Consider the following 72,089-nt stretch of genomic DNA (forward strand, 5'->3'; position numbering starts at 1 on the left):
GTAGCCAGGAATTGCTTAACAGCCATTTCATTGAAGTCTGTGTGTTGCCCCATAAACTGATACAGTCCACACGTTTCAAACTTAGGGATCAGACCCTCCATGACTGATTGACTTAGCAAGAAGGACCAATCAATCACTTGATGCTTATAAAAATTTGTATCCGCCAAGGTGCCCCAAAAGACATCAAACTGCAGCTGAGTGTGGAAAAATTGAATATTGGTGTCAGATGGCAGAGTGTACTGGTTCACAGTCCGTCTTGAGCAGTACTCAGCCATAGAAAACCTTCGCTTTGGAAAGGTCCATCCAGTGGTGTCTATGGGATAATCAGGATGGACATGGGGAAAGTCCTCAGTATCCATAGATTCAGTGCCCCCAGCTGAGGATTGGGCCTCTGAATCAGTGGTTGGTGTATAGTCATCATCACCTCCACGAGGACGCTTTGATTTAAAGCGACCTGCAAGTTTCTTGCGGAGACCACCAAAACCACTGCAATAATGTGACAGACATCCATAGATAAATAGTTGATACAAATCACCACAATAGAAAGGATTAGAACTTGCAATGCTCTGTCAGGGTTCGGACGGTCCGCGCCCACTAGGCGGACGGTCCGCGACCGACCAGTGGCGACTCAAGGAACCCTAGCCGCCACAAATGTTGAAGTGAGGATTGTGCAGAGAATACCCATTCAACCGAGTTCAAAATTTGTCATAGCATTCATAGTGAGTAATACCATCAATCCCACCAATCAGATATGTAAAACTAGGGCTGGAAAAAAAGCTCGAGGCTCGCGAGCCGGCTCGGGCTCGATCAGGCTCGGCTCGGCTCGGTGAGGCTCGCGAGCCTAAACGAGCCCGAGCCGAGCCTAATTCTGCGGCTCGCTACACTAACGAGCCGAGCCGAGCCGGCTCGGTGAGGCTCGCGAGCCGGCTCGAGGCTCGGTCCAAACTACTGCTTACTCGAATCTCCGTTGACCAGTGTGTAATTGTGCTGTTTTGGTCACAACTCACAAGGAACTAGAGTGAAGGGACATAATTTTTTATTACATGGAACATATTGTGCTTCAAATTTGAGCTAATGACTATAATTAATGTTGTTGAGTACTTGAGTGTACAGGCTCGCGAGCCGAGCCGAGCCGGCTCGCGAGCCTATACCGAGCCGAGCCGAGCCTCATTACCGAGCTCGCTAAGTGACCGAGCCGAGCCTAGCTCGGCTCGCTATTCCACCGAGCCTCACCGAGCCGAGCCGAGCCTGGCTCGGCTCGGCTCGTTTCCAGCCCTATGTAAAACCACTGCTTAATTTCAGATCAGAGAGGAAACCCAAATAATCGCAAAACTTGAAGAAATTTGATGAAATCCACAAGATTTATGAAATACCGTGATGAAGACATGTTGATCGAACGTTGCCACAAGCTGTCGGACTGTCCGTGCGCAACGTCACTTCTCCGTCCGCGCACTATCGACAAAGGAGTTTATTTGGCGAGAGGAGAGCAAGAGAGAAGGAACAAGTAACACAAATGACAAGTCTACGGTCTCTGCCTGCTTTTACTGCCTGTCGCGGACGGTCCGCGCAGGGGCGGCGGACGGTCCGCGCCCTGATGAGTTCAGACGGTCTGCATTGCTGATCGGACTGTCCAGTTCTTGATTCCGCGGACAGTCCGCGGTCCATGGGCGGACGGTCCGCGGCCTGATACTCAGTATTCCAATGTCTGTCCACTTTCTGATTTTGAATTTCAAATCCGAATTGGTGCTCATAAATGGACATTTCGACCAATCCAAGAGTTAGTATGCATGCATATTCATATTATGTAATTGAGTTATGCAAATTTTTGCATTAAACTATCTAGAGCAATTTAGAATGAAAAATGCATCAATAATGTCAAATAAAAAGCATAAAGAGCATATGTAGAACCAAGATGCAGCACGACACATGCGTAGTCAACTTCAAGCCACATTTGAGAGATCGATCACATTCATTTCACTTCTAAGAGAACAAAATCGTGTTTCATCCAAAGGCTTTGTAAAAATGTCTGCTAATTGATCATCCGTGCCTATGGAATAAATAGAGATATCTCCCTTGCCAACATGATCTCTTAAGAAGTGATGCCGTATATCAATATGCTTAGTTCTTGAATGTTGGACCGGATTGGTAGCCAATTTTACCGCACTCTCATTATCACACATGAGAGGCACATTCTTGAAAATGATTCCATAATCCAATAAGGTTTGTTTCATCCATAATAGTTGAGCACAACAATTTCCGGCCGATATATATTCCGCTTCGGCGGTAGAGAGAGCAACCGAATTTTGTTTCTTAGAAGACCATGAAACAAGAGATCTACCAAGAAATTGACAACAACCGGAGGTGCTTTTTCTATCAACTTTGCACCCCGCATAGTCCGAACCCGAATATCCAATTAATTCAAATTGGGCACCTTTGGGATACCATAGACCAATATTGGGAGTGTACTTCAAATATCTTAGAATTCTTTTAGCGGCTTTCAAGTGAATTTCTCTAGGTGAAGCTTGAAATCGAGCACACATGCATACACTAAACATAACATCGGGCCTAGATGCGGTAATATAAAGCAAACTACCAATTATTGAACGATAAAGTTTTTGATCAACCATAGTACCTCCTTCATCTAAGTCTAGATGACCATTTGTTGCCATTGGAGTCTTGATAGGCTTTGCATTCTCTAAACCAAACTTCTTGAGCATGTCCTTCAAATATTTTGATTGACTTATAAAAATTCCATCTTTCAATTGTTTAATTTGAAGGCCAAGAAAGAAGCTCAATTCTCCTATCATAGACATTTCAAATTCTTTTGACATCATTTTTCCGAATTCCTCACAAAATAATTTATTAGTAGATCCAAAAATAATATCATCAACATAGATTTGACAAACAAATAAGTCTTTGCCAATTCTTTTAGTGAATAGAGTAGTGTCAACCTTCCCAATTTTGAAGTCTTTGGAAAGCAAGAAATCCCTAAGCCTTTCATACCACGCGCGTGGAGCTTGCTTAAGCCCATAAAGAGCTTTAGAAAGCTTGAACACATGGTTAGGTCTTTTGGGGTCCTCAAAACCGGGAGGTTGTTCAACATACACTAGTTCACTAATCTTACCATTTAGAAAGGCACTCTTTACATCCATTTGGTAGAGCTTGATATTATGTGCACAAGCATAAGCAAGTAGAATCCGGATTGCTTCTAATCTTGCCACGGGAGCAAATGTCTCACCAAAATCCAATCCCTCAATTTGAGTATATCCTTGTGCAACTAATCTTGCCTTGTTTCTTACTACCATACCATCTTCATTGTGCTTGTTGCGAAACATCCATTTTGTACCAATAACATTGTGGTTCTTTGGTCTCTCAACAAGCTCCCAAACTTCATTTCGAGCGAAGTTATTTAATTCTTCATGCATTGCATTCACCCAATCAACATCAAGTAGAGCTTCATCTACACGGTTAGGTTCCATACAAGATACAAAAGAGAAATGTTCACAAAACGAAGCTATGCGAGAGCGAGTTTGAACACCCTTACTAATATCACCCACAATTTGATCAGTCGGGTGATCCTTCACAATGGAATGATGAATTCTTGATACCGTTTGATAATTGCTAGTTGAAGCATTAGGAGGAACCGAAAGTCTTGAAGTACCTTGATCATGAGTATCCACGGTTCCATTATGTTGTTGGCTTTGGTGATCTTCCTCATTTAGAGTTGAGGATGAAGGAATGACAACCACACTATTTTCATCATCATCTTCCTTTGGTTTTATTTCACCAATGGCCATTGTTTTCATTGCATTTATCAATTGAGTTCCCCCAACATCATCGAGATTATCACTCTCATCTTGAGACCCATTTGTTTCATCGAATTCAACATCATATGCTTCCTCAATAATACCATGAGTTTTGTTGAAGACTCTATAAGCTTTACTATTTGATGAATATCCAAGAAGAAAACCCTCATCACATTTCTTCTCAAATTTAGAAAGTCGGCTTCCCTTTCTCAAAATATAACATTTGCAACCGAATACCCTAAAATATGAGATATTTGGCTTTCTACCAATGAGCAATTCATATGGAGTTTTCTTCAAGAGCTTGTGACAATATAGTCTATTTGATGAATGACAAGCGGTATTTATTGCCTCGGCCCAATAAGAATCCGATATACTATATTCCGCTAACATAGACCTAGCCATATCAATGAGAGTTCTATTCTTTCTTTCAACAATACCGTTTTGTTCCGGGGTATATTTGGAAGAGAATTCATGTTTAATACCCTTGTCATCACAATATTCATCAATTCTCGCATTTTTGAATTCCGGCCCATTATCACTTCTAACCTTTTTGATGTCGAAATCAAATTGATTTTGAGCCAATATAGCAAATGACTTGAATGTTTCAAACACATTAGATTTGTCTCGAAGAAAGTAAACCCAAGTAAATCTTGAATAGTCATCCACAATCACAAGACAATAAGAATTACCACCAATACTTACAAAAGATGTGGGCCCAAATAAATCCATGTGAAGTAATTCCAAAGGTCGATGAGTGGACATTTGACTTTTATTTGGATGAGTGTTTGCCACTTGCTTCCCGGCTTGACAAGAGCTACATAATTTGTTCTTCTCAAACTTCACATCTTTTAAGCCACGAACTAAGTCATGCTTGGTTAACCGATTGAGTTGCTTCATTCCAACATGACCAAGTCTTCTATGCCATAACCAACCTAGTGAAGCTTTTGAGAATAGGCAAGTTGTGAGCTTTGCCTCATTAGAAGAGAAATCAACAAGATAAAGATTTTCATGTCTAAAACCTTTAAACTTAAGATTGCTACCATCAACACTAGAGATAATAACATCTTCAACCGTGAAATTGCAACAAAATCCTAAATCACATAATTGAGCTACAGAAAGTAAATTAAAGTTCAAGGACTCAACCAAGAGCACATTTGATATAGAATGATCATTTGAAATAGCAATTTTACCCAAACCTTTAACCTTTCCTTTGCGATTATCTCCAAATGTGATACTATCATAATTTGAGCAATCTTCCTCACTCATTTGGGTAAACATTTTCATATCTCCGGTCATGTGTTGAGTGCATCCACTATCTAACACCCAATGATTCCCTCCCGCCTTGTAGTTTACCTTAGCATCTCCCTTTGCCATGAGACAATGGGGGGATGAGAAAAGTGAGGGAGCTTCCTTTATGGCAATTCCGGCATTAAGCTTGGATGAGGTGTCATCATCATCATCATCCGAGCTATCATCCGAGTCCCATTCAACTAAGTAGGCTTTGCCATCTTTCTTCTTGTTAAAGTATTTCTTTTTCTTCTTGTCACTTTCATCTTTGCCCTTCTTCTTCTTGCTTGGGCAATTCATGGCAATGTGACCGGGTTCCCCACACTCAAAACACTTTCTATCATTGAAAGCACTTCTTCTAGATGTTTGACCTCTTCTAGGTTGACCTCTCTTCATCTTCATGAATTTATTGAATTTCCTTACAAATAGAGCCATGTCACCATCACTCTCACTTTCATTTTCTTCATCATTACTCTCTTCCTTTTCAATAGCCTTTTAGGCTTTAGCTTTTAGAGCAATTGATTCATTTTTCACCTTCTTTGCCAAACTTAGAGCATCGGCTTGCGACTTCTTAAATATATCTTGAGTGAGAATTTCTCCCAATACTTCGGTTGGAGAAGTTGTAGATAGATCACTCCTTACTAACATTGTCACAATGGTCTCATATTTCTCCGGAAGTGATCTAAGGAACTTGTGAGTGAAATCCACATCCGGTACATTAAAACCAAGTCCCTTGAGTTCATTTACTATCTCATTTAACCGATTGAACATATCGGATACACTCTCATCTTCTTTCATAATAAATTGCTCAAACTTCCCTTTGCACACATATAGTTTGGCACTCTTCACAATTGTAGTTCCTTCATGAATTTCCATTAGCTTAATCCAAATCTCATGAGCGGTTATGAGATTCTTGATACGATTGAATTCATTTATATCAAGAGCATCATAAAAGACATTCATGGCTTGATCATTTGTGAGGATATTCTCATTATCACTAACGGATGGTTCATCTTCTTTCAAAACAACAAATCCATCCCTGACAATTGGCCAAATTTTTCCACCCATTGCTCTAAGATGCATTGACATTCTTATTTTTCAATAGTCATAATTATTCCCATCAAAATGCGGTGGCTTCCCAATGTGCACATTGTTGTTACTAGCCATTTTGTTCCACTCCGGGATGATTAGATCCACAAACAATGGAGTCCTCGGCTCTGATACCACTTGTAGGATCTAGGACACCGGCTAGAGGGAGGTGAATAGGCGGTTTTGACTAAAATCAAAAACACTAGGTAAATTTAATCAATATAACAAGAGGAATATGTTCTCTAGTGACAATAAGTAAACAATGTATGAGAAACAACTACGGTGATTGAATACTTGAGGAACAATATGCAAAACACTAATTACTTGCAAAGCAATAAGTAATGCAAGAAGGTAGAGACACCGAAATTTATCCCGTGGTATCGGTGATTCGCCGATCACCCCTAATCCACGTTGAGGTGGACTTCAAGCTCTCACTTGCTCCTCTATCAAGTCACGGCTTGATCTTTGAGCCAAGTGGACAAGAAATCACTCAATACCTCGATTCCACTAATGTCACCTTTGCCGCTCCGACGAGGTAGGCGCAAACCCCTCACAATCAACACCGCGGCTTCTCCACAATCTTCTTGGAGAGCTCGACAGAGACAATCACCCGAGCCGTCTAGGAGGCGGCAACCTCCAAGAGTAACAAGCCAATGACGCTTGCTCGGTGTACCACCTAGTGCCTCAAGAATCACCAAATGATGCAAATGCACTAGGAACCCTCAATCTCTCACTAGAATGCAATCTCAAGCAAAGAGTGTGAGAGAGTGAGTTGGAGGATCACAAATGAGCTCAATGTGTGCAAGGAATGGCCAAGAGAGTTCTCTCACACGAGCTACCCTTCTATTTATACCCCTCCATCAAAATCCAACCGTTATGTGCAAAAAGCACATGTTCTGCGCACACGTGGACGGTCCGCGCCCTAGGACCGGACGGTCCGCCGTACACATAACGACTATAATTCCCGTTTGAAAGCTGTCGGAACTGTCAGAAAAGGTAGGTCCGGACGGTCCGCCCTCCAAGGCCGGACCGTCCGCGACCTGGCAGCATGAGACACCCGAGCCTCGGACCAAGAACAGTTAACACGTGCGGACCGTCCGCCTATAAATCCGGACGGTCCGCGACCTGGGATAGTACTGTCCGAACTAGTCCCCCGGACAGTCCGTAGTACTGATAAAAGAAAAGGCACAGTCCCTGACCAAAAAACATTTTGACACCTGCGGACTGTCCGCCCTGCACGGCCGGACGGTCCGCACTATAATTCAGGGACTAACCCGAAACCAGCCTTCTCTGGTCAGGACTGCGGACGGTCCGGCCCTAAGGCCCGGACGGTCCGCAGTGCAAAGCAACAAAGTGGCCTCCGAAGAAGACAGTCTTCGGACCCTCTGGTGGATCGCGGACAGTCCGCCCTCAAGGCCCGGACGGTTCGCGCATCCAAGACTTTGCAATTTTCAAACTTGGTTTGAAAGAACTTTTAACTCACGAGATTTGAAGCGCTGTTAGTCCTCATGCAAATGCAACTACTTGATGCTCTATGAGGCACTAAGTTTCACACAGATCAAAGTCATTGACCCCTCTTAATAGTACGGCTATCTAGCCTACTAATCCGGTCAGGTATCTTCTCTAAACTCCTCAAGACCGGCAAAAACAAAACCTATATTATACCTTTGCCTTTATTTGATCCACAGCCAATGTTTATGATTCTCCAACATTTCCTGTTTTATGTGGTCCAACCCTGCATTCTTATTTCTCGAAGAATCGTTAGTCCACAAGCAGTTGTCATTAATTACCAAAACATCACCAAAGGGGCCTAGATGATTCACAACGGTGGATAGGGCAACGGAAGTTTGTTTCTTGGAATTCCATGACACCAGGGACCTTCCTAAGAATTGGCACGTCCCTGATGTACTCTTCCTATCGACCTTACATCCAGCATAGTCGGAATCTGAATATCCAATCAAGTCAAAGTTAGACCCCTTTGGATACCAGATCCCAAAGCAAGGCGTAGCGACTAAATATCTAAGAATTTGCTTCACGGCCACCAAGTGACATTCCCTTGGATCAGATTGAAATTTGGCACACATGCATACGCTAAGCATAATATCCGGTCTACTAGCACACAAATAAAGTAAAGATCCTATCATTGACCGGTTTGCTTTTTGATCAACGGACTTACCTCCTTTGTTGAGGTCGGTGTGTCCGTCGGTTCCCATCGGCGTCTTTGCGGGCTTGGCGTCCTTCATCCCAAACCGCTTTAGCAAGTCTTGTGTGTACTTCGTTTGGGAGATGAAGGTACCATCCTTGAGTTGCTTCACTTGGAACCCAAGGAAGTAGTTCAACTCGCCCATCATCGACATCTCGAATTTCTGCGTCATCACCCTGCTAAACTCTTCACAAGACTTTTGATTAGTAGAACCAAATATTATGTCATCGACATAAATTTGGCACACAAAGAGATCACCATCGCAAGTCTTAGTGAAAAGAGTTGGATCAGCTTTCCCAACCTTGAAAGCATTAGCAATTAAAAAGTCTCTAAGGCATTCATACCATGCTCTTGGGGCTTGCTTAAGTCCATAGAGCGCCTTAGAGAGCTTACACACGTGGTCGGAGTACCGTTCATCCTCGAAGCCAGGGGGTTGCTCCATGTACACCTCCTCCTTGATTGGCCTGTTGATGAAAGCGCTCTTAACATCCATTCGGTACAACCTGAAAGAATGGTGAGCGGCATATGCTAGCAAAATACGAATAGATTCTAGCCTAGCCACAGGAGCAAAAGTCTCCTCAAAGTCCAAACCTGCGACTTGGGCATAACCTTTTGCCACAAGTTGAGCCTTGTTCCTCGTCACCACCCCGTGCTCGTCCTGTTTGTTGCGGAACACCCACTTGGTTCCCACAACGTTTTGCTTGGGATGAGGCACCAGTGTCCAAACTTCATTACGCTTGAAGTTGTTTAGCTCCTCCTGCATGGCCAACACCCAGTCCGGATCTAGCAAGGCCTCTTCTACCCTGAAAGGCTCAATAGAAGAGACAAAGGAGTAATGCTCACAAAAATTAACTAATCTAGAGCGAGTAGTTACTCCCTTGCTAATATCACCCAAAATTTGGTCGACGGGATGATCCCTTTGAATCGTCGCTCGAACTTGGGTTGGAGGTGCCGGTTGTGCTTCTTCCTCCATCACATGATCATCTTGTGCTCCCCCTTGATCACACGCCTCCTCCTGATGAACCTGTTCATCGTCTTGAGTTGGGGGATGCACCATTGTTGAGGAAGAAGGTTGATCTTGCTCCAATTGTTCCTGTGGTCGCACATCGCCAATTGCCATGGTGCGCATTGCGGCCGTTGGAACGTCTTCTTCATCTACATCATCAAGATCAACAACTTGCTCTCTTAGAGAGCCATTAGTCTCATCAAATACAACGTCGCTAGAGACTTCAACCAAACCCGATGATTTGTTGAAGACCCTATACGCCTTTGTATTTGAATCATAACCTAATAAAAACCCTTCTACAACTTTGGGAGCAAATTTAGAAGTTCTACCTTTCTTTACAAGAATATAACACTTGCTCCCAAATACACGAAAATAAGACACATTGGGTTTGTTACCAGTTAGCAGCTCATATGACGTCTTCTTGAGGAGGCGGTGAAGGTAGACCCGGTTGATGGCGTGGCAAGCCGTGTTCACGGCTTCCGACCAAAAGCGCTCGGGGGTCTTGAACTCTCCAAGCATCGTCCTCGCCATGTCGATGAGCGTCCTGTTCTTCCTCTCTACCACACCATTTTGTTGTGGTGTGTAGGGAGCAGAGAACTCGTGCTTGATCCCATCCTCCTTAAGGAACTCTTCTACTTGAAGGTTCTTGAACTCGGACCCGTTGTCGCTCCTTATCTTCTTCACCTTGAGCTCAAACTCATTTTGAGCTCTCCTGAGGAAGCGCTTGAGGGTCCCCTGGGTTTCAGATTTATCCTGCAAAAAAATACCCAAGTGAAGCGGGAAAAATCATCAACTATAACAAGACCATACTTACTTCCTCCTATACTTAGATAGGCGACGCCGCGACGGGTCCGAAGAGATCCATATGAAGCATCTCCAAGGGTCTTGATGTGGTCATCACATTTTTGGTGTGATGAGAGCCTCCCACCTATTTGCCTGCTTGACAAGCTGCACAAGGTCTATCTTTTTCGAAATGCACGTTAGTTAGACCTATCACGTGCTCTCCCTTTAGAAGCTTGTGAAGGTTCTTCATCCCCACATGTGCCAAGCGGTGATGCCACAGCCAGCCCATGCAAGTCTTAGCAATTAAGCATGCATCTAGACCAGCCTCTTCTTTTGCAAAATCAACTAAATAAAGTTTGTCGTCTAGTACACCCTTAAAAGCTAGTGAACCATCACATCTTCTAAAGACAGACACATCTACATTTGTGAATAGACAATTATATCCCATATTGCATAATTGACTAACAGATAACAAATTATATCCAAGCGACTCAACTAAAAACACATTAGAAATGGAGTGCTCGGATGAAATAGCAATTTTACCTAAGCCTTTCACCTTGCCTTGATTCCCATCACCGAATATGATTGAATCTTGGGGATCCGTGTTCTTGACATAGGAGGTGAACATCTTCTTCTCCCCAGTCATGTGGTTTGTGCATCCGCTGTCGATAATCCAGCTTGAACCCCCGGATGCATAAACCTGCAAGGCAAATTTAGGCTTGGGTCTTAGGTACCCAACTCATGTTGGGTCCTACAAGGTTAGCACAAATATCCTTAGGGACCCAAATGCAAGCTTTGTCTCCCTTGCATTTTGCCCCTAATTTTCTAGCAACTATCTTCCTATCCTTTTTACAAATAGCAAAGGAAGCATTTAAAGCATGATATATTGTAGAGGGTTCATTAACTTTCCTAGGAACATTAACAACATTTCTCCTAGGCCTATGAACAAAATATCTCCTATACATATCTCTACCATGCATATAGGAAGAACTAGAAGCAAACATGGCATGAGAGTCATAAACATGTGAATCAAAAGCATCATAACTTCCATTTGCATTTCTAGCATGTCTCCTATCATGATACATAAAAGCATGGTTCTTTTTAGCACTACTAGCCATGGGGGCCTTCCCTTTCTCCTTGGGAGCCTTATGGTTTGTTAAGTTCTTGGCTTCCCTCTTGAAACCAAGTCCATCCTTAATTGAGGGGTGTCTACTAATCGTGTAGGCATCCCTTGCAAATTTTAACTTATCAAATTCGTTTTTGCTAGTCTTAAGTTGGGCACTAAGACTAGCCACTTCATCATTCAATTTAGAAATTGACACTAGGTGTTCACTACAAGCATCAATGTCAAAATCTTTACACTTCTTGCAAATCATAACATGTTCTACACAAGAGTTAGATTTACTAACTATTTTTCTAACTTAGCATTCAAATCATTATTCATGCTCCTTAAGCTAGAAATTGTCTCATGGCAAGAAGATAGTTCACAAGAAAGCATTTCATTTCTTTTAACTTCTAAAGCATAAGATTTTTGTGCCTCTACAAATTTGTCATGTTCTTCATATAAAAGGTCCTCTTGTTTTTCTAAGAGTATATCCTTTTCATTCAAGGCATCAATCAATTCATTAATCTTATCTACTTTAGTTCTATCCAATCCCTTGAACAAACTAGAGTAATCTATTTCTTCATCACTAGATTCATCATCACTAGAAGAATCATAAGTAGTACTGTCTCGAGTACATACCTTTTTCTCCTTTGCCATGAGGCATGTGTGACGCTCGTTGGGGAAGAGGGATGACTTGTTGAAGGCGGTGGCGACGAGTCCTTCATTTTCGGAGTCGGATGACGAACAATCCGAGTCCCACTCCTTTCCAAGGTGTGCCTCGCCCTTAGCTTTCTTGTATGCCTTCTTCTTCTCCCTCTTGCTCCCTTGTTCCTGGTCACTTTCATTATCGGGACAGTTAGCAATAAAATGACCAATCTTACCGCATTTGAAGCATGAACGCTTCCCCTTTGTCTTGGTCTTGCTAGGCTGTCCCTTGCGACCCTTTAGCGCCGTCTTGAAGCGCTTGATGATGAGGGTCATCTCTTCATCATTGAGCCTGGCCGCCTCAACTTGCGCCACCTTGCTAGGTAGCGCCTCCTTGCTCCTCGTTGCCTTGAGAGCAATGGGTTGAGGCTCATGGGTTGGACCGTTCAACGCGTCGTCCACGTACCTTGCCTCCTTGATCATCATTCGCCCGCTTACAAACTTTCCAAGGACTTCTTCGGGCGACATCTTGGTGTACCTAGGATTTTCACGAATATTGTTCACCAAATGTGGATCAAGTACAATAAAAGACCTTAGCATTAGGCGGACGACGTCGTGATCCGTCCATCGCATGCTTCCATAGCTCCTTATTTTGTTGATAAGGGTCTTGAGCCGGTTGTATGTTTGGGTTGGCTCCTCGCCCCTTATCATTGTGAATCTTCCAAGCTCGCCCTCCACCAACTCCATTTTGATGAGTAAGGTGACGTCGTTCCCCTCATGAGAGATCTTGAGGGTGTCCCAGATCTGCTTGGCATTGTCCAAGCCGCTCACCTTATGGTACTCGTCCCTGCACAAAGAGGCTAACAACACAGTAGTAGCTTGTGCATTTCTATGAATCTGTTCATTGATAAACATAGGACTATCCGAGCTATCAAATTTCATTCCACTTTCCACAATCTCCCATATGCTTGGATGGAGAGAGAACAGGTGACTACGCATTTTGTGGCTCCAAAATCCGTAGTCCTCTCCATCAAAGTGAGGAGGTTTGCCAAGTGGAATGGAGAGCAAATGAGCATTTGTACTTTGCGGAATACGAGAGTAGTCAAAAGAAAAGTTCGAATTAACCGGTTTCCTTCTCTCGTAGTCGTTGTCGTCGTTGTCCTTTTGGGAAGAAGTGGACTCATCGCTGTCGTCGTAGTAGACGATCTCCTTGATGCGTCTTGTCTTCTTCTTCTTCCCATCTTTGCGTTTGTGGCCCGAGCCTGAGTCGGTAGGCTTGTCATCCTTGGGCTCATTGACGAATGACTCCTTCTCCTTGTCATTGATCACAATCACCTTGCCCTTAGGATCCATCTCTTCGGGCGGTTAGTCCCTTCTTTGAAGAGAACGGCTCTGATACCAATTGAGAGCACCTAGAGGGGGGGGTGAATAGGTGATCCTATAAAACTTGAAACTTAAGCCACAAAAACTTGGTTAAGTGTTAGCACAATACTTGCCAAGTGGCTAGAGAGGAGTCTCAGCAAAACACAATAACCTCAAAGATATCAATCACAGAGATGGCACGATGGTTATCCCGTGGTTCGGCCAAGACCAACGCTTGCCTACTCCACGTTGTGGCGTCCCAACGGACGAGAGTTGCAATCAACCCCTCTCAAGCGGTCCAAAGACCCACTTGAATACCACTGTGTTTTGCTTTGATTTTCTTAATCCTGTTCGCGAGGAATCTCCACAACTTGGAGCCTCTCGCCCTTACACTTGAAGTTCACAAAGAAGCACGAAGTAAGGGAGGGATGAGCAACGCACACAAGACGCGGAATCAGAATGTCAACACACACACAAGTCACAACAAGAGCTCGCAACACAACCCAACGAGTTCACAACTCAACAAGAGCTCTAGATGCTATCACGAAGAAACAAATGCGTGGAATCGAAGTCTTGGTGCTTAGGAATGCTTTGAGTGTGCTTGGTATTCTCCTCCATGCGCCTAGGGGTCCCTTTTATAGCCCCAAGGCAGCTAGGAGCCGTTGAGAACATTCCAGGAAGGCTGATCTTGCCTTCTGTCGTCTGGCGCACCGGACAGTCCGGTGCGGATATTCTTCCTTATTTGGCGAAGCCGACCGTTGGGGTTTGAGAGCCGTTGGCGCACCGGACACTGTCCGGTACACACCGGACAGTCCGGTGCCTCCTTCTAGCCGTTGGCTCGGCCACGTGTCCCGCGCAGATCGCGCGGCTGACCGTTGGCCCGGTCGACCGTTGGCTCACCGGACACTGTCCGGTGCACACCGGACAGTCCGGTGAATTATAGCCGTACGCCGTTAATTTCTTCCCGAGAGCAGCCAGTTCGCCTGAGCCAGCCTGGCGCATCGGACACTGTCCGGTGCACCACCGGACAGTCCGGTGCACCCAGACCGAGCTGACTTTGGCTGAACAGAGCTATCTCATTTCCAATTCAATCTTTCCTGTTTCCAGCACTTAGACACAATACATTAGTCCATAAAACAATGTACTAAGTCTAGAAACATACCTTTTGACATGATTTGCACTTTGTTCACCACATTGCATAGATCAACACAAAAGCACTTGTGTTGGCACTCAATCACCAAAATACTTAGAAATGGCACAAGGGCACATTTCCCTTTCAAAAATGTTAAAAAAACGGTGTAGAAGGTAGGGTTCGAACCCATGCCCTGATGGAAGAAGGACGGAAGGATAAAATTGTCTAACCAGTAGAACATCACGCTAAGATGTTTTTAATATTGAATATAAATTGTATATAGGTATATACGTTTTTTGTAAAATAAAAAAATTATCGTGTCGGGCCGGGCCAGCACTACGGGCCGAGGCTACAGTCCAAGCACGACACAACGTTCTTGGCTCTTGCAAGCATTAGGTCGTTTCTGAGACCACATTGGCGCAATTGACTACATGGTGTTTGAGGTTGCTGAATTAGATGGAGCAGCAATGATTTGTCACACTAACAACACTAACAGCAAAATGAAAGGTTATTTGTTGGTTTTAAACGTTAGTAATTGCTACGAAGTAGCATAATTTATATGGAGCGTATCCAGTTTTTATTAATGCCTGACTTTAGCAATCACTTCATATTTTGATCTATCTTTTTTATAAGTTTGACTTTATGGAACTTATTTTAGAAACTTGATCTCACAAACTTTCTCTTATTTGGTCTCTGTATGATGGAATTATGTCATTTTATAATCTCTGTTCATTTAGTCAATCGTTATGAACTCTCTTCTAATCGCTCACTTCATTGGTCGTGTTGTACCAAGACATATTTGTATGGAGTAAACAATAACATCAGTTAGCCAAATCAAAAAATATATTATACAGAGAGTAGAGACAATCAATAAAAAATCTTAAATTTTTTGATGGATAGTTTACGCACGGACAACCGATTAGTATGATATATATAAACCGCATCAAAGCACAGACACGACCAACTGGACAGTGATATGATGTTGCCAAGACCAAAAACCCACCTAAACCTCTCCGGCGTCTGTCTTCCACAGTGGGACACATAAACCATGCGCGGTCGCATGGACCTCCTCCCGCGCCTCCTCCTCCGCCGCCACGTCCACCGCCGCGCCAAACCAGCGTCCCCATCGCCCCCTCCCCTTCCCCCCAACCCGCCGCGCCCGCCGCAGAAGCCCGAGCCCGTCTCCATCCACGGGGAAACGTGGCACGACAGCTATGCTTGGATGGGCGCGCTCTCCGACGCCGCCGCCATGCGCCACATGGACCTACACATGGAGGCTGAGGAGAAGTACGCCGAGGCCTGCCTCGCCGCTTGCGGCGCTGACCGCCTCGCCCGGAAGCTCCAGCTCGAGATGGCCTCCTGCCTTGCCTCGGACTCGTGCACGCCGCCCGTCCGCTGGGGCCCTTGGCTGTACTACCGACGAGCGGACGAGGGCAAGCAATACCCCGTGCTCTGCCGCCGCTCCGCCGCGCTCCATAGCGAATTCGTCTCGTACAGTGACCCCTCCGCAGGTTTCGACTTCACGGCTGGGAAGCGCATCGAGCAGAAATTGGTGGATTACAACAAGGAGGCCGAGCGGTTCGGAGGTAACAACCAAAGTTTTACCACAATTCCAGTTTGTTTCGAGGGATTGCCCTCTGTGTTGCTATTTGCCCCAGTCCAGATGCCCTGCAATATTGTTATTTGTTACCAACTTGTGAATTATGTTCTCAATTCTATGATCTTGCCATCTGACACTTTGATAGCGCAATATTTTGCACATATCTAATGTATGCCTGCGAGTATCTGTAAGTTTACAGTCTGATTTTCATGTCATGAGAGGATTATGCAAAATATATGATTCCTGCAAAAACTTTGTCCAATTTTTGCATGTATTACATGCATGCACGTCCATTGTACTGTGGATATGCTGTGCGCCCCATACTACATTTTTGAAGGTAGATATACATTGTTGTCTCACTATTTCACCGATTATTAAGTTATATACAATACAATCATTGATATGTAGGATACTCATATGAGGAGCTGTCTGAAGTATCTCCAGATCACAGGTTCATTGCATACACAATGTATGACAAAGATAAGGACTCCTTCACTTTAATGGTTAGGGACCTAGTAACAGGCACACTTCATGATAAACCCTGTGCTGACCGGGTGTCAAATATTTCATGGGCTATGGATGGGAAAGCATTGGTTTATATTGTTACAAATGAGGAAAGAAGACCATATAGGTCAGTGATTTTTCTTTATAAATCTGCTTATCTATGTTTTTTTCACCGCATAATAACTGTATCTTTTTTCTTATGTTTTGGTTAGGTTGTTTTGTAGCATGATTGGATCCAACAAGGATGCCATTCTCATGTTGGAAGAACCTGATGAGAATATTTTTCTAAATATCAGACATACGAAGGATTTTCGATATATAACGTTAAATGTCTTTTCAGATACTCACTCAAAGGTACTGTTTCTTGTATACCTTATCTATGCTCTTATTATTTGATCTTTTGTTTGCTGCTCATGCTTATTGGTTCTTTTCCAGGTGTATTTAATAAATGCTTCTAATCCCCTTTCCCAAATGACGCTTGTATGGGAAGGGGAATCCCAAGTTCATTGCATTGTTGAACATCATCGTGGTCACCTTTATTTGTTTACAGATGCTGCAAGAGAAGGTGTCCCTGTTGATTCACATTATATAATGCAGTCTGTTGTGGAATCTTCTGGGCCAAACAGTTGGAAGGTTCAAATTATTCATCTCCTATGCTATGTTGATTTTTTTCTGAACCCCTGTTTTCTACATATACAAGTGCAGTCCCTTTGTGACTACTATACAGAAGCACTTCTCCCAAAAATCATATACTTTTAGCGAATACATACATGACATATGTAATTAAGGTAGTTAACACTTGTTATGATTGCTGTATGAATTCATTCTGCTAAGAACTATTTCAGATAACTGACTTCATATATTCTGTTTGACACAACTTGATGTTTGAACCAGAATGTTTTAGTTGAGGAACCTGGTGTCATTCTTGAAGATGTTGATTTTTGTGATACTCATATGGTGCTAACTCTGAGACAAGGCAGAAAACTCAGACTTTGTTCAGTTAAATTGCCTCTAACTGAAGATATCAAAGTAAGTGAATTTTTTATCGTTATCTATGGGTGAACTAAGTTGCGACATTTTACAATTTCATTCTTGATGGTCTCCCACAGCCTTTTCTTTTCTGCACAATTATAATATTTTAAATATCTCTTGCTTATTTATTTACTCACTCCATAATTTTTCCATCTATTGGAAATCTGGAAACCGGATATCTCGAAAACAATTCCTGTAAAGGTTTACGAATGTAACGTATATACTGTAAACATGATTCTTATCCATTTCACTTCTCAGGTACCTACTCATCTATCAGATTTGCGTCCAATTGACCTGCCTCTCCCCAGTGATGTGTGTCAGATTGTATCTGGGCCGAATTATGATTATTATTCCTCAACAATGCGTTTCACGATTTCATCACCTGTGGTATTCCTCTGCTCTTTCTTTTATTATTCTTTTCCATTCTTCTATAAGTAATCTTTGTTTTACAGATAAGGGTCAAATTTATTTGCTAATACTATTTTTATGTGATTTGTATGGAATAACAGTCTTTATTTCTGTCATGCAGTTTCTGATGAAGTGCATCCCATTATGTTGTCGTGTTAAACTGTCCTCATTGTTTTCATATCATGAATTATTTTTTATTTTCTTTTGCTTTCTTGAAGATGATCCATTTACACGAAAGATCCATTTGAGTTAGCCCTTAGTTTACTTGAGTCCTATTTTTACTTAAGATGTTTTTTAGTTCTATAAAAGTAGTATTATGGATTGATGATGTAGTTATGGAAGGAGATATCCTAATGCTGCCTTTTATATTTGGCATTTCTCTACTGTAACTTGTGTTACATTTTACTACCTAAGTTCCAGGAAGGATACAATTCTAGAATAGTGTTCAGTCAAACCCTGTAAGTTTGACTAAATTTGTATGAAAAGGTACTAATATTTATCTTGTTAGTATATCATTATATTCACCATGGAATATATTTTGAGTACATAGTTGAAATAAATGTTGGTACTGTTTTCTATAAATTTAGTCAAAGTTAAGATAGTTTTACTCAGACCATAGCTACAATTGCATCCTTTTTGGGACGGATGGAGTACTCACTTCTACCTTGGTTTTGCACATTTTATGTGTTCTCCACTTCATATCACCCCTTGCCAGTAACATTTTTTTTTAATATTTGGAGTTTGATGCCATGTCTTCATGTGGTGGTGAATTGATAGCAACTCATGTGTCTTTGATGATCTATGGGTGCAATTGTGCATTACTGCATTAACATGTTTAGTTTCCTTTTAATATCCGTCTTATATCATATTTTTAGTGTTGACCATGTCTGTATCTTGATTTTTGTTTGTGCTTGTTGGTGCCTAAGCTTATGAACAGATGCATTTATTCATGATGTTGTTAGTAATTCATATAAACTACATAGAATTTATTCTATGACACCATTGATTGTTATATCCTCCTTTTTTTGTTGATGCTAGTCAATAATGTGCTTTCTTCTGCTTCTGCTTTCCTAGGTTCATACTACTGTGTTGTTACCCTAAATCCCTAATGGTGATGGAAGCAATACTTCATTTGTAACTAGAATAGCATTCATATTGCACTGAAACTACTCTGAATACATCACTTGTGGTTTCATAGTGATATCATAATTCATATCCTTACAGCTCATGTGGACTTTGTTCTTGTTCTTCCCTAGCATATATGCTGCAATTATAATGGTTTACAAAAAATGACGTTTATATGAATTACTAACAATATCCTGAATAAATTCATATAAAATTGTGCTTTCGTTTCTCAGTGCTATAGAAATTACACAAATTCATATGAAATTGTGCTTTCGTCTCTCAGTGTCAGTGTTGGCCCAGCAGAGTGCTTTCACCGTTGGTGTTCTTTCCGATCTCAATGTTTTTCCTTCTTTACAGTAAGCTTATCATATCGCAGATGCCTGATGCTGTTGTTGACTACAACTTGCTGAACGGACAGTGGCAAATAGTCCAACAACAAAACATGCTTCATGAGCGAACACGAGCACTATATGGGGCTTCTTTTGCTGCAAATATGGGCAGGCAATCCTCAGATAAAGCAGATTTTTCAAATGATGATTTTGTTGGTTGTGCTTGGAATGAGCTCTCTGAATACTATGCTTGTGAATACTATGATGTTCCATCAAAAGATGGTGTTTTGGTTCCATTAACTTTAGTATACTCGCGGAAGCACAAGCAAGATGGAAATCCAGGATTACTTCATGGACATGGTGCTTACGGTGAAATTCTGGATAAACGTTGGCGCAGTGAATTAAAAACTCTACTGGATCGTGGTTGGGTGATTGCATATGCTGATGTTAGGTATGTCTACCCTATTTCAATTACCTTTATTATTGCTATGAAATGAACTTGGTAAGCTTCATATTAACTTCTGTCATCCGCCTGGATAATTTCGAGGCATGGCATAGAAATATTTAGAAAGAGCTGAAATATCTGTTTGTGCATTCATGATTTCATGGTGGCTGTTGCCTTATTAAAATAAATTCATCATTAGCCTATTGAAATTACGGCATTTGGTTATATACTCACTAAAGCATGTTTATTCAGGGGTGGTGGAGGTTATGGTAAGAAGTGGCACCAAGATGGTTCACGTACCAAAAAAATGAATTCTGTATATGATTTTGTTTCTTGTGGAGAATTTCTTCTTGAAAAGGCTATCATACAAGAAAATAAGCTTGCTGGATGGGGATATAGTGCTGGAGGACTTCTGGTGGCCTCGGCAATTAATTGTCGTCCAGATTTGTTTCGTGCTGCTGTTTTAAAGGTATAAAGCTTATGCAACTATCTGTGTACAAGACAAGAATTTGTGTGCTATCTTAGACAGTCCTTAATATTAAACTAGACCAACCTAGGAGGGGTTAGGTGGCATTTTATTAAGAAGAAAGTAGTCACCCGAATTTGCATCGATGGGGACTTCAACCTGGTTGTTCTGGGTATACATCCACACCCTTGTCCAACTGAACTAGCTCAGCTTCCTTAGACAGTCCTTAATCAATATATTAGGACTTTGATTATGATATGTTCCTGACTTCCCATAATCCCATATGAGCAAACTTACATTTGTTAGAATAGTGGAAAGAGGTAGAATCTGTACATCAATATTGAGACAGATGAACCATTACATATATAGGGTGGAAACCCTTGGAGGCCAAGGCATCTAGGGCCGGCACACACTGTGTGACAAGGCAGGCCACTCTACTAGGGAAAGTAATATCTCTACTATGGAAGGTATCAATCACACACAGGTGAAAGGAGAGATATACTGATACTCAATCATCCTAATATAGAAAGGGAGATATTCATTCTAACACCCCCTGCAGACCAAACATCTAGCCATGACAGATGTTGAGGATGGACTTGAACTCCAAAAATAACGACGAGGGAAGGCCCTCTGTGAAGATATCAGCAAACCGAGAAGTCATTGGGACGTGGAGAACACGGACGTCACCAATGGCTACACGCTCGCGCACAAAGTGGAGATCAATCTCAACATGCATCGTGCGTTTGTGTTGGACATGATTGGTGGAGAGATAAAATGCACTGATATTATCACAGTAGACCAGGGTACTCTTGGTCAGAGGGTCGTGGAGTTCATGCAGCAGTTGACGCAACCAGCAGGCCTCAGCAAAGCATTGGCGACTGCACGGTACTCAGCTTCGACACTTGACCGGGAAACAACACTCTGGCGCTTGGAGGATCAGGAAACAAGATTCTCACCAATGAAAACCGCATACCCAGAAGTAGACCGTCGCGTGTCAGGACAATGAGCCCAGTCAACATCGGTGTAGACAGTGAGGTGGCCACAAGAAGAACGCCGAAGAAGTAAGCCGTCGTCAGGAGTGCCTTGGAGATACCGGAGAATGCGCTTGAATGCTGTGAAGTGGGGCTCTCGCGGGTCATGCATGTGGAGACATATCTGTTGAACTGCATAGGCTATGTCAGGATGAGTGAAGGTGAGATATTGGAGAGCTCCAGCCAAACTGCGAAACTGGGTAGCGTCCTGAACAGGATGTCCGACATTAGCTGGTAATTTTGCTTGAAGATCAACTGGAGTGGAGACTGGTTTGCAATGCGAAGTCCCGCGCGTTCAATGATGCCAAGAAGGTAAGTCCGCTGGTGCAAAAATAGTCCATTGTCTCTGCGCTCCACTGTAATACCCAAGAAATGATGTAAGGTGCCAAGATCCTTCATTAGAAACTCCGACCGAAGTGATGAAATGACCTGCTGCAGTAGCTCAACGCTGGAGGCTGAGAATAACATCATCAACATATAGAAGAATGTAGGCTATGGCTGCACCCTGATGGTAAATAAACAGAAAAGTGTTTGACTTAGCTTCTGTAAATCCAAGGTCGCATGTAGGTGGCAAACCGGGTATACCAAGCACGGGGCGCCTGTTTGAGTACATAGAGAGACTTGTTTAGGCGACAAAACCCAATCTGGATGAGTGGAATCAACAAAACCAGCTGGCTGGCTGCAATATATTGTCTCGGACAATGTGCCATGCAGAAAACCATTCTTCACATCCAACTGATGAATAGGCCAATCTCGGGAAAAAGCGAGAGACAGAACTGTACGAACTGTAGCTGGTTTGACGATAGGGCTGAAGGTCTCATCATAGTCAATGCCTAGTCGCTGAGTGAATCCACGACATACCTAGTGAGCCTTGTAACGCTCAAGAGATCCATCCGCATTGAACTTGTGTTTGAAATCCCACTTGCCAGTGATAAGATTGACGCCGAGAGGCCGAGTTACCAAATCCCAAGTATGGTTGGACATGAGTGTCGAGTACTTGTCCTCCATAGCCTGGCACCGATGAGGGTCATCGAGGCCCTGGTGAAATGAAGATAGCATGGGGGAGATGTCCATAATGGAGTAGATGGCCAACATCCGGAATCCGTCCTTGGCCCGCATGGTCATACGACGAGGATTGACCACATGAGTCACATGAGTAGCACCTGGAGGAAGAGGTGGCAGTGCCGGAGGAGTCTCCAGGGTTGGTAGGCGAGGACGTCGCTGGTATGTCAGAAGTGGTGGCCGGTGGAGAGGTGCAGCCTGCTGGGGAGCAGGAGTAACCAGCGGTGTCGTGGCCACGCGTGGCGTGGGAGTCGGCGAAGATGCAGGGAATGTCGTGGCCACGCGTGGCGCGGGCGAAGGTGTAGTGCCTGCAGCGCCTGTCGCAGAGGGACTGGGCGCTGCTGGTGTGGCAGCCGACAGAGGAGAAACTGCAGACAGGGGCAACTGTGCTGCGCCAAGCGAGGGAAGAGCGCCAGGCAAGGACATCGGTGCTACACCAGGGTCTAGGGTTGCTGCTGCAGCAAGAGCCGACGAAGTACCTGCAGGCGTGAGTGGGTGCCAATAGGCTAGACCACCACGTCATCATTGGAAGACAAAAGATCTAAATCATTAGTGGGATGGGGCGAGGCAGAGAAAGGGAAGTCTGCCTCTTCAAAGACCACATGACGGGAAATGTGAATACTTGGTGGAAAGGTCAAAGCAGCGATAGCCTTTGTGGTCACTAGAGTAGCCTAAAAAACACAACGAGTAGAACGAGGAGATAGTTTATGGGAAGCAGTAGCGGACAGATTGGGGTAGCAAGCACAACCAAACACACAGAGGTGAGCATAAGGAGGATCTATGTCGAACAGGCGATATATGGAGTCTAGAAGCGTTGATGGTTTTGGTGGGAAGTCGATTAAGGAGGTATGTGGTTGTATGAAGACCCTCCACCCAGTATGCAGCAGGGAGAAGCTTGGAGGAGAGAGCGAATGATGTTGTTGGTAGAGCGAATGATCTGTTCAACTTTACCATTTTAGGGAGAGGTATAGGGACAGCCGGACAGGACATGCGAAGGATGGTGCCTTGAGCGAGGAGGAACGAGCGCTTGGTGGAGTTATCGAATTCTCGCCCATTGTCACATTGAACTATTTTCACAGTGCAACCAAACATAGGAAAAAAAGGAAGTGACAATGGTGACAGTGTCAGATTTCATATGGAGGGGAAACGTTCATAAGTAATGGGTGAAATCATCAAGAAGCACCAATTAATATTTATAACCAGAGACACTGGCAATAGGAGAAGTCCATAAATCACAATGTATTATTTTGAATGATTGTGTAGTGCGGGAAGATGAACTAGTAAAAGGAAGTCTAGTATGACGACCTAATTAACAAGCATGACAAAAATCGGGAGTGCTGTGAGGACAACTTATTGCGGTGGTGTTGTGAAGTTTGGTGAGGACATCAGGGCTAGGATGTCCAAGACGTCGGTTCCACGTGGAAGCGGAGATAGCCGTCAGAGCGTGAGATGGAGTGGTAGACGTGTATGGGAACCGAATGGTGTAGAGGGGACCATCACTATTGCACCTAATGATCTCTCTCCGAGAGGTGAGGTCCTTCATAGAAACACCAAAAGGGTCAAATTCCATGGAACAAGCATTGTCAGTAGTAAAGCGACGAATGGATAGGAGATTTTGAACTATATGGGGAGCACAAAGGATGTTATTAAGGTAAAAGGGACCGGGAAAAACTGTATCACCTACTGAGGTGATAGAGAGAGTGGTATCGTTACCTACAATGATAGGAGTTGTGGAATCAAGAGGATGGAGAGTAGAAATGTTACCGGACGTCGGGGTTGTGTGGTTGGAGGCCCCGGAGTCGGGAATCCAATCGGTGATGGCAAGGGGAGGTCGCAGCGTCATGGTGTTGAAGGTGCTGGCTAGTTGTTGTTGATCCCATGAACCAGTCCAGGGAGTCCAGTTGGAAGGGGCCAGATCCTGGATTGGAAACGCGGTTGGGGGAAGAGGCGTCGCCTGATGCTGTAGAGGTGGAAGAAGCGTCTGTTGGGGAGGAGGTCCAAAAAGACCAGGAAGAGGACCATAGAGACCAGGGCCGCGAGAAGGGCTTGAGGGAGAGGGCGCATGGGGGGTTGCTCGGAGCGTTGCTGTTGTCCACCAGAGGAGTTGTCGGGCCACATTTGGATGGTGCCCGTCCATGGATTGAAGGACGGCCAGGGGGCACCACCGTGACCACCACCCTGGCCTCCTCCGTTGCGACGGTTGCGGTTGCGCCGTCCAGCACTACCAGGAGGAGCACCGCTGTTGGTACCGGTTAAAGAGTGGCCGGTGTGGGCAGAAGAGCGTGACAAAGAGGAAGCAGTGGCCGATGATGTAGTAGTCGCAAGTGCCTTGTTGTTGTAGAGGGCCGTGGCTGCCGGGTCCGGTCTCCCCATGAGTTCCTCCAGAATGAGGTCATCACGGACCTTCTAGAAAGACGGGAAAGGGACAGAGCGGGTGATGATCGTGCGAAGGTTCTCATACCGCGGGTTTAGGCCACGAAGAAGTGTGAGAACGAGGATCCGATCGTTGTACGGAGTGTTGAGATCAGCCAGGGCATCAGCAAAGCCTTTCATCTTGCGACATTATTCTCCGACGGTGAGATCGCCTTGGACGAAGTTTTGGAATTGGGCGTCGAGGTGAAGAGCCCGCGTCTCCTGGTTTCCGAGGAACTGATTTTCCAGGGCAATCTAGGCTTGACGGGCAGTACCGCCACGCTCACGGATGATGTCTTGAAGTTCGACGGAGATGGTTCCAGTCACCTAGGAGAGGACAATACTGTCCATGCGATCTCAGGCAGGGTCCTCGGGGAAGACGGTGTTGCTGAGGACATGATCAGCAAGGGAGAAGCGCTTGAGAGTGAGCAGTATTTGATCACGCCATCGAGAGACGTCGGTGGAGGTGACTTCGAGAACAATTGTCACAAGGGACCAGATGTTCTGGATGCCTGCCGCTTGCATGTGGAGGTCGGCGATAACAGCGGCTTCATATTCGCTGCTGGTGGAGAAGATGAGTGGGCCGTCGGGCTTGGGCGGCAGCAGCCTTGGCTTCCAAGACAGCAGCAGCGGCGCGCTCCTCCAGGATAGCGACAGCAGCTTGAACACGGGCATGGGCGTCAGCGGCATCCTTCTCAGCCTGCTGGGCAGCGTGGAGATGTTCGGCGACCTGCTGGAGGAGGTCGGCCTCCTCTTTCTCCTGGCGAGCCTGCTCCTCAGGGGTGAGAAGGTTGTCGCCCATGGTGGAGACGAGGGAGGGCGGCAGAAGGTGGGCGGAGAGGGGTCGGGAGGGAGGTGGCTAGGCAGGTCAGCCGCCGGGGCGGAAGCAGAAAAAAGAAATGGCTCTGATTACCATGTTAGAAGAGTGGAAAGGGATAGAATCTGTATATCAATATTGAGACAGATGAACCATTACATATATAGGGTGGAAACCCTTGGAGGCCAAGTCATCTAGGGCCGGCACACACTGCCTTAGAAGGCAGGCCACTCTACTAGGGAAAGTAATATCTCTACTATGGAAGGGATGAATCACACGCAGGTAAAATGAGAGATATACTCAATCAGCCTAGTATAGAAACGGAGATATTCATTCTAACAGCATTGGTATTGATTGATAAAAATTAAACTCGTCAAGATGCTGAAAATGCTGTTCCAAGTGAAACTGATCATACCAAAAGACAGCAATTTTCTCATTGTAGCACAATATTACTCCATGTTATACAAACTGCCATTTTGGCTGCATTGGCACTTGCAGTGCCCTTTTGTAGCTGATTTTGTGGTCAAAGCTGCAGTTTCAAGCAAAGATGTATCAGTAGGCCATATATTGCAAGCATAGAGGCTTTATACCCTAATATATTTTTAAGCTCTGTCTATGTTCATTATTTGTCATCAAAGTTTTGGATAAAAGAAATTAATGGTCATTTCTAGTAGCAGGTTGGGAACTTAGCTCTTGGATTCCTCTTCGAGATTGGAATTGCCATATAGTCATGTTTTCTTCCCTGTAATCTTGAAGATACACTGTTATCAACTCTTTTCTTTTGTTTCTGCTGCTGTTCTATTACCCCAGTTTCCATTTTCTCCCTGCAGGTCCCTTTCTTGGATGTTTGCAACACCCTTCTCCATCCTATTGTACCTCTTACAGCCATTGATTATGAAGAGTTTGGGTATCCCGTGGATTATGAGGAATTCCTTGCAATCAGGAAGTATTCTCCTTATGATAACATCCAGAAGGATGTTCCTTACCCAGCTCTGTTTGTGACGTCATCATTCAATACAAGGTATGCATTACCAAGACACTCCTCTGTTGCTTTCTAGTCCACTCAACCACCTTCCAACTTTGTAATCTTTGCTCCTTACCAGATTGGCAAAGATGTGCACATAAAAAGAGGCTATCTTATTCAGTTATTCTTGCTTCCATATATTCCATTTGTACTTGATTCAACTTTTTATCAAATGCTTGAATTCAACTATTTGTTGCATTTGCCAAATGCTAGGTTTGGTGTATGGGAGGCAGCAAAATGGGTTGCAAAAGTCCGTGAATTTACTCAATATGATCCAGAGAGGCCGGTAATTCTCAACCTGACAACAGATGTTGTAGAGGAGAGCAAGTATTTGCAGACCAGAGAATTATCATTGGAGACCGCTTTCCTCATTAAAATGGTCTGCAGTGTGTGAACAACATGTGTCTTATTATTCTGAATCAAACCCTGTTGGTCAAATATGGGAAGCTGAGGCAACAATGTCAGTCCTCTCCATCCTAGGCACCTGAGCTATTTAATCGATTAATTGGAGCTTTATGAGGTATCATACTTATTACCAAGCACATTTATATTGATATCAATAACTTATGCAGCAAATTCCAATCACGGATTATGTGTAGCTACACCTGATTTATTCTCTTATCAGCTTTTGCAGAATTCATGAAGAATTTGTATGTCCATATTTCCTAAATCATGAGGTATCTCCAGATGACATGGTTTTATGCCACTACTTACAATAGTGGCTTGTGCCTAGTGGTATTATGCTCATTTGTGAGTGAGTCCAGATATCCCGTGGAACAAGTCCACAAACATACGGTTATAGAGCCTCTACATTATACTGCAATGAAATGTTGATACCCTCCATGATAGTAAAAGTTGCCTTTGTATTTGGAAGCATCCAACTTAATACTATTTAATAGTATCCGAGCATGCACCGCTCCAGAGTCAGAACAGAACACAAAGCCAGCTTCTTGTTACAATTGTAGGGATCATCAGTTGTATGCAGGACCATCCGATTCTTACTGATATTTTGTCAGTATGGGGATATGTTGCAAATGTACCGCAGTCGTGTAAGCACGATATGTTTGAAGATTCGGTTGGAAAATATTCATCCTATGCAAGTGAATCTATGGTACAGATACGACTGCTCAATGTTTTGATGCTCATGTCTTTAAGTTGCAAATTGAGGTTGACACATTCCTAGGGCACTGCTCAGAACAGGAGGTCATTTGAATTCCAGATTACCTTCGTTCTTTATATATGCTGGCTTGCACCGGATTTGTAGCATGGCATCATTGTGACATGACCTCAATGGCTATCGGCAGCACCTGTTAGTTTTGTAACATGATTACACAAGAAAGTCGTAGCACCTGTTAGTTTTTCAACATGCTAACGATCACGCTTAAACAAGAAAATCGTAGAGTTTGAGTCTACTGTACGTGGGTTTTGCTTGGCTGTAAGTTCATTTGATCTTTTACTGTCGCAGTCTTCAGGGTCAACGAGCGTAACTTGACTACATGAGCGGCCTCATCTCACGTACTGGTTTTTGGCTTCTTGGTCTGGGCGGGTTAGCTGCCAGCATTTGTCATTGTTCAACCGCCGTCAAAAAAGGTTTACCGTCGGTCCATCGCGAGAACCGAACTGATGGAATTGGAACCGGCAGGAACTTGGCCCGAAACTGTTCATATTTCGACAAAAGAGCATCTTCAATAGGTCATAAAAATATATCTTCTAATATCTGACTATTGGGAGCTTTCTAAAAATCTTAGTATCAAAAATAAAATCTTTACTCCAACGGCTCCTTTTATTTTTTTTTCTAAAAATTGTTTGACTTTGTTATTATGGGCTCACGCGCATCATTATGGGCTAGGCTAACGCAGGGAGATGATAAGGGGTATGATAAGTAACCCTAGTTAGAGTTACGTGGGCAAATACCTGCTTTGTCCCTGAGGGGTCTCATATCTCTATATAAGAAACATGTACACCTTCTCACAGTGGCGGACCTAGGATTTTTATATAAGGTGTGCCGCGACAAAATTTTCATGTAAAATTCTATCTAATATATATATATATATATTTATAGTAAATTTAATAAACAATTTTATATATAGACATAAAGTTTTGATACTCAACAAATAAGCATGAAAATTGCATACATAAAATATAAAGATTGCAATAATACTACTTATCTGGTCTGCGCTTCCTCAACGCCATAAAAGTTTCAATTATATCTTCTTCGTTCACTTCGAAGAAAATATTCCTCTCGATGTATATAATAAGATAGTCATCCAAAAAAGACTATCACACATCTTTTTCAACACTTTGTCGCCATCGGCAAAAGCAATAACAATTTACGATAGACAAAATTCAACAAAAAATATATTATCTAGTCGGCTGGATGGCGGTCGACGGTGAGCGGAGGTGTCGAGAGGAACAGACAAAATTACTTCGCAAAATCCATAGATACAGATCAGGTGTCTGACCGGATTTCGCGAGACGAGACGAGAGCTGGAAGCCCGGAACAGCCGGTCAGCCGCGCAGGAAGCCAGTCGCCAGGAATAGCCGCGCAGGAGAAGGGATTGTCTTGTGGTTGTGGGCTTGTGGCCGCGCAGGAAGCCAGCCGCTAGGAACATCCGTCTTGCGCAGGAGGATCGATCGTTTTGGGGCTGTGGGAAGCCGAACGATCGGAGATTCGGAGATGGAAGTTGGAACAGCAGTAGGACGTCCGCCGAACCGAATGACCGGGTGGGGTCCCGGTGGACCTGGCTTAGGGTGTGCCAGGGCCCACCCGGACCACCCTGTGGGTCCGCCCATGCCTTCTCATAATACAGAGATTAGAAAGAGGCCAGAGGCCCAACCCTATATCCAGTGTCTCGTGTGTTTCCTCTGTCGTGCTTATGGGAAGGGAGACGGGTTCTCTACATCTTCTTGCGCCTCTACTGCTGACGGGAGGGAAGGGAGCGGATCTGGTGATCCGTGGTAACGTAGTTCTCAACACGTTATCAGCACGCTCTGCCTCGACGTTGCTACGAGATCAGATCTGCATCAACTCATCGTAAATCCGGCAGGTCTCCGGCCTAGCCGAACTGTCCTACGCGACAGTATTCGAATTTTACTCTACGTAGTGGAACGATATGTTTACTGTTCTTAATCTGTTGTTATGCACGAGCTGTGATCCATGCACGATGAACTACCATTATCGTTGTGGATGCTCGTGTATGGTATTTCGATCCGGTCAAAAAGCCCCCCTGCACGCACGCACTGGCCAGCAGACAGGTTGACCAGGATGCTCCTTGGTGGCACGGGGCCTACTGCTCCTCTTGGTATGGCGGGCGAGTGCTGCTTCACCTGCCTGGACTCCGGTTGCATGCTACAGGCTCGTCCATCACCACACGACTAGACTGAGTCAGGAACTTGTGGGATCCATCAGAATGTGTGAAGGAGTGGTGGTTTGACCTTCGTCCTGGCATGCAACCAAGCAATTTTTTAGGGGCACACGCTTGGACGCGCTCTCCATTTTGGTGGACCAACGGATCTGCATGCGCGAAAACTGCCACTCCTTTTACCGGATAAGCGCGCTGCACTTGGACGCAGTCAAAGCGGTGCATGCATGTTTGCGCTGGACTGGACTTGCGAGTGGAGCATGCATGCGCTGAGCAGTTGAAAAAAAGAGAGAGAAGGCAGTCTATGCATGCGCTGACAGCCTATCGTCCTTTATGCATGCGCAAGTGGGCTGCTTTTGCCAGAGTGTCAAGCTGCGAATATGTACACTCCCAATACGCATAGTATATGTTTAAGATACTTGCATGATTGTGCCATATAAACTTGATTCTATGTATTATTACAACACAATGTATTGTCTGTCTTATAGTTATCACCATATTTTTCTGTCATATGTTACACCTTAATTGATTATTTATTGTCGCAATTAATTAGTATAAAATGCATACTTAATTTTGGAAAAATGTAACGTTCATGCATTAATTTTGGTGTGTTATTAATTCTGCTTTTATTACTCGTCGTAAATACTTAGCAGAAAATTATTAAAATGCATGTGAAGCTATGTTACATTTTTTCGTATCGCTCTAAGTACTTGTGATGCATTGAGCTTTCGAGCTCACGCTGAGCGGTTAAATTGTATAATGTGTACTTGGACACGTCAATCAGGGTACGCCATTTATCGGCCGAGTTTTGACATTAGCTAAGCATTGGCTGCGCCCTGGCAACACGACGCAGTATTTGTGTCGTACGAACTTGGTTGCGTCAGGTGATTGCTATGTCGCGCTCTCGCTTAATCGGACCACTCCCGTTGAGTCGGACCGCCATCACCGAGTTGCGTATTTTTTCGCATACCCTGTAGGCACTATTCGTCTGTCATGATCATCGAGCCACAAATACGCCTGTTGTGCACGTTGTGTGGACTTATCGTGTACCCCGACTATTGAGCCAATATTGTGCTTGTTGCGCTTATTACAAAGGTTTGTTATGCTGTCGTAGCCCTGATGGTCGCACATGCGTTGACGCCACATACGCTAGAGCTTGTACTCGCGTGGATTGTGGTGGGTTGTTCAAGCCCCTAAAGTCGCATTATGCGCAACCTTCATAAACAATTTTGTTTGTATCTATATTTTATTTGATTGTGTTGTGTGACATCATATATTTATATATATCGCCAAGTGGCCATAACAACTATATCAAGCTCTATAGTGCTTGAATAATCTGGGAAATTAAATTGAAATACAACAGAACATGAATAAGTTAATTCTCTGCTCTCTCCTCATGCATAAAGTTTTACTCGAAGTAAGCCGAAGATATATAATATAATGCATGAAAGCCTTTTTGGCATAGAAGATATCACAAATTGGGATTATATTAGTAAGCAAAAAGGTCTTACCAAATGATTTAGGATCAGAAATCTCAGTCATACATTGCTCAACCAGATGTTAGCACATTGCTCTCTTTGTCGTTGGATGACATGAAGCAAACTATGAGATAAAAGGACATGTAACCGCTAGCAACACGAAGTTGCGAGTATGCCAAGAGGTTATTCTGAGAAAATTTCACCATGTTGGTGTGAAAACCATTGTGTGTTTCTGTCGGCGTTTCGAGACCGGGGGGTCCCCGGACCGACGAGTGAATTGTCGCCGCATGCCCCAGCCCAGATGGGTCGGCGCGAGACGGAGCGCGAAGGGGGGAGAGAAGCAGCCGGAGGGAGACATGCGTGAGAGGTGGAAATCCCGCGGCGTTCGTGTTTGTCCCGCGCCCAGGTCGGGTGCGCTTGCAGTAGGGGATTACAAGCGTTCCACGCGGGAGGGAGCGAGCGGCCTCACGTGAGCGCCTGTCCCGTCCTTTCCCCGTGCGGCCAACCCTCTGTAAGAGGGCCCTGGTCCTTCCTTTTATAGGCGCAAGGAGAGGATCCAGGTGTACAATGGGGGGTGTAGCAGTGTGATAACGTGTCTAGCGGAGGAGAGCTAGCGCCCTAAGTACATGCCGTCGTGGCAGCCGGAGAGGTTTTGGCACCCGGTTCGTGTGGTGTCGTGGCTGTCGAAGGAGCGCTGGAGCCTGGCGGAAGGACAGCTGTCGGGGCTGTCGAGTCCTTGCTGACGTCCTCTTGCTTCCGTAAGGGGGCTGAGAGCCGCCGTCGTCATAGAGCGTGCGGGGCGTCATCATTACTTGTCTGGCGGAGCGAGCCAGATGGGACGCCGGTCTTGTTCCCCGTAGCCTGAGTCAGCTTGGGGTAGGGTAATGATGGCGCCTCCTGTTGACATGGTCGGTCTGTGCCCTGGGTTGGGCGATGTGGAGGCTCCTCCGAGGTCGAGGTCGAGTCTGTCTTCCGAGGCCGAGGTCGAGTCCGAGCCCCTGGGTCGGGCGAGGCGGAGACCGTCGACTGAGGCTAGGGCTGAGTCCGAGCCCTGGGGTTGGGCGAAGCGGAGTTCGTCGTCTTCCGGGGCTGAGCCCGAGTCCGAGCCCTGGGGTCGGGCGAAGCGGAGTTGTCGTCTTCAGGGGCTGAGCCCGAGTCCGAGCCCTGGGGTCGGGTGAAGCGGAGTTCGTCGTCTTCAGGGGCTGAGCCCGAGTCCGAGCCCTGGGGTCGGGCGAAGCGGAGTTCGTCGTCTTCCGGGGCTGAGCCCGAGTCCGAGCCCTGGGGTCGGGCGAAGCTGAGTTCGTCGTCTTCAGGGGCTGAGCCCGAGTCCGAGCCCTGGGGTCGGGCGAAGCGGAGTTCGTCGTCTTCCGGGGCTGAGCCCGAGTCCGAGCCCTGGGGTCGGGCGAAGCGGAGTTCGTCGTCTTCCGAGGCTGAGCCCGAGTCCGAGCCCTGGGGTCGGGCGAAGCGAAGTTCGTCGTCTTCCGGGGCTGAGCCCGAGTCCGAGCCCTGGGGTCGGGCGAGCGGAGTTTCCTATGGCGCCTGAGGTCGGGCCTGGCTGCTTGTCAGCCTTACTCCGTCGAGTGGCACAACAGTCGGAGCGGCGCAGGCGGCGCTGTCCTTTTGTCAGACCGGTCAGTGGAGCGGCGAAGTGACTACGGTCACTTCGGCTCTGTCGACTGGAGGGCGCGCGTCAGGATAAAGGTGTCAGGCCACCTTTGCATTAAATGCCCCTGCGATTTGGTCGGTTGGCGAGGCGATTTGGCCAAGGTTGCTTCTTGGTGAAGGCTGGGCCTCAGACAAGCCGAAAGTGTGTCCATTGCTGGAAGGGGGGGCCTCGGGCGAGACGTAGATCCTCCGGGGTCGGCTGCCCTTGCCCGAGGCTGGGCTCGGATGAGGCGTGATCGAGTCCCTCGAATGGACCGATCCTTGACTTAGTCGCACCCATCAGGCCTTTGCAGCTTTGTGCTGATGGGGGTTACCAGCTGAGAATTAGGAGCCTTGAGGGTACCCCTAATTATGGTCCCCGACAGTAGCCCCCGAGCCTCGAAGGGAGTGTTAATACTCGCTTGGAGGCTTTTGTCGCACTTTTTTGCAAGGGGACCAGCCTTTCTCGGTTGCATTTTGTTCCGGTGGGTGCGCGCGAGCGCACCCGCCGGGTGTAGCCCCCGAGGCCTCAGAGGAGTGGTTAGACTCCTCCGAGGTCTTAATGCCTCGCGCAATGCTTCGGCTGGTCTGGTCGTTCCCTCATGCGAGCTGGCCGTAGCCCGGGTGCACGGTCGGGTCCCAAGTTCTCGGGCTGGTATGTTGACGCTGTCAACGGTTTGGCCGGAGCTGGGTTTGCGAGAGCAGCCCCCGAGCCTCTGCACAGGGCGAGAGGACGGTCAAGGACAGACTCGACTTTTTTACATACGCCCCTGCGTCGCCTTTTCGCAAGGAGGAGGGGGTAAAGCGCCATGTTGCCCTCGGAGGGCGCCGAACATGGTGTCTCTGGTGAGCTGCTGGCGGGTAATTCGAGTGGACGCCCGTGCCCCATTTGTTAGGGGTTGGCTAGAGGCCCGGAGGCGCGCTCAAAAGTACCTGCGGGTGATCTATTGGACCCGGTCCCCTGTCGACGGGGTCCGAGGGCTCGATGCCTCCCTCTGATGGGATTCCGTTACAAGATCGTTCCCGCTGGTCTCAGAAATGTCCTAGGGTACCTCGGGAGCGTAGCCCGAGCCTTGGTTATGTATCGAACGTACCCAGGGTCATCCCTCGCTCTATGTCTGAGGCGGCTGTGAACCCTTCGAGGGCCAACCTACGAACCCCTGATTAGTAGTGGGCGCGGAGCCCGAGTGGCCTGAGGCGGCCGTTGAACCCTTCCGAGGGGCCGGCCTTCGAACCTCTGACCAGTAGTGGGTGTGGAGCCCATGCGCTCTGAGGCGGCTGTTAAACCCCTCCGAGGGGCCAGCCTTTGAACCTCAGATCAGTAGGGAGGCTCAGGGCCTGTTTCCTTCACGGAGAAGGATCCTTTTTGGGGTACCCCCCTTTCCCGGTCCCTGTTGTAAGAGAGAGAAAGAGGAAAAGGAAAAGGATACGAAATCGAATGACGTGGCGTACCTTTTTGACGCGGTCATTATGGCGAAGGCGAAGCGTCGCTCGTTTCCCCTGCTAGAGGCGCCGCCTGTCCCGCCGCGGAGTTAATGCGACGGGGCGAGTGGTTCGCGGGGCGGCCGTTGCGCGTGCGCGAGCCGTTCGAGGAACGGAACACGGGCGCGCCTTCTTCACGCCGTGAGAGAGGGTTCTCTCGCTGTCCCTGGATGGGACGTGAGCTTGGCTGACGACGTGACCGCTGCTCCTGCCCGCTTGCCACCGCCATTACTGCCAGCCCATTTTTGGCCGTATTGACCGTCGCGCCTGGCTGGCACTGCTGGGTCGTTCGCAGGGTTGCCTCGAGTCGCAGTACTGGTTCCACAGTCGAGGAGGCGTGGTAGTGGTGCGAGTGGCAGTGCAGTTGCTCGCACGTAGCAACCGGCGCGCCGGTTGCATGACGCGTGGGCCTGGGCCTCCATGCTGGGTGCGCTGGAAGTCGGAGGGGTGCGCCCACATAGCGCGGTTGCATGCCGCCTGCATGGCTGCCCGCCCTTTCACCCGCTGGTCTGGGCGAAAGTGGAGGAATGCCTGTAACCGCTGGGCGGTTGCATGCACCGTGCGCTGCGGTTTGGCTTCTTCTGCCCTGGGCCAGCTTGCATGACGCGTGGGACCCAGCCCCCGCACCATAGGGGGAGGACCTTGGGGCGTGTTGGAGAAGACTCAGCCCACGACGGCTGGGGACGCAAGTAGGGAGAGTCGCCTTTAAAAGGAGGGTGACCCCCTTGAAAGGCGACCATGTCTTCGCTCTCCCTTATGCATCGTGTCTTTTCACCTTCCGAGCCCCCGGATGGGGGACACCCGCAATCCTTCCGCCTTGTCGTTGGAGGAACGCAACTTCGTGGAAGTTGGTACCTTTCAGCCATCGTTCGGCTTCAAGGATTTTCATCATGCAGCCCAGCTGCACCCCCTCGCCGGTGGTCACCCAAGACGGTGACCACCAGCCCCTGGGTGGGGAGAAGCAAGTCGGGCTGCGATCTTGGTCTCACCCTCAGCTTCAAGGATGTCCATCATCCTTGCTGGGGCGGAGAGCGAGGCAAGCCGGCGCTCCACCTCCCGCACGGGTCGGCTGGCCACCTCCTCTTCCAGCTTCTGGTGGTGGAAACCATCCCCCAGCTCTGCGGAGGAGGCGTCCTCCAGCCATGCCGGGGAAGGCGAACTGTTGCTGCCCAGCTAGGATGCAACATTCCGCCCTCTTCCTCGTTTTCGTGGCGAGGACGGGGGTGAGGACCTGCCGGTGCGCTTTGGAGCGACCCGCTCTTTGGCTTTGATGTCTGGTTCGCGTCCCTTGAGCGGGGACACAAACAAGAGCCTTCCGGTGGCCGCGTCCGTCCTGGGACCATAGCTGCTGCTGCAGAGGTCGCTGGCGAGTCGCCCGGAACTTGTCGCCCCGCAGGCTCTCCGGTGTGGAGGTTGTTCATACCCGTGGGGACGGAACCGGAGTTCCGTTTGTAATGGCACCTTGAATGCCGGTCTTTTGTTCATTGTGGCTGTCGGGGCCTAAACATGTGTGTATTTTTGGCGCGGAGCCGTGTTTTTTCCTCTTTTTCGAGCACTAAGACTCGCCTGTTGGTTATCTGAACCGCTTCACCAAGCGTGAGTCGCCCCGTGCAAAGGTGACGAGTGAGGTATCCGTATCCCGGAGGTGTAGGAGTCCCTCGGCTCGGTCGGCCTTGTTGTTCGAGGCCTCTCTTGCTTAGTTAAAGGAACCCCTCGGACGCTCTTCGATGAGCCGAAGCCAGGGGTAGCGGTGTCAGCACGGACAGAGGCAGAGTTGGCTCGAAAAGAAGACTCGGTCGGCCAGAGCCTAGCCGGGTTGTCCACTGGTGGGACCGACGCCGGAATTGAGTTGCCGAGGCCTCAGGCCGGGCCGATGTCTTTGGGGGACAGCTGGCCGAGGCCTCGAGGTGACCGACCGAGCCGTCTGCTCGAGCCGGATTCCTGGAGAAGACCCTGGCGGTGAAGGCCTGGGTATGGTGATGATGTCGCCCTTCAGAGTGGAGATCCTCCGACCGCGTCACCGTCCGAGGCTAGGTCGGACCTCGCCGAAGGTGTAGTTGACGCCGAGGGTGCTGCTCCTCCCTTCAACTATCAAGATCCGAGCCTGCAGGATCGGATTATCTTGTAGCGTGTGTTTTCTGCGGCCGCCGAGGCCCAAACACACCATCGTCGTGTTGTAAAGCTGCGCTTCTTTTCCTCTTGTTTCGAGTATCTGGACTTCTTTGTCGGTAACAGAATTGTCTGTGCGAGCGAGAATTGCTTTTCACGGAAGGCGATGAGTGAGGTATCCGTATCCTGGAGGCGTAGGAATTCCTCGGCTCGGTCGGCCTTGCCGCTTACGCGCACTCTTACCCGTCCATAGGGTTCTGTCACCGACGCAGTCGAGAAGGCCCGAAGGATCGCTTCGGCAGAGGAGCTTTCGAACGTGAAGACTTGTTTGGTCCGCGGAATCACTTATCCAAACACGAGTTACTTATCGCAGAAGGTGATGAGTGAGGCATCCGTATCCTGGAGGCGTAGGAGTCCCTCGGCTCGGTCAGCCTTGGCTGCTTACGTGTACTCCGTCGTTTTCAGGTCCACTTTCGAAGTGGTCAAAAAGCACGAAATACATTCTGGCAGAAAGGATCTTTTTTCGAGCAAAATTTCGACGCAGAGGGGGTTCCCCCCTTTTAGCCCCCGAGGGAGGGTCGGGCTTTGCCGAGGCAAGGCTGACCCTTCCTTGATGACTAAACTTTGCGTGGGAACGAGGTATACGAACAACTTGAAAACATCTTAAGGGTAGAAGTGACGTAGCTGTTGGATGTTCCAAGTGTTGTTGTAGACCTCGTCTTGACTGTCGGCCAGCTTGTTCGTTCCGGGCTTCAGGATTTTGGCGATGACGAACGACCCTTCCCAGAGGTGCGTGTAGCCCCCGGGTGCCTTCTGCAAGGGGCCGACGAGGTCCAGGCCCCACACAGCAAAAGGCCAGGTGATGGGTATCGTCTGCAGGGCCTGAGCGGGCAGGTGGGTCTGCCTTGCGTAGAACTGACACCCTTCGCAGGTGCGGACAATTCTAGTGGCATCGGCCACCGCCGTTGGCCAGTAGAAACCTTGTCGGAAGGCGTTTCCAACAAGGGCTCGAGGTGCTGCGTGATGGCCGCAAGCCCCCGAGTGTATCCCTTGTAGGAGCTCCTGGCCTTCGGCGATGGAAATGCATCGCTGGAGGATGCCTGAGGGGCTGCGGTAGTAGAGCTCCTTCCCATCTCCCAGCAAGACGAACGACTTGGCGCGCCGCGCCAACCGCCGAGCTTCGGCTCAGTCGAGGAGTAGCTCTCCTCGGTGGAGATATTGCAGGTACGGGGTCTGCCAGTTTCGATTAGGCGTGACCCCGCTTCGCTCCTCCTCGATGCGTAGTGCCTCACCCTCGGGGGCCGAGGGTACCTCGGGCGGAGCCGAGGGTGTCTCGGACTATGCCGAAGGTACCTCAGACTGAGTCGAGGGTACCTCGGACTGAGCCGAGGCCTTCTCGGGCTCGAGCGTGTCGTCGGTCTTGATGGAGGGTTGATGCAGGTCTCGGGAGAAGACGTCCGGGGGAACCGTTGTTCGCCCCGAGGCTATTTTAGCCAGCTCGTCCGCAGTCTCGTTGTAGCGTCGGGCGATGTGGTTGAGCTCGAGCCCGTAGAACTTGTCTTCCAGATGCCGAACCTCATCGCAGTAGGCTTCCATCTTCGGGTCACGGCAGTGGGAGTTCTTCATGACTTGGTCGACGACGAGTTGCCGAGTCACCGCGAGCGTCGAGGCGTCGGACCCCTAGCTCGATGGCGATGCGCAACCCGTTGACCAGAGCCTCGTACTCAGCCACATTGTTGGACGCCGGGAAATGGAGGCGTAGCACGTAGCGTAGGTGCTTTCCGAGGGGCGAGATGAAGAGCAGGCCTGCGCCTGCTCCTGTCTTCATCAGCGACCCGTCGAAGAACATGGTCCAGAGTTCTGGTTGGATCGGAACTTTTGGGAGCTGGGTGTCGACCCATTCAGCCACGAAGTCCGCTAAGACCTGGGACTTGATGGCCTTCTGAGGGGCGAACGAGATCGCTTCGCCCATGATTTCCACCGCCCACTTTGCAATTCTACCCGAGGCCTCTCGGCACTGGATGATCTCTCCCAGGGGGAAGGATGACACCACAGTTACCGGATGAGACTCGAAGTAGTGCCGCAACTTCCGCCGCGTCAGGATCACCGCGTACAGCAGCTTCTGGATTTGTGGGTAGCGGATCTTGGTTTCGGACAGTACCTCGCTGATGAAGTAGACTGGCCTCTGGACGGGCAATGCATGCCCCTCTTCTCGTCTCTCAACCACAATCGCGGCGCTAACCACCTGAGTGGTCGCGGCGACGTAGATCAAGAGGGCTTCTCCGGCTGCGGGAGGCACCAAGATGGGTGCGTTTGTAAGGAGCGCCTTCAGGTTCCCGAGGGCTTCCTTGGCCTCAGGGGTCCAAGTGAAGCACTCGGCCTTCCTTAAGAGGCGGTACAGAGGCAGGCCTCTTTCGCCGAGGCGCGAGATGAAGCGGCTCAGAGCCGCAAGGCATCCCGCGACTCTCTGTACGCCTTTCAAGTCCTTGATGGGCCCCATGCCGGTGATGGCCGCGATCTTCTCCGGGTTGGCCTCGATGCCCCGCTCGGAGACGATGAACCCCAAGAGCATGCCTCGGGGAACCCCGAAGACACACTTCTCGGGATTAAGCTTCACGCCTTTCGCCTTGAGACATCGGAATGTCACTTCAAGGTCGGAAAGGAGGTCGGAGGCTTTCCTCGTCTTGACTACGATGTCATCGACGTAGGCCTCGACCGTCCGGCCAATGTGTTCACCGAACACATGGTTCATGCACCGTTGGTACGTCGCACCCGCATTTCTCAAGCCGAACGGCATGGTGACATAGCAGTACATGCCGAAGGGTGTGATGAAAGAAGTCGCGAGCTGGTCGAACTCTTTCATCCTGATTTGGTGATACCCTGAGTAGGCATCGAGGAAAGACAGGGTTTCGCACCCAGCAGTGGAGTCCACAATTTGGTCGATGCGAGGCAGAGGGTAAGGAACCTTCGGACATGCTTTGTTTAGACCAGTGTAGTCTACACAGATCCGCCATTTCCCTCCTTTCTTTCTCACAAGCACAGGGTTGGCAAGCCATTCGGGATGGAATACCTCTTTGATGAACCCTGCCGCCATTAGCTTGTGGATCTCCTCGCCTATGGCTCTGCGCTTTTCTTCGTCGAATCGGCGCAGAGGCTGCTTCACGGGTCGGGCTCCAGCGAGTGCTCGGCGACATCCCTCGGTATGCCGGGCATGTCCGAGGGACTCCACGCGAAAACGTCGGCATTCGCGCGGAGAAAGTCGACGAGCACTGCTTCCTATTTGGGATCGAGCTCGGAGCCGATCCGGATCTGCTTGGAGGCGTCGTTGCTGGGGTCGAGGGGGACGGATTTAACCGTCTCCGCTGGCTCGAAGTTGCCGGCGTGGCGCTTCACGTCTGGCACCTCCTTAGAGAGGCTCTCCAGGTCGGCGATGAGGGCCTCGGATTCAGCGAGGGCCTCGGCGTACTCCACGCACTCCACGTCGCATTCGAACGTGTGTCGGTACGTGGGGCCGACGGTGATGACCCCGTTGGGGCCCGACATCTTGAGCTTGAGGTAGGTGTAGTTGGGGACGGTCATGAACTTCGCGTAGCATGGCCTCCCCAGTACTGCGTGGTAGGTTCCTCGGAACCCGACCACCTCGAACGTGAGGGTCTCCCTTCGGAAGTTGGAGGGCGTCCCAAAGCAGACGGGAAGACCAAGCCGAGGCGTTCGCCGCTTGCCCACCGTAGATCATGAAGCAGTCGCGGACCTCGGGGAACTCTCCTGCCTGGTGATCTTCCTTCTTGTCGTCGTCGCGAGCCCTGCCACCCTCCGCGAGTATCCCGGCCCTGTGGAAGTGGCGCCGAAGCATGGCGCACTCCTCAAGGGTGTGCTTGACGGGCCCCTGATGATAGGGGCATGGCTCCTTGAGCATCTTGTCGAAGAGGTTGGCACCTCTAGGGGGTTTTCGAGGGTTCTTGTACTCGGCGGCGGCGACAAGGTCCGCGTCGGCGGCGTCGCGTTTCGCTTGCGACTTCTTCTTGCCCTTCTTCTTGGCGCCGCGCTGAGTTGACGCCTCGGGGGCATCTTCCGGTGGGCGGCCCTGGGGCTGCTTGTCCTTCCGGAAGATAGCCTCAACCGCCTCCTGGCCAGAGGCGAACTTGGTGGCGATGTCCATCAGCTCGCTCACCCTGGTGGGGGTCTTGCGACCCAGCTTGCTCACCAGGTCGCGACATGTGGTGCCGGCGAGGAACGCGCCGATGACATCTGAATCGGTGATGTTGGGTAGCTCGGTGCGCTGCTTCGAGAATCGTCGGATGTAGTCCTGGAGAGACTCTCCCGGCTGCTGTCGGCAGCTCCGGAGATCCCAGGAGTTCCCAGGGCGCACGTACGTGCCCTGGAAATTGCCGGCGAAGGCTTGGACCAGGTCGTCCCAGTTGGAGATCTGCCCCAGAGGCAGGTGCTCCAACCAGGCGCGAGCGGTGTCGGAGAGGAACAGGGGGAGGTTGCGTATGATGAGGTTGTCATCATCCATTCCACCCAGCTGGCAGGCCAGCCGGTAGTCCGCGAGCCACAGTTCCGGTCTCGTCTCCCCCGAGTACTTTGTGATAGTAGTCGGGGTTCGGAACCGGGTCAGGAACGGCGCCCGTCGTATGGCGCGGTTGAAAGCCTGCGGACCGGGTGGTTCGGGCGAGGGACTCCGATCTTCCCCTCTGTCGTAGCGTCCCCCACGCCTAGGGTGGTAGCCTCGGCGCACCCTCTCGTCGAGGTGGGCCCGACAGTTGCAGTGATGGTGCTCGTTGCCGAGGCGACCTGGGGCCGCAGGCGCTGTGTTGCGTGTGCGCCCGGTGTGGACCGAGGTTTCCCGCATGAACCGGGAAGTCGCGGCGCGATGTTCCGAGGGGTACCCCTGCCTTCGGGAGGCGGAGCTTTCGGCCCATCGGACCGCGGCGCCCTCTAGGAGATTCTTGAGCTCTCCCTGAATTCGCCGCCCCTCGGTGGTTGATGGCTCCGGCATCGCGCGGAGAAGCATTGCCGCTGCAGCCAGGTTCTGGCCGACTCCACTGGAAGTGGGTGGCGGCCTTACCCTGACATCGTCGGTGATGCGGTGCTGGATACCCTGGGGTAGATGACGCACTTCTCCGGCCGGAGGTTGGCCCGCCCATTCCTGCCCGACGTCCCGGCGGATCGGCTCAAGTGTTCCTGCTCCCTCGTCGGGCCTGGCCTGCACCCCGCGGATTTGCTCGAGCTGTGGGTCATGACCCCCCGCCGGAACGGGGACCACAGCTAGCTCCCGTAGGATGTCGACGCGAGGCACATGCCTAGGGAGATCACCGTTCTCCGGCATACCAAGATGGTTGCCTTCGGAGGGACCCCCTAGATCGACGTGGAAACATTCACGACTTGGGCCGCAGTCCTCGTCGCCGAGGCTACGGCTACCGTCGGAACAGTCGGAAAGGCAGTAGTCGCATGCGGTCATGAAGTCCCGCATGGCACTGGGGTTACCAAGTCCGGAGAAATCCCAACAGAAGTCGGGCTCGTCATCTTCCTCGGACCCCGAGGGCCCGTAGGTCGAGACGTCCGTCAGCCGGTCCCAGGGTGACCGCATACGATACCCCAGGGGGTTTGGACTCGCCTCTACGAGAGCGTCCGCCAAAGCGAAGTCGCTTGGCGGGTCGAGGCTGAATCCAAAAGGCGTGAGATGAGAATCGGTGGGTACCTCTTGGTCGACGGGCGGTGACGAAGTCACGTCAGGGACTGACTGCATCGTCGTCTCAGGTACGAGGGTGACGCCCAGCAAGCCTTTCGCGAGCGTGCTGGCGTCGTCCGTTTGCTTGGGATTGGCGTGTTGCGGGGAGACGGCGCTCGTCTTCGTCTCAGACGCGAGGTCGATGCCCGACGTGCCCCCCGTTGGGGCGCCGACGCCATCGACTCACTCGACAGCCGACGAGGTGTCGCCTCCTGCTTGGCCTTGGTTGCCCCGCCTCCTCCTCCGTCGGCGAGGGAGGGGACGGGGTGAGCTCGAATGTCGTTCTTCCACCATGCGGGGAAGTCGTCGTCGATTCCGCAGCCGGCGGGCGGGCTGTCGGCCGCCATTGTCGCTGTCGCACGGCGGGGGAAGGAGTATCATGTCGTAGCTGCCGTCGAGGGACATGAACTCAAGACTCCCGAAACGGAGCACCGTCCCGGGCCAGAAAGGTTGCTGGAGACTGCCCATCTGGAGCTTGACGGGAAGCTGTTCGTCAACACGCAGCAGGCCCCTACCTGGCGCGCCAACTGTCGGCGTTTCGAGACCGGGGGGTCCCCGGACCGACGAGTGAATTGTCGCCGTGTGCCCCAGCCCAGATGGGTCGGCGCGAGACAGAGCGCGAAGGGGGGAGAGAAGCAGCCGGAGGGAGACGGGCGTGAGAGGTGGAAATCCCGCGGCCTTCGTGTTTGTCCCGCGCCCAGGTCGGGTGCGCTTGCAGTAGGGGGTTACAAGCGTTCCACGCGGGAGGGAGCGAGCGGCCTCACGCGAGCGCCTGTCCCGTCCTTTCCCCGCGCGGCCAACCCTCTGTAAGAGGGCCCTGGTCCTTCCTTTTATAGGCGCAAGGAGAGGATCCAGGTGTACAATGGGGGGTGTAGTAGTGTGCTAACGTGTCTAGCGGAGGAGAGCTAGCGCCCTAAGTACATGTCGTCGTGGCAGCCGGAGAGGTTTTGGCACCCGGTTCGTGTGGTGTCATGGCCGTCGAAGGAGCGCTGGAGCCTGGCGGAAGGACAACTGTCGGGGCTGTCGAGTCCTTGCTGACGTCCTCTTGCTTCCGTAAGGGGGCTGAGAGCCGTCGTCGTCATAGAGCATGCGGGGCGTCATCATTACTTGTCTGGCGGAGCGAGCCAGATGGGACGCGAGTCTTGTTCCCCGTAGCCTGAGTCAGCTTGGGGTAGGGTAATGATGGCGCCTCCTGTTGACGTGGTCGGTCCGTGCCCTGGGTTGGGCGATGTGGAGGCTCCTCCGAGGTCGAGGTCGAGTCTATCTTCCGAGGCCGAGGTCGAGTCCGAGCCCCTGGGTCGGGCAAGGCGGACACCGTCGGCTGAGGCCAGGGCTGAGTCCGAGCCCTGGGGTCGGGCGAAGCAGAGTTCATCGTCTTCCGGGGCTGAGCCCGAGTCCGAGCCTTGGGGTCGGGCGAAGCGGAGTTCATCGTCTTCAGGGGTTGAGCCCGAGTCCGAGCCCTGGGGTCGGGCGAAGCGGAGTTTGTCGTCTTCAGGGGCTGAGCCCGAGTCCGAGCCCTGGGGTCGGGCGAAGCAGAGTTCGTCGTCTTCCGGGGCTGAGCCCGAGTCCGAGCCCTGGGGTCGGGCGAAGCAGAGTTCGTCGTCTTCCGGGGCTGAGCCCGAGTCCGAGCCCTGGGGTCGGGCGAAGCGGAGTTCGTCGTCTTCCGGGGCTGAGCCCGAGTCCGAGCCCTGGGGTCGGGCGAAGCGGAGTTCGTCGTCTTCAGGGGCTGAGCCCGAGTCCGAGCCCTGGGGTCGGGCGAAGCGGAGTTCGTCGTCTTCCGGGGCTGAGCCCGAGTCCGATCCCTGGGGTCGGGCGAAGCGGAGTTCGTCGTCTTCCGGGGCTGAGCCCGAGTCCGAGCCCTGGGGTCAGGCGAAGCGGAGTTCGTCGTCTTCCGGGGCTGAGCCCGAGTCTGAGCCCTGGGGTCGGGCGAAGCAGAGTTTCCTATGGCGCCTGAGGCCAGGCCTGGCTGCTTGTCAGCCTTACTCTGTCGAGTGGCACAACAGTCGGAGCGGCGCAGGCGGCGCTGTCCTTTTGTCAGACCGGTTAGTGGAGCGGCGAAGTGACTACGGTCACTTCGGCTCTGTCGACTGGAAGGCGCGCGTCAAGATAAAGGTGTCAGTCCACCTTTGCATTAAATGCCCCTGCGATTTGGTCGGTTGGCGTGGCGATTTGGCCAAGGTTGCTTCTTGGTGAAGGCTGGGCCTCGGACGAGCCGAAAGTGTGTCCGTTGCTGGAAGGGGGGGCCTCGGGCGATACGTAGATCCTCCGAGGTCGGCTGCCCTTGCCCGAGGCTGGGCTCGGACGAGGCGTGATCGAGTCCCTCGAATGGACCGATCCTTGACTTAGTCGCACCCATCAGGCCTTTGCAGCTTTGTGCTGATGGGGGTTACCAGCTAAGAATTAGGAGCCTTGAGGGTACCCCTAATTATGGTCCCCGACAGTTTTCGTCGAACCACTTTACTCGTTCTATCTAGAACCTCTATGCTTGTGTCGCATACATCTCTCGGAATTGTAAATACTTATAGTCACTGAATTGACTCGGGATAGTCATTTGACAAGTTTGGTATACATTGTAAGCTAAATGGTAAAGGTCAGTCCTGAATGGACACATACCTGGGATTTATGTAGCCGAACTACATTGAATTCCACCCTTTGGCATGTTACCATTATCTACCTCCGATCTACCAGAAGTGTGAAGAGTAGACAAATAACTATGAAATCCCACATCACCACAGAGCTTGAAGCTAAATTAGACATTAACATGTTCTTGGTCCTCGAAGCCAGAAGAGTCATATGTCTTGACCACTATACTACTAGTGATGATAATTTGTGATAGAAATATGAAGATCTTGTAGAGACCTATTGTATCCTCTCTACTCCTGATGATTTCTTCGTATGAGAGCAGTACTATATGTTGTTGAAGATGGATCCTAGGCAGATACCAGTATTGTTTCATTCTTGCCAAGCAGTTATCATCATTTGCTTCATCAAAAGCTAGTTATATGGTGATTTTCCCAGATAAAATGAATTCTTGGCCTTGTCTGTTCTATTCCAAAGCTTCTCTTTTTGCTGAACAATGAAGAGATCGAAATAATGCTATATAGAACAATTTGGTATATAATATGAGGAGAAATGTTTGCCCTGCTGGCAACACCACAAATAATTAACTATTGTTATAAGTTCTCTCTCAAAATTATTATACCTAAAAATGTTGCATAAATCGATACCCAATTTCAGAGCAGTATGAGTAATTGGGTAAACCATGGGCAGTGATAAAAACGAGTTAGATTATACATCTCTGCATATAAAAATCTTTGCTTGGCAGCATTGGCCTGATGTCGTGCACTTCACTACCAATATAAACACACACTTTTCCTATGTGCTTAAAAGCACAATGCAACCAGTGAATGACTTTGTGAGCGTTAGACCCTGATGGTCATTTTACTTGTTGATCTGAAGTCAACTAATGGCTCCAGACGAATGGTATGCATGAGCCCCTGAAGGACCCTTATGGATAAAATAGTGTTGCACATATCAGTCTAAATCTTAATGATTGACTATGCATTTGGTAGTAATAACAATAAGTTTGCAGAATTGTAACCATTAAGCAACTTGTTGTTGCGTGTCTCGCTGGATGTTGAGACTAACCCTTCATGTTGAAGGACAAATATGTAGTATTCATGCCACTACATTAATCTAAGTCCAAAGCTTGCATAAAACCCCTATCTGTAATGTGCGTAAGATTTCCCAAATAAATCACCACAATAGCATACATTGGCCACAAACTAGATGATTGTGGTTGGGGATTTTATCTATATGCTTTTAGAACATCTCGGCATTAGGGGGAGGAATGTCCATATAGTGTAATGCCTCAATATTCTATTAAACGCACAAAAGCCAAACTGAACCCGTCGTTCGGAGTGTACTCCTGTGTATATGGAGTTTGCCAGAAATCGTTGAGGAGTAACCATATTGGTTTGAATGCTTCTACCTGATGTAGATGTGGATATACCCGGGATTAATATCATATCCACATTTGACTTATTGGTATTTGATCTATTCTCAGGGACACCTGCGAATATGATCCATCATCCTTAGTCAAAGCATATGTTCTGATTGTAGATTCACGTGGTCTATGATAACTCTCCTCCGATTAATTCACCCTAATGGTGATTTGCCTCACGAAGAGTTTCATCTTGATGATGAAATTCCTAGCAATACGTGCAATATCATTGTGCTGGGAATACAGAACAATGAATCTTTCATTTTGGGAAATGATAGAGATCATTATTAAATGTGGGAGACAAATATGTCGACACCTATCTTGCTCCTCTAGATTGCAAATGGATCCAAAAACAAAGTCATAGGCATGAGTGCTTTAAGCTCTCTTATTGGGTCATTGATAAATGCAATTGAGGCTGAACCAATAATCGCAAAATAAAAGTCACGAGCTTGAAGTTCGGACATTTATGGGCACTATTGAAATAATGTGTGGTGAATGCTATGGTTCAAGTGGTCATGTGAGAGACCCATCCCACATATGTGTTGAATAAACACTGTTCCGCTATGTAATATATCTGACAAATGGCATGAATTAAACTATGCAGTTAATAGGATTCAGAAGATCCGTCATGAGAACCAAGGATGACTCATATTCTTGAATTATAAATATGCAACATATAAATCTCATACCTAATAATACATTCCTGGTGAATGATCACTCTCCTATGTAGGGAGAATATCTCCTAGTTGAGATTATAATTCCTTAATGGAACCTTTCCAGAAGAAATAAAGTCTGTGTTAAACACCAAAGTTTGATAATCCCTATAAAGGGATAAAGACCCATACAGACCCGAAAGGAATAATATGAGGTACCAAAGGACTTGAAGTTCACCGAATAAGCACATGTGCATTCCATGAGTTTTACTCATGGTAATTTCCACTAGATGTGGAATTACGGTATCCTCTAAAGCCCTGATGGCAGAAACCTATAAGGTTTAGGTGTTACTGGCAAAATATCCCCATTGTGCCAGAATGACAGACTATAACTGTTGGGGACTTGTTCTCAAATGCTATGAATCAAGAACAAGGCAACATAAAGTGTTAAATGTTAATGTCCTTCGTCCAACGAAGCATTATTCCTTCGGGGATTAATGGACCTTGGACGAAGGTTGGTGATCATACGATTACGAAGATTAAATCTTCGTAATTGTAGTTTAATAGATTGTATAAAATAACATAAAATATAGAGTATCAAAAGTAAACGAATCATAAACGAACCACATTGTATTTATTCGGTATATTTAATCATTGAATACAGTTATACCTTTGCCTTGGCAAAGATTGGTTCCCGAATGATGCGATTGCCAATACAGGAATGCGTGAACAGTAAAGGAATACTGTTCACTATTTATAGGCACAGGGCGCAGCCTGTGAGAGATTACAAGTATGCCCCTTATGAAAGTTTACAACATTGACTCAGACCTTTATGGACTAAAAGGTCATTCTATCTTTAAGTCGGTTTGTAATACCGAAGCTTCATGAAGAGGGACCTTCGGCCATCTTACACAAACAGCTTCAGCCGAAGGTTGCTTCTTCCTAGAAGACCTTCGGCGACGAAGCACAGGCCCAACAGTAGCCCCTTTCGCGGTGCTAGATTGTTTTTCGTAACGAGCTTGATCCGTGAAAAAAGTCTCTTAAGCTTCGGAGCGCCGAAGGTCTAAAAAACACCTTCCCTGAGCTCGTTGTCGAGAAACGATTCAATTTCTCAGCGTGTAGCGGCCCCACCTTTCAGAGTAACTGTTCGGTCTCTGCGGTCCACCACGCAGCGAGTGCGAGCGGGTGTCCGCCTGGTGTAAAAATCCTGGCGCTTCGCCTTCTTACCTGCAGCACTATATAAACAGACGAGTAGGTGTGAAGTTACCACAGCATTCATTGCTATTTGCACTGTTTTGCTGCCAAAATTTTTAACCGTCGCCGAAGCTTGTCTGTCGGAATCGAACGAAGCTCCTGTTTGAAACCTGCTTCGGAGGAAGAAAGTATTAAAGTTCCACAAGTTCATAATTAAATGACCAGAGTGCGCTCTACCGCCAGGGTTGAACGTGAGGGGGACGAAACTGAAGCTTCGGAGACTGTTCCCATTTCCGAAGCCATGCAACGATCCGAACTAGTGACTTCGGAAAAGATTCCTAGTGAAGATGCAGAACAAGCAATCGCTGAAACAGAGGAAGAAGATATTGAGGAAACTGATCCCGAAGATGATTATCGCATTGCTATGCCAAGCAAACCCAGCCATTTGGACTTCGGGAAATCTACTGTTTCGAAAGCTGATCTGTCCAAGATGGTAAAATCGGGCTTTTTTACTGAAAATCAGAAGAAGCTATTGCGCTTCGGGGGAGAAGAGACTACCCCAAAGCCGGAGAAGGATGAAATTGTTATTTTCAAAAGCTTTCTAAAGGCTGGATTAAGGTTCCCCCTACATGGGATTATTGCAGAGGTACTGAATAAGTTCGGTATCTATTTTCACCAGCTGACCCCTAACGCTATCGTTAGACTTATTGTTTATATCTGGGCACTCCGAAGCCAAGCAGTGGAACCATTTGCGGACAGCTTTTGCCGGGTTCACGAGTTGCATTATCAAACGAAGGCTAGAAAGGATGGATTGCACGACAATTTTGGTTGCTATAACTTCGCCTATCAGAAATCTACAAAGTTTCCTGTAATTAGCTACCGAAGCAAATGGGCAGCAGGCTGGAAATCTGAGTGGTTCTATGTCAAGGTTGATGACGACAAGGAAAAGCTTGTGCAAAGCCCGCTGGAACTAATCTTCGGAGAAACCCGACCTCGCTGCAACATGACACCCGAAGGTCCAACACAACAAGCAATGAGTGAATTCAGAATTATTGCAGAGCATATCAGCACAAGGGACCTGGTTCAAGAGTTTTTAGCTTTCAAAGTTTTTCCCAGTTTGAAAGAATGGGATATGCCGAAGCTACAAGGGGAAAAGAAAGAAGGTGAACTTGTACGTTTACCTTACTATTTCAAGTTTAAAAAGTACTTTAAAATACCTTGCCAAGAGTGGCTAGATACAATTGAAGTAATGTGCAATGAAATACTTGGCAATTATTCCAAAAAAGAAGATCAATTGATGACTGTCGCCTTCGGCACCCGTCCAAAGCGAAGGCTAAATCGAGTGTTGGACGCCTTGGGCTTTGATTACCCTGATTATGAAAATCTGAACAAAGGTGCTGGGGGCCAAAAAAGAAAAAGGATAACTGAGGCCATGAATGAAGAAAAAGAACCATTAAAGAAGAAAATTCCGAAGAAGAGGAAAGCTTCTTCTCCGAAGCAACAAATATCCGAAGCAGAAGAAACCCCCGCATCACCTTCTGCTGCTGTCGTTGAGGAAATTCTGAAGGTAATGACTGAATCCTTACCTGCGAAGCTAAGTCCACTGGGCCCTCAACTGACAAAGTTTTTTCAGAAGGACAAGGAGCCCGAAAAATCGAAGAAAACAATCAAGGCAAAGAAACAAAGAATTATCACTGTGACAGAGGTAATTGACAAGACGCCGCCAAGAGCTTCAGCCCAGAAAACACCAGCGGCTGCAGAGGAGACAGCTACTGAAATTGCACCTTCGGAGGCCGCAGCTGCCGAAGCTGCCTCGGCTGAAGGTTTGAACCTGGAGAGCACAATTGAACACATTGACCAAATACTGCTAGACATGGCTGCAGAAGAAGCTACCACCGCCGCCGAAAAGGCCGTGACTGCAGCGTCGGGGAAAGGAAAAGAAATTGCTGATGAAGCTTCAGAAAACGAAACCTTCATGTTCCAGAATTTAGTTGGAGAAAAACTATCAAAAGCTGAAATAGAAGAGCTTAGAGAGTATGCCAAATCTTGTGGATACAAACCTGGGGCACTCCTCTTCGGAGGCGTTGATGACGAAAAATTAGATTGTATTCGAGATCAAACAGGAGCCAAAATTATCAGTACTCTGTCCAAGAGTATCGGCTTCCCGAAGCTAGAAACAGACATGAGCCGCTACCGACGACAACATGTCGTTGGTAGCTTATTTTATTCCAACTTCAAGGTGATACTTGTCCCTTAACTCTATTGTTTCTAATAATAAAAACATGTCTGACGAAGGTTGTTTTCGTGCAGAGTATGCTGTTGAGCAAAGCCTTGCAAATGCAGCAAGATTTTGAAGATAAGAAGCACGAAGTTATAATTGAAAATTTGGAAAGCAGAATAAAGGAGCAATCGGATGTTATTGAGAAAAAGAACTTTGAGCTCCAGGCAGCCGAAGGTTCATTGGCGGAAGCTGAAGCAAAAATAGCAAAACTGAACACGAAGCTTCTCCGCCAGTCTGAACAGTTCGAACGAGAAAAGCAAGATCTTAATACAAAACTTGAAGCCGAAGCTCAACAAAATTCGGATTTGAGAAAACTATTGACAAGCCTTCAAGAAAAATGTCTGGAATTTAGCAACAAATGCATTCATCGATTAAGAAAAAATTTTCACTCAGTTGGAGCCAGCAGTGAAAAATTCGTCCCCTCAGCTGAAGATTTACCGAAGACCTTCGAACATATTGAGGGTGAGATTGACGAGCTCGACGAAGTCATAGCTGGGCACGGTGACTTCTGTGCCTGGGTGGCTTCTCGAGGCACTGCTGCAGCCTTCCTAAAAGCTGGCTGCGATCATGGAAGAATTGTCAATAGGCCAAATTTCACTTTATCACCATCAATCCTGGATGACATTCCTGATCTCGCCCGAAGTATCTCTAATAGATTTGTAAAAATGATATGGACAAAAGGTGGGCGAGAAAAGGCTGGAGACGAAGCTCGTAGCCACCTTGAACTAGTAAGAAACCATACATTATGCTTACCTTTTCTTGCAAGCTTGATTTTGACTTTCAACGACCTTATTCATGTAGGATGATGAAGCCGAAGCCGATGATTAAAAATGACGCCGAAGCTGAAGCTCCTTGGAGATTAAACAGTAGACTGTAGACAGTACTTGAGAAACTTTTGAGATAACTTTTGTAAATGTAACTAAAACTTGTCTTTAATGAATTCTGTTCATACCTTGTAATATATCCTTATCCTTCCATTGATGTATGAGAAATGCTTTGATGTGGACGAAATTTTCTTTTTTGAGCCGAAGGCGAAAAAACACCTTCCCTTCTTTTCGTACGCAACGAAGCATAAAAAACAACATTTTCCTTCTTTCCGAAGCTCTCCTTTTTATACACGAAGCTCCTTTTTTTATTTTGCCGAAGCAACCGCTTATACCATGAAGATGATTATCCTACATATGCCTAGATGAATGTTTATGAATGCAAATGTTATGATGTAATGTGACGTGCAAATGAATGGCCAAACAATCACACCTCAAGCCATACTCATAGCCATTATTTCCTTAATCACACCTCAGCTCTGCATCCCCTTGGGAACGACTTTGGAGCTTCTTCGCCTTTACTTTTGGCGGAATCAGCGTTGACTTTTCGCTGTAAGCTCTGCATTCCCTTAGGAACGACTTTGGAGCTTCTTCGCCTTTACTTTTGGCGGAATCAGCGTTGACTTTTCGCTGTAAGCTCTGCATTCCCTTAGGAACGACTTTGGAGCTTCTTCGCCTTTACTTTTTGGCACTCGATGGTGCGTTCTCAGTTTTTACATTTACATTCCTTGGGGGGTTTTGCTCTTATAGAACTAAAAAAGGAAATTACATGTGATGGCCCCATTAAAAACCTTTCTCCCCCTTCGGAAAGGAAAAGGGTGCCATGAAAGAAAAATAAAAAATATGAAAAATTACATCGAATTATACATAATATCGCCGAAGCTCATCCGCATTCCAAGATCTAGGAATGTCGTTGTCGTCCATATCCTTCAATCTGTATGAACCGGGTCTTGACGAAGATGCTACTAAGAAAGGTCCATCCCATTTCAACTGTAACTTGCCCATTGTTTCTGGGTTGGCCACTCTCCGAAGCACCAAGTGTCCTGGCTCAATATTCTTTAGCCGAACCTTTCTATCTCGCCATTTAATTGTTTCGGCTTGATATTTGTTGATGTTTTCCACGGCTTGCAACCTGATCCCTTCTAAAGCATCTTTTTCCACAGAATAATCAGCTTCGGAACCTGATGCTGCCGAAGCTACTACCCTTATTGATCCAGTTTTAGCTTCTTCTGGAGTTATTGCTTCGTCACCGAATAATAACTTGAATGGGGTAAAGCCTGTAGACCTTGATGTTGTTGTATTATGGCTCCACACCACTTTGGTTAACTGATCTGGCCACTTTCCCCTTGGTTGATTGAAGATTGACTTCATTATTCCTGTCATTATAATACCATTGGCTCTTTCAACGAGTCCATTTGACTCCGGATGTCTGACTGATGCAAAATGGATCTTCGTACCAATTTGATCACAGAAATCCCTAAAAGCTTCGGAGTCAAACTGTGTTCCATTATCCACAGTGATAGCCTTTGGTACCCCAAAACGACAAACAATATTCTGCCAGAAAAACTTTTGGACGGTGGCCGAAGTTATTGTAGCTAAAGGCTTTGCCTCAATCCATTTAGAAAAATATTCCACCGCCACTACAACATATCTTAGATTCCCTTGGGCCGGTGGTAATGGACCTAACAAGTCAAGGCCCCACCTTTGCAATGGCCAAATGGGTTGTATGAGCTGTGTTAAAGACGAAGGTTGTTTTTGATCTCGTGCACATTTCTGACAACCTTCGCACTTTTGGACTAATTCCGCTGCATCCGAAGCTGCCTTCGGCCAATAAAATCCTTGGCGGAAAATTTTTCCAAGTAACGGCCTAGATCCAATGTGAGATCCACACAGGCCTGCATGTATTTCTTTCATCAACTCTATACCTTCGGTTCTGGATAAACACTTGAGTAGCGGAGCACAAACTCCATGCTTGTATAACTCTCCTTCTATCATGACATATGGACGAGCTCTTGCCTCTATCCTCCTGTTATAAGCTTTGTCATCTGAAAGGAATTTGCCCTGAAGATAAGAGATGATCTCAGTTCTCCAATCTTCGCTATAAACAGGAGATATACTGAGGACTGCCCTTTCAAGAAGTTCCACCGAAGGTGCTTTTATTGTTTCGAAGAACACATCCGAAGGTAAAGGCAGCCCCTGTGCTGCTGACTTAGCTAACAAATCAGCATGCTCATTTTGTCCTCGAGGGATATTTTTGACAGAAAATCCTTCGAAGGAAGCTTCAACTCTTCGAACCATATCCAGATATTTTTCAAGCTTCGGATCCTTAGCCTTGCAACTCTTGTCAATATGACCCGAAACAACCTGGGAATCAGTTTTGAGTATAGCCCTTCTGATTCCCATTGCTTTTAGCTTCCGAAGACCTAGAAGCAAGGCTTCGTACTCGGCAATGTTATTTGTGCAACTAAAATCAAGCTTTGCCGCATAACAAGTTTTGACCTTGGAAGGTGAAACCAACACAGCAGCCGCTCCTGCTCCGAAGGTTCCCCAAGATCCATCACAAAACACTATCCATGCTTCGGCGTCTTTATTTGCTTCTTCCTCCTGAGCCCCTGGCGTCCAGTCAGCAATGAAGTCTGCTAACGCCTGGGACTGAATCGAAGATCTATGAACATATTCAATACAAAATTCATTGAGCTCTGCAGCCCATTTTCCAATCCTTCCAGTAGCTTCTCGGTTCCTCATAATATCCTTCAGAGGTTGTGAAGAAGGAACGATTATGTTGTAAGCTTGAAAATAGTGCCGAAGCTTCCTGGATGCCATCAAAACAGCATATAACACTTTCTCTAATTCTGTGTAGTTTTTCTTTGATATACTGAGAACTTCAGATACAAAATATACTGGGACCTGTTTCCTGGCTTGGCCATCAAGCTTCTCCTGGACAAGTGCTGCACTTACCGCTGAGTGCGAAGCTGCCACATATAATAATAAAGGAGCCCCTGGCACAGGTGGAGTTAGTGCTGTTAGATCTATTAAATACTGCTTCAGCTCTTCAAAGGCCTTCTGCTGGATTGGTCCCCATTGAAAGACTTCGGCTGACTTCAGCACTTCGAAGAATGGTAAGTTTCTCTCTGCTGATCTGGATATGAATCTATTGAGAGATGCCAACCTTCCTGTCAATCTTTGAGCCCCCTTTTTTGTAGTTGGTGGCTCCATCCGAAGTATAGCTTCAATCTTACTTGGATTAGCTTCAATTCCCTTTGTTGAAACCAAGCATCCTAGAAATTTCCCCTTCTTTACTCCGAAGACGCATTTTTCTGGATTCAACTTTAAGCCGGCTTGTCTGAAACTGGCAAAGGTCTCCTGCAAGTCAGCAATATGATTCTCCTGCTTCGTGCTTTTTACAATGATGTCATCAACATAAGTTAGCACATTTCTGCCTATCTGAGACTGGAGAACCTTCGCAGTCATTCTGCTGAAACTTCCTCCAGCGTTTTTGAGCCCCTCAGGCATCCGAAGATAACAATATGTGCCACTTGGAGTTATGAAGCTAGTCTTTGGCTCATCTTCCCTCTTCATCCAAATTTGATGATAGTCTGAATAACAGTCTAACAGACTCATAAGCTCTGAAGAAGCTGCTGCATCAACTAAAGAGTCTATCCTTGGCAATGGGAATTCATCCTTCGGACAAGCCTTGTTAAGATCTGTAAAATCGATACACATTCGCCACTTGCCATTAGCCTTTTTTACCATAACAGTATTAGCTAGCCATTCTGGGTACTTTACTTCTCTGATGACTCCTGCGCTGAGGAGTCTTTTGACTTCGTTACGAGCACCTTCGGCCTTATCATCTGACATTTTCCGAAGCCTCTGTTTTCTGGCTCTGAAGGATGGATCAACATTAAGCGAATGTTCAATAACATCCCTATTTACTCCGCAGAGATCATTAGCTGACCATGCGAAAACATCTTTGTTGTTGAACAAAAACCTTATCAAGGTTTTCTCCTGCTCTTCGGATATTTGAGAGCCTAACAACACCTTCTGCTCTGCTATGTCCTCACATAAGAGCATAGGCTTCGGCTGATCTGCTGAAGCTGCTTTCTCCCTTCTGAATTTGTACTGTTCACAAGCTTCAGCTCCATCTATGATATGGATTGCTTTTGAGTCAGTCCAATTGCCTTCGGCCCTTCTGGCAGCTTCCTGACTTCCATGTATAGCGATGGGTCCTTGATCCGAAGGTATCTTCATGCAAAGATAGGCAGGATGAAGAATTGCTTCGAAAGCATTGAGGGTGCCACGACCAATAATTGCATTGTAAGGGTATTCCATGTCAACAATGTCAAACACAACTTGCTCAGTTCTAGTGTTGTTGATGAACCCGAAGGTTACTGACATGGTGATCTTGCCCAATGCTACAATCTGTCTCCCTCCGAAGCCACAGAGAGGATGTGTAGCATCATGAATCTTATCTTCTGGCTCTTGCATTTGTCTGAAGGCCTTAGCAAATATGATGTCAGCTGCACTGCCTGTGTCAACCAAGACATTGTGGACCAGAAATCCTTTGATAACACAAGAGATAACCATGGCATCGTTGTGTGGGTAATCCTTGAGCTGAAGGTCCTCTTGGGAGAAGGTAATAGGAATGTGAGACCATCTTGACTTGATGAAGGGTCCTTGCACCCCAACATGTTGTACCCTTCTCTGTGCTTCTTTCTTCTGTTTTTTGTTGGCTGGCTCTGAGGACGAACCACCTGTAATCGGGAGTACCAGCTTCGGGTCCGAAGTAGCTCCAGCTTGGTCATTGAACGAAGCCATCAGCTCGAAAAGTGGAAGTGAGTTCACCGGAGGTGGGCGCCAATGTTGGGGACTTGTTCTTAAATGCTATGAATCAAGAACAAGGCAACATAAAGTGTTAAATGTTAATGTCCTTCGTCCAACGAAGCATTATTCCTTCGGGGATTAATGGACCTTGGACGAAGGTTGGTGATCATACGATTACGAAGATTAAATCTTCGTAATTGTAGTTTAATAGATTGTATAAAATAACATAAAATATAGAGTATCAAAAGTAAACGAATCATAAACGAACCACATTGTATTTATTCGGTATATTTAATCATTGAATACAGTTATACCTTTGCCTTGGCAAAGATTGGTTCCCGAATGATGCGATTGCCAATACAGGAATGCGTGAACAGTAAAGGAATACTGTTCACTATTTATAGGCACAGGGCGCAGCCTATGAGAGATTACAAGTATGCCCCTTATGAAAGTTTACAACATTGACTCAGACCTTTATGGACTAAAAGGTCATTCTATCTTTAAGTCGGTTTGTAATACCGAAGCTTCATGAAGAGGGACCTTCGGCCATCTTACACAAACAGCTTCAGCCGAAGGTCGCTTCTTCCTAGAAGACCTTCGGCGACGAAGCACAGGCCCAACAATAACGATGTATCTGATCGATGAAAAATCCCTGATGGATTACGATCTTTGATGGACTTTTGTTACACCATCATAGATGTTGCAAAGGATGAACACCTGGAGCGATGTGTCATATTTAGAATATGTACTATTGCAACTATATTATCCCCTAAGTCCTATTGAAGGACATGTTATTTGTTTTGCACAACTATGTATAAATTGTGGTGTAAGATAAAATGATAGCACCCCAACCTCATCCATTCTCGTTATTCCATATGAACAATGAGACATATATCTTGAAGAATATGCTTGAGTTATGAGGGATAACGACTTCGACAGATGTCATCGTCAGGGGGAGCGAATGCTTATATTGATCACAATCGTGAGACAATAAATGTCATATTCTATGCCCTGAAGGCGTGAGCTTGATGATCAATATGCGAACCTTTATGGAACTTTCTATCAAATATATAGATCCAGTCGATCGAACACCATCAGTCAAAGTGGCTTATTTATATTGATATGTGCACTTACCTCGTATATCCTAGAAGTGAGTTGAGGTAAAGTTCCTGAAATAGTCCTTGCAAGGATATGCAATCCGTTTACTAAATCTTTATGTGCATATACTTCCAGAAGAAGATGTTTTGCCTTATTAATACGATTTTGCAAGGATCAGGGGAACACATTTCTAAAGTTAGCCCTTGTAGAAGATTCGATAGGATCTAGATCCCAGAGGATCGAAATCTGTCCCGATGACAACTGTTGTACTCTTTTTCCCTTGATGAGTTTTTTTGAAGTTTCTCACATGAGGTTTTTAACGAGGCAACAAAGTGCAAAAATGCAATTTGTATCACCATGCACTCTTTCTCCACATTTTTCCCATTGGAGTTTTCGGAGTTTTAACGAGGCATGTGTTGGTCGCGGTATTCGCCCAAGGGGGAGTGTTAAGTAACCCTAGTTAGGGTTATGTGGGCAAATACCTGCTTTGCCTTTGAGAGGTCTCACATCTCTATATAAGGAACATGTACACCCTCTTATAATATAGAGATCGGAAAGAGGCCAGAGACCCAATCCTATATCCAGTGTCTCGTGTGTTTCCTCTGTCGTGCTTATGGGAGAGAGACGGGTTCTCTACATCTTCTTGCGCCTCTACTGCTGACGGGAGGGAAGGGAGTGGATCTGGTGATCCGTGGTAACGTAGTTCTCAACAGGGTAGACTAGACACATGAAATAATAAAGAATTTTTTTAGATGGGGCACGCGCCAAGAAATTGAAAAGGTGAAATGATGCTAGCGGGAAATGAAGAGGTGCAGGACAGCAGGAGCAGCGATTGGGACGGCAGCAGGCTGCGGAAATCTACGCAGCGTCAGGATTTTTTTTTTTGCGTGCGAAAGTTTAAGAGTTGGAATAGGGAATTGTTGGAACAGTGTTTTTTCTATTTTTTCAAATATCAGGAGTCGTTGGAGGTGCTCTAACGTAGTATCTCGGTATCTGATGAACAAAAACATTTGGTCTCCTTTGGCAGGTTTTTTCTGGGATGGCTTCTACTTTGACTTCATTAATTTTTAGCGAAGCCATACCAAACGTTTTTTAAATATCTTTGCCTCAAAAACATTTTTCTCATTTTTGTTAGAACGGTGAAGCTAAAAACACGGCTCAACTAACTTTGGCTTACATACATTTTCAAAGAGCCCCTTCCACGAGATGTTTTTGTTCTACATATAAATCTTGTTTCGGGTTTCACGTCGCATAGGATCACACCGTCGACCTCCTCGCCCTTATCTTTAGTCAGCAAGCATTGCTCACTCATGTGTCATCGATGGCTAGACCTCAAACCTCGCTCCTGCGGTCACCGATAGTTTTGGCGGGGCAGATGACAGAGTTGGGGCCGGTGTGGCTAACTGCGCCACACTTTGCCTAAGGTTAGTCGTTCAAATTGAAGAACTAACCTTAGGCAAAACAGTTAGACAAAATGTGGCAAGTTAGGCAGCGAACCAAACAAGCCTTTGATCTTGCTGCCGCTATAGGGCAGGTCATTCCAACCATAGGGACACTACGATCGGCGAAATGCCATAGATTTGACAAGGTGTTTTTTTTCAAAAATCAATCTAAAAGATATTAGCCAAATAGTTTTTAATAGCTTTAGCTACTTTAGAAAAGCTACTTTAGCGAAGAATGCAGAGCCAAATCTATTTTTATTTTAAAAAAGGAAGTCAGTCCTGCCACAAGAACCCTAAACAAAGAGGAAAGAGAAACTTTTCTGTCGAGAAAGTTTCTTAAAGTTGTTTTACTGAGTTGAGATTCGCAAGTTCTATTGGACTTGCTTATACTGAGTACCGGCAGTCCGGCACATCGCACAGGCGCAGCACCAGACCTACCACCACCTTTCCATAAAAAGCTGAAGCCTGAAGGTCCACGACCACGCCCATTGTTTGGGCCTCAGTCCTGCGTGCTTCTCTTCTCGACAACCAGCATTCACTCTTCATGTGATTGGTTCCGTGAATGTCAAGCGCTTGCTGACTCTAATCTGGCTCGTTGGATACGCTTCTGTGTTGTGTCTCCACAGATGCGGTCAAAGTTGTTCGATTTGACTTAGATTGCACCCACAGATGCAGATCTCGTCTGTCCCATACAATCAACCAAACATAGACCGAAGTCTGGTCAATGCATATGCAAAGTCTGGTTGTGCTCATGCATGCAACCAAACATATGGTCTGTCTTTTTTTATTTATCACATTTTATTTTAAAAAAAATTAGTGGAAGATAAATATTCTAACGACGGTAATAGTACTGTAGGATAGTAACTGGCAAATACGCCAGCTTTCCACTCCAAAATCTATACTATCTATTAAGAACGCAAGGGGTAGGCTGCCTCCCCTGGTTCTGCCTCCGGGTAATCTGGACCGTTCGTTTGCCTCCGGGTAATCTGGACCGTTCGTTTCATCCAGGCGATCCGACCCGTTCTGCCTCCCAACCGTGGACTGCCTCCCAACCGTGGACGTACATCCCCGCGCCAAAAAATACATCTTAGTGCGGTACCAGAGGAATTAGTCTGAGCAACAAACAATCCACGCCAACGTTTATAAGCCACGTTTGGTCTGTCTTAGTGGCCGGTATGGTACTAATCTAATAAATCCCATAACAGTGCCTGCGTGCAGCCCAGTGGTTCGTGTGGCCCAACCGTTGGTGCGGCCCATTATGCAGCCCAGCCTACAGCGTCTGTCATCCTCTTCGGCAGCCCTAAACCTCCACGATGGCGCGCCGCACGCAGAGATGTGCCCACGTCCTCAATCTGCCTCCACGACGGCGCGCCGCACCACGACTTCAATCTCCCCCCCCCCCCCCACGACCTCAACCGCTCTGCCAGAGTCAACACCGTCCAGCTCCGGTCACCGGTTCATGGAGGCGGCGGCGGTACTCCTTCGGCAGGCAAAGGAGCAAAGTTGGAGGCGACGAGGGTCCAGATCCGGTCGCCGGCGTCCATCCGGGGTTTGGAAGCGCCGCGGCCAGCTGGAGATGTCGCCAGCCAACTCTCGGGCTTCCTCTCCTCCATCCCCGAGATCGTCGCTCGTGGAGATCTCGCCAGCCAATGCCCGGGTGAGAAACAGGTGCGTCTGCTCATCATCTTTGTGTAGGCACCCTTCGTTCTCCACGGATGCTCGCGACACAATCGAAGAAACTACTCTCCCTCTCCACGACCACGTCCTCCACTCCCCCCCCCCCTCAATCACGAGTTCATCGTCGTCCACAACCTCCCCTCCTCAAAGACAACTGACTTTGTCGGCACCCCTTCTACAGGGTCCTCAATCCCCACGCCGCCATTGAACCCGACTCCAAGCTCGAGTTCGATATGCCCGATGCCTTGCGTGTGTACAAGATCGACTGTGTCGAGCGCTTCGACGACACCAAGTCCGTCCCGTCGTCCCCCAATGGCAATTCCACCAACGGCGTCGCGTCCAAGGACTTCGCTACAGGCATCTCCTCCCGACTCTACCTACCCGCGAGAGTGGATCCCGAGAAGAAGCTCCCCATTGTTGTGTTCTTCCACGACGGTGCATTCATGGTCCACAACGCCTCCTTCCCGCTGTACCACATCTACATCGCATCTGTCGATGTCGCGGTGCCCGCTAGCCGCTGATCGTGCTCCCTCACTCGCGATGCTCCCCCCTGACTGGCCTCCCCTTTGTTTATTGAACGATTCTTGTATATTATCAGGTGAGGATTGGTAAATTCATTGACTGATCTTGCCCCCTCTCTTAGGTTCAGGTGTTGTTGTTGCGTGCACAGGTTCAATTGTCTACACTTGTACAACAATTTAGTGAGGTTGATACTAACTGTATGCTCGCTTTGCTTTCTTTTGTGTCACAGTTCTGTACAAGATTATGCTTAATATGAAGAACTAAGGAATATAATTCAGAGGTAAAGGTTGTAATTGTTTTTGCATGTTTCGTCTTCTGTATATGAAATTTGTTTTTACATTATGTGTGTAATTGGTGTCGTTTCTGATTATTGATTGTGCCTCTTACCAGTTTGATATGTTGTCTACACTGCAACTTATCCCAACAATAAGAGTGAAAATGTGCCAATTTTATAATCTTAAATAAACATGAGACCAAGGTGAGCTGTTGTTTTTTAAAAACTCACCCTCACTATTTGTTTCCATATGAGCAATTTGCATTTTAATAGCATTTTTGCATCACACTTTATTACAATGTCTTGTGTAAGGCTCTAATTGTTGTTAAGTGTTCGTGTATGCCCAGGTGATTTTTTGTTATCATCTTGTATGTGCAGGTTTAGTGTTCAAAATGGCGGCCTTAGGCAGGCTTGGTGGTCTTCTAAGTTAGGTTTAGGGCCACTGGTAGCTTGTCTCCTTCAGTGTTCAAAGCTCCTCATGTCCACCAGGCTATTCATTGGTGGTGAGTTTTTGTTGTCTTGTTTCCTCTAATATACCAACAGCCTTCCATTTTTATGTTTATTAGTGTTCTTTGGTTAGGTCTTGACGTGAAACTAAGACAAGCATTCAGTTAGTTTGGACAGGTTACTAAAGTTTGTATACACATTTGAATGCTATTATGATGTGTGTTAGTGGCTCACTGAATGGTATTGATCCAATTTCCTCTACTGTTGCGTAATGGTAGATTACGAACAGCAAGCTAACAACTTCGATCATTGGGCTTTTGGTTACCGATATAGTAACAATTCCAACAACAAGGTCTGGGGTATGCTGTTTTGGTAGCTCAGGAGATGCAATGCTTACAATATTGTCATCTTCCTCATCATCCGAATAATCAAATACCACTGTTCTCTTTCTGTTATTTGCATTAGTGGATCCCCTCTTGTAGTTTATCCCATGTTCATCATCGCTGCTATTTCCATCTGCTTCTTCCTTCGCACAAATTTGTGCATCAGCAGTAGCTAAAAATACTAACAACATTAGTTCTATATTAGCATGCTTGTAAAGGGTTGATATACAGGACTAGATATGTGCTGAGAGTTATAGACGAGAAAGTAAAGCACAAAGAATTTGAATATGAACATTTGTGAGATAATACCTGCAACACTTGCTACAGCTGTAGAATTAGTGGTACTTGGAGGCATAGGTTTTGCTGATGCACGACCCCACATGTTAGCCAGCGATCCACCATTACTAGGCATGGCCTTTCCATTTTGAGCTTTACTTTTGCTTGCATAGGCATCAACTGATTGTTCTTTGTCAACAGGACCATTGCCAGCCTTATCTAATATTGTGGAATTATCCTTCTCGGACTTAGTGTCTGCTCCCTGCTTTGAACTTACAGGCAAATCTTGCCGCCGAGCAGTAACAAACTGCTCCTTTGGAGTAACACTAGGCTTAGACTATGCGGCGGCTGCAGCACTATTCAAGGGCTTTGGTGGCAATGAACTCACATGCTTTCCATTGGATGTTCGCTTGACAAAAGAATTCAAAACACCACAAAACCTGTGCATGATTGTGAAGTGACGAAATTGAGAATACTGATCAGGGATAAAAGTTGCATAAATATACATGCATATGAACACAGGTTTGCATCAAGGTATTATCTTTGACAAATTTCACTATTTTATATATAAATCTATCTCCATCTATATGTGTGTTTGGTTATGTATATTCTCATCTGGTTATGTCTTTGCTTACAATTCCTTCGTGGGCATGCCTTAGACTTGGGAGAAAACCAAATGGGCTAAGAGAACAATACCTATTATCTCTCAAACAGTTCTCATAATCAAAAGGCTGATTGAAAAGCTCCTCTGCCTGCACAAATTCATGATTCCAAAGTATAGCTGTATCTTTTGGAATACAGGCCTGGATACTGTAGATCTGAACCGAACAAGAATCTTTGAAAATTTGCCTTGCTTCTGCATGGAAGACAGATTAACTTTTCACATAAGAAATTTGACACTAGATAAAAGAAACATATCGCTGGGAAGTGAAATGGTTGTTTTCCTTTTTTGCTACTGACTAAGAAGAGATCCAGATGTTCTGATATTCACAGAGGTAACTGCATGCCGGACAGCCGGAGTAACTAATATTGTTGGCCTCCAACTGTATACATTTTGTTAGCTATTTATGTTTGCATTTTAGCTGGTGATATGGGTTAATAAGCTGATCAGATCCCTCCCTCTGTTTGCCATTATTATACTTTCATATAATGCATAGTACTACATGTTTTCTTTGACCTTCATTTGATTACTGACCATTGTGTTATAAAGCTACTTCTAACTTGTGTGCCAAATTACATGTTACGACTATTCATTCGATTATCTGGCCATGATGGATTACCCACTTCCATCAGAACTTCCCATGCCTTTGTCAGCCAATCCTATTAAAGAAGTTAGTCCTTAAACATCAATTTCCATGCATCATGTCGCTCTGTATATCATGTCTTGCTAAGTTTAAGCATTTATGAATCTTGTCGCTGTGTATATCATGGCTAAGTGGTAATTGCCCTTATGTTTACATGAGCAGTGCGTACAACATATATGCGCAGATTGTAAATGAATGACATAATGTTAGTTGTGACATAAGATGAGCAACACTAACTCCTTTGTTTGGCCATTGGTCGATGTTCAAATATATTTGTACTTGACAAAGGAAATTGTTATATGGTGAAAGTTGTGCTGACCTTTTTTTTAGTTATAGCAAAAGCTTCTTCTGAAAGGTGCAACTCTGACTAAATATTTCATTTTTGGTGAAAATTGTTATATGGCTTGATTATCTGAATGGGAAATACATTAGTTGAAACTGAAAAACAAAATTGAGTATACACAGTAACATCCATATTTTTTGGGATGCAGATTGGGCCACTGAATTCATTGTGTTTTGGGCTTTCTTTTAGATATTTTATTTCTTGCATTTCTGGAACTAAATTGTGTACGACAAACTGTATATATTAATAAAAGGACTTCCCTTATATTTCATTTATGCATTGTCCTTACCCCGGTACCACACATGAAACTAAACGGTAGGAGTATATTTGCTATGTAGACCAAATGGCTAAAACCATCCAATATTTTCATAAACTGAAAATGCAGAGAAAGCAATAAAGTTGTATCAATACAACCGTACAGGCTTAGTAGGAGCTTCTAATATCTAGCACTAATAATATGTAGAATGACATATGACTGAACAAACAATATGAGGACTGGTAACAATATTGATTTTGCTAATAGGGCTTAGATTGGATACTATGATTTGTTCCCATGTGATTTTTCCAGTCCTCTGTAGGGCTTGAAGATCATCCTTTGACTCATTTATGATATATTGGCCCATGATCTACATGTTAAGACACCTTTGTTTTACCACCTCAATATATTGTTTCCTTGGTTTTGTATTCTTTTAATTTAAAACAACCTACCCTGCTGCCTTGCCGGGGAGTGGCCAGCGACCGCTCCACATGACCACATCGGCTGAGGACATGAAGGAGGCACCGACAGTCACAGAGGTGCTGTACAAGTGGACAAACATCGGCAAGGGGTGGCAGTCGCGCTGGTTCGCGATCCACGACGGAGTGCTCTCCTACTCGAAGATCCTGCCTCTAAGGACGCTGCCGCAGGGAGGACCTGGGCGCGGATCTTGAACTAAAACTAAAGGATGTCTATGTAAGTTATATTTTCTCTCACATTTACATCAAAACTTATTTTCCAATAATCAGCAGACCTTGACATGTTTCTATATACTTTCTCTCACATTGACAAGTTTTTTAGATTTATTGCAGGCCACCTTTATTTGCTTAATGAGTCGTCGATCTTCACACATTTTTTTAGATTCATCGTAGTTTTTATGCATTCTTTACATGTTTTTGTCCTTTTCAGATTTAGTATAGGTAAGCTTTTTTTGCTTGGACAGTCTATTTCTCTTTGCTTCGACAGTTTCTTTTAGATTCAGGTAGGCCACCTTTCTTTGCTTAGTGTGTGGTCGATTTTGACACGTTTTTCAGATTAATCATAGTTTTTATTCATTCTTGGCATGCTTTTGTCTCTTTTTTCAGATTAGTCTTTATTCATCCTTGACATGTTTTTGACTTTTTTCAGATTTAGATTCAGTACATCTAAGCTTTCTTTGCTTGGACAGTCTATTTCTCTTTGCTTGGATAGTTTTTTAGATTCAAGTGACTTGGTGCGGTTCATTTTGTTCTTAGTATGTTTAGATGTTTTTGATTCTGAACTTTCCATGGTGCTATTCGTAGAAATCCTGGATTAAACACCATGATGGTGAATTTCTCGGGGGGGGGCATCAATTGGACCACCTGATTTTCTCTTCTTTGATATCAAGTTTTACCATGGAAAAAGTTCAAATGTTTTTTATTCTTGTGCAAAGAGTTGTTGTGACAAAGTGCTCTATTAGTATTAGACTATTAGTACAACATAGGCATCTTTTGCTCCTCCCCTGTTCTCCCAGCTCCAAAGCTCAGAATTCTGCTAGCCAGCTAGGAATAGTTTAGGAGTGTCGTCCAAGTAACTTAAGCATCATTTCCTACTCCTCGGAGGCATGGAGTCTCCAGAATCGTGTACCATTTCTATCTAATTGTTTAGTGAAGTTGCTTCTGATAAGCGTGAACAGCAAAAAAGTACTCTTGTGGTTGTAGGTGCAAGACTCGAACGCCGCGCTCTACAGCCGGCAGAAGTCTGCGCAGGTGAAGCTGTACGAGACTTGAATGATGTCCACCATGTGTTCGTTCAAAATCCCCTCAAGGTAACAAGTTTTGATTCTTGATGATTTCAGCTGCTAAAACTTGAGAGTCACTTGCAGATCTCATAGTTGTTGAATTCTAATGTTGTCTTGTAGAAAAAATTGAAGCCATGATCTCATGCTTTGGTTAAGATTAGCTCTATCTTTTCGCTTTCTATCCAGGGAGCCACAATTTTTACCTTACTCAATTATATTCATGTATTTAGATCATATGTTTGATTTTAGAGCCGCCATCCCAGGTGGGTTTGGCCTTCTGATCCTGACTTACATTTGAGTTGTAAGAAAATAGTTGCACGTTTAGCAGAGCTTTTTTGTACACCAAGTTGCAAAGAAGTATATTTTTCTCCCCACTCTGGTTTGATTTGACCAGTTTTTTGCTCGCTATGTGTTACTTTTTGTTGAGCAATCTGCTATTTGCTGATTTATTATGCATACAGATCGGATGAGGAGGAAGGGCTCAAAGCCAGATGCCACTACCGGAGCGCTAAGGTGGACAACGTTGTCTACTGTCTTGAGGATGACGTCTATGTCAAGGTCCTTGTTCATTGCTTTTTGTTGCTTCTGCTCTCATTTTCCAATTGCCATTAGGTATCCTGCACACATAACCCTTCTACGTGGAAATCATGAAAGTGGACATTTGACACATGTATGTTCTAATATGTGAAAAATTGTGTCAATTGTCTATCACCGAGAAAACGAATAAGGTGAGCCTTTTTCCCTTTTCTTACTTTGTTTCTCTCTTTTCCCCCTTTTTTGGTAGCATGATGATGAATATTTCCCCCCTTTCTTACTTTTTATCTCTCTTTTTCTTTTTTTGGTAGTACTATGTGTTGGCCCAATAAGAGATCCGCTTTCTTCAATTCTGAGATGGAATTCTATCGATTCTTACTCCAATTTCCCTAACTACCATACTCCATCTAATCTCCAGATTCTGGATGTTGCCATAGCAGAAGACGCTAGCGAGAAGAAACTTTGAATGTAATTGCAAGGAAGCATGACGTGGGCCGACTCTCCATCCCAGATCTTCCTATCATCATCATCACATCATTATCTTTTTCCTTGCCAGGTCAGTGGTGCTGTCGACCCATTCATCCATGAACCACCGTCTGCATGTCCTGTTCATATTTTTCGTCCCTCTGTGTTATATAGATAGTCGACACCATCCATTTATATCCTTTTTATAGAGCTAATCATTGAGATATCTCTTCCTCTTGGTCCTGATGAATTTGTTCGTTCTATGACGAGAAATGCCTGTATACCTATGGTATCCTTCGTAGTTCGTGTTGCCATGGCCCTTCTTTATCATGTTGCTCATCTTCGATAGATGCCATGATTCAGTGAATTAAGCATTTATATTTGAGAAAAGGGGACCAGTTTTATGAATAAAAAAATGATAGGATTGTAAATTTGTATACGCAAACCGCTTTAATTCTTCTTTAGACGGGCTAGCGACATCTAAACGGCCGAAAGCAGCAGCAGAAAAAGGTGTGACTAAGAGTCCATATTTTGAATTTGGGAAATGCGGATCCTCCCTCTTTTTTTTTGTCATTTTCGCAACTGTAGCAGAGTCAGATAGTCTTAATTTGTGCACAGTTCACTACTTCACTCGAACAGTTGTGTCTTTACTTGAGCTGATGATGTTGAGTTGGAGTTGAGCAGATTATACAGCACGCTTTTGCAAGGCAACATTCTAATGAGTTGTGTAGCTTTGGAAAAAGCTAAGGAACCTGACAAAGGATGCAAAAATGTGACTGATTTTACAAATAATATTGTTCAATGCAGAATTCTGGTAGCTGCCCTCCCTGATTTTAGTAACATGTTGCAGCTCGTCAAAGTTTAAGCAAACCCAAGGCATAACCAGACTCTCGACAGGGACACAAGTACACAAGAGAAACTTGTAAGAGAAATAGAACATCAAACAGCAAGTTCTTGGTCCTGTGCTACCGAGACGAGAGAAGCATGCGTGTATTGATCACCTCCGTATATACACCTGACACATCATCATGCACTACTCATCAAAGGCTTGATTTTTTTTCAGCTGCGTCAGATGGGCGGCGCCTTCCGCGACGGGGCGGCGCCGGACTTGTGCGCCAGGAAGAGCTTCTTGAGCAGCCTGAGCATCATGAGGAGGCCCATCCTCCGCCGGCGGACGACGGCGTGCTTGCGCGTCTCCAAGGCGCCGTCGAGCCAGGGCTCCCTCACGGCAGACAATTATAAGCACTCCAGCTTATTGGGCGTCATAGTTAGTCAGACAATTATAATAGCGTACAAAATTTACGGAGTGTCTATGACGCCCAAGAATTGACACATGTTGGATATTGGACTTGTGCTATGACGCTCCAACTTATTTTTAAATCTCAAGGTGTTTGATGTTCTATTTCAAAGCATGTTTGATGCGAGCCAGCTGTTGGGTTTATTTACTCCTTGTATGACCATTAGTAAAAGGGAAAACTGACGTTTCTGCTACATGTTTCAGGATTTCCTTAGCCCCGGCTGTCATTTGCCTTGTGTCGAAAATAAGTATGCTATAAAGCGTACTGTCTTGATGGGAACTTGCTGAAATACATAAAGTAAGTAATCATCTTTTTTATTTTGCAAAGAACCTCGTAAATACTACAATTCTGTACAGAGTAAGCTAACACTTTTTTTATTCTGATTCTCCCAGAAATCTGACAATGCGGTCCTTGGGCTTCCTTATGCGTTGGCCAACCAATCATTCTGCAAATCATTCAACTTGGATCTGCTTGAAGCCTCAGCTACACTTACTCTCGCTGAGTTGTGGCTGGCTCTTGGATCAAGCCATGCAAAGAAGGCACTGAGTCTTGTCTACCAGAGCCTTCCCATGATTCTTGGTCATGGTGGGCTTGAGCTGCGTGCTCGAGCTCACGTTGTTTTAGCAAAGTGCCATTTATCCGATCTGAAATTCTCAAGTACTTTGCAACACTTCGTGTTACATTAAGTGGACAACCTATTGCTGATCCTTTAATGTGTAAACCTCTCAACATATTGGTCTGCTCGACACATCCACCTAGACGCTAGAAGCTAGACCTGTTATGCTTGTCGAAACGCCTGGAGCGGCACATATCTATAATATATATTGTTATCGTGTTATTATACGGTTCCGTTGCAACGCACGGGCACTCACCTAGTAAAACCATAAGGGGGTGTTTGAATGCACTAGAGCTAATAGTTAGTGGCTAAAATTAGCTACAGACATCCAAACACCCCTTCAACTATTAGCTATTTTTAGTAAATTAGTTAATAGTTAGCTAGTTATTTGTTAGCTAGCTAATTCTACTATCAATTTTTTAGCCAATTAACTGTTAGCTCTAGTGCATTAAAACACCACCTTAGTTTGAGGGACTAAAAGTTAGACTCTCTGAAAGTCGCCTAGAGGGGGAGGTGAATTGGCAAATCTGAAATTTATAAACTTTAAGCACAACTACAAGTCGGGGTTAGCGTTAGAAATATAATCGAGTCCGAAAGAGAGGGCGAAAACAAATCACAAGCAAATAAGAGCGAATGACACGGTGATTTGTTTTACCGAGGTTCGGTTCTTACAAACCTACTCCCCGTTGAGGTGGTCACAAGGACCGAGTCTCTTTCAACCATTTCCCTCTCTCAAATGGTCACCTAGACCGAGTGAGTTTTTTCTCTTCAATCAAACGGGACACTTAGTCCACTACAAGGACCACCACAACTTGATGTCTCTTGCTTTGATTACAATTGAGTTGAGAACAAGAAAGGAGGAAGAAGAAAATCGATCCAAGCGCAAGAGATCAAAAGAACACGGCAAAAAATCTCTCTTCTAGTCACTATTGCTTTGAGTGGAATTGGGACTTGGAGAGATTTTGATTCACTCTATTTGTGTCTTGTATTGAATGCACTAGCTCTTGTATTGAGTGTGTTGTCTGAAAACTTGGATGCTTTGAAGTGTTGGTGGTTGGGGGTATTTATAGCCCCAACCACCAAAGTGCCCGTTTGGGAAGGCTGCTATCGAATGGCGCACCGGACACTGTCCGGTGCGCCAGCCACGTCACCCAACCGTTAGGGTTCGACCGTTGGAGCTTCTGACATGTGGGCCACCGGACAAGTCCTATTCACTGTCTAGTGCGCCATCTGCGCCTGCTCTGACTTCTGCGCGCGCAGTCCGCACACTGTAGTGTTGTCAGCTGACTGTTGAACTCGACCGTTGCGCTGGCGACCGTTGCTCCGCTTGGCACACCGGACAGTCCGGTGCCACATCGGACAGTCCGGTGCCACACCGGACAGTCCGGTGAATTATAGCGGAGTGGCTTCTCAAATTTCCGAAGGTGGCAAGTTTGGAGTTGATCTCCCTGGTGCATCGAACACTGTCCGGTGACACACCGGACAGTCCGGTGCGCCAGACCAGGGCAGCCTTCGGTTGTCTTTTACTCTTTTTATTTGAACCCTTTATTGGACTTTTTATTGGTTTGTGTTGAACCTTTGGCATCTGTAGAACTTATGGTCTAAAGCAAACTAGTTAGTCCAATTATTTGTGTTGGGCAATTCAACCACCAAAATCATTTAGGAAAAGGTGTGATCCTATTTTCCTTTCAATCTCCCCCTTTTTTGTGATTGATGCCAACACAAATCAAAGCAAATATATAAGTGCAGGATTGAACTGGTTTGCAAAAGGTAAGTGCAAAGGTTACTTGGAATTTAAACCAATATACATTTCATAAGATATGCATGGATGCTTTCTTCTAATTTAACATTTTGGACCACGCTTGCACCACTTGTTTTGTTTTTGCAAATGTTTTGGAAATTCTTTTCAAAGTCTTTTTGCAAATAGTCAAAGGTATATGAATAAGATTTTGAGAAGCATTTTCAAGATTTGAAATTTTCTCCCCCTGTTTCAAATGCTTTTCCTTTGACTAAACAAAACTCCCCCTCAATGAAATTCTCCTCTTAGTGTTCAAGAGGGTTTTAGATATTAATTTTGAAAGGGGTCATACAAATTTAAAATTATATAAAAAATAAGATATCAATTGAAAAACTTCTTTAATACAGATTGAAAGACTACAAATTTTTGAAATTGGTGGTGGTGCGGTCCTTTTGCTTTGGGCTAATACTTTCTCCCCCTTTGGCATGAATCGCCAAAAACGGATACTTATGAGTGAAATATAAGCCCTTATTAAACTTTCTCCCCCTTTGGCAAATAATGTATGAGTGAAGATTATAATAAATTGGAGAGTGATGCGGAGTGACGGTGAAGGATGAATAATTCGATGGAGTGGAGTGGAAGCCTTGTCTTCACCGAAGACTCCATTTCCCTTTCAATTTATGACTTAGCATGTAATACACTTGAAAACCACATTAGTCATAGCACATGAAAGAGAGATGATCAAATATATATAAATGAGCTATATGTGCAAGGAATCAATCAAAGTTCCTAGAATCAAGAATGTTTAGCTCATGCCTAAGTTTGGTAAAAGTTTTCTCATCTAGTGGTTTGGTAAAGATATCGGCTAATTGTTCTTTGGTGCTAACATATGCAATCTCGATATCCTCCCTTTGTTGGTGATCCCTCAAAAAGTGATACCGAATGACTATATGCTTAGTGCGGCTGTGCTCAATGGGATTATCCGCCATGCGGATTGCACTCTCATTGTCACACCCGGGTTTCGGGGCACCAAGACCCGGGCGCGAACATAATCACCAGGTGTGCTGGGACCAAGTCTCACACATATGATGAATCATGGCACAGGATCGAATGTCCCATCTTTACTATTTAACAGGAGTTCTATACAAAATAAATAAGTAATTACATTATAAGGAGACAACGGTCCAACAACCCAAAGTTGACTGGGAGACGACGGCCTAGACCTCTCACGAACACATCGCAGCATCCTCCAAGCGCCTCATCCTGCGGTACCTGTTCTTGACCTGTGGGGGTGTGAGACAGCAAGAGTGAGCTCACATACGTTCATCGCTCAACAAGTTGTGGGGAATAATGTGTATGAACTCGCCAAAGGTGGGAGCTCATGTGAAGTGTAAGGCTT

The 72,089-nt window shown here is 46.5% G+C and overlaps 1 protein-coding gene, 1 long non-coding RNA gene and 1 pseudogene across 3 annotated transcripts; 1 reads left to right on the forward strand and 2 right to left on the reverse strand.

Moving 5' to 3' along the window:
* Nucleotides 1–15,289: 15,289 nt before the first annotated feature.
* Nucleotides 15,290–29,408, reverse strand: LOC118476402 (uncharacterized). The gene is made up of 4 exons (XR_004856395.1): nt 29,136–29,408; nt 28,092–28,330; nt 26,065–27,980; nt 15,290–16,086 (listed from the first exon to the last, which is right to left on the reverse strand). It is a non-coding gene; the product is annotated as an uncharacterized lncRNA (long non-coding RNA).
* On the forward strand, nt 15,380–27,818 carry LOC103647473 (protease 2). Of its 2 annotated transcripts, XM_020548508.3 has the most exons (12): nt 15,459–16,004; nt 16,427–16,487; nt 16,607–16,649; nt 16,735–16,876; nt 16,958–17,155; nt 17,417–17,551; nt 17,813–17,941; nt 19,464–19,867; nt 20,114–20,330; nt 26,480–26,670; nt 26,887–27,193; nt 27,299–27,818. In XM_020548508.3, the coding sequence occupies exons 1-11, from the start codon at nt 15,633–15,635 to the stop codon at nt 27,065–27,067; spliced, it is 2,073 nt and encodes a 690-aa protein (XP_020404097.1). In that variant the 5' UTR covers nt 15,459–15,632; the 3' UTR covers nt 27,068–27,193; nt 27,299–27,818. The 2 variants fall into 2 exon arrangements, with proteins under 2 accessions (XP_008670230.2, XP_020404097.1); XM_008672008.4 differs by having other exon boundaries at nt 15,380–16,004; nt 16,427–16,649.
* A 31,165-nt stretch (nt 29,409–60,573) lies between the features above and the next one.
* Nucleotides 60,574–63,246, reverse strand: LOC109944359 (uncharacterized; annotated as a pseudogene).
* Between the last annotated feature and the right edge of the window lie 8,843 nt (nt 63,247–72,089).

The sequence above is a fragment of the Zea mays genome, chromosome 2 (assembly GCF_902167145.1).
Source record: "Zea mays cultivar B73 chromosome 2, Zm-B73-REFERENCE-NAM-5.0, whole genome shotgun sequence".
Lineage (NCBI taxonomy): Eukaryota > Viridiplantae > Streptophyta > Magnoliopsida > Poales > Poaceae > Zea > Zea mays.

Coding starts and splice junctions, on each gene's coding strand:
- LOC103647473 (XM_008672008.4), top strand. CDS start 15,467: ATGCGCGGTCGCATGGACCTCCTCCCGCGCCTCCTCCTCCGCCGCCAC. Junction 17,156..17,416: donor CTGGGCCAAACAGTTGGAAG/GTTCAAATTATT, acceptor TGTTTGAACCAG/AATGTTTTAGTTGAGGAACC. Junction 17,942..19,463: donor TCACGATTTCATCACCTGTG/GTATTCCTCTGC, acceptor ATCATATCGCAG/ATGCCTGATGCTGTTGTTGA.